Source organism: Ranitomeya variabilis, chromosome 2 (genome assembly GCF_051348905.1).
Source record: "Ranitomeya variabilis isolate aRanVar5 chromosome 2, aRanVar5.hap1, whole genome shotgun sequence".
NCBI lineage: Eukaryota > Metazoa > Chordata > Amphibia > Anura > Dendrobatidae > Ranitomeya > Ranitomeya variabilis.
This window is the reverse complement of record NC_135233.1, coordinates 1,108,658,565-1,108,730,653: the sequence shown is the minus strand read 5'-3', so window position 1 is coordinate 1,108,730,653 and position 72,089 is coordinate 1,108,658,565. Positions and strand designations below refer to the sequence as shown.

Sequence of the window (72,089 nt, the reverse complement as noted above, 5' to 3'; positions counted from 1 at the left end):
GTGACCCGGCCCACCAAATCGGACCCAGAGTGACCCGGCCCACCAAATCGGACCCAGAGTGACCCGGCCCACCAAATCGGACACAGAGTGACCCGGCCCACCAAATCGGACCCAGAGTGACCCGGGCCACCAAATCGGACCCAGAGTGACCCGGGCCACCAAATCGGACCCAGAGTGACCCGGGCCACCAAATCGGACCCAGAGTGACCCGGGCCACCAAATCGGACCCATTGTGACCCAGAGTGACCCAAATCGGACCCAGAGTGGCGCCGCCCGCCAAATCGGACCCAGAGTTGCGCCGCCCGCCAAATCGGACCCAGAGTGGCGCCGCCCGCCAAATCGGACCCAGAGTTGCACCGCCCGCCAAATCGGACCCAGAGTGGCGCCGCCCGCAAAATCGGACCCAGAGTGGCGCCGCCCGCCAAATCGGACCCAGAGTGACCCGGGCCACCAAATCGGACCCAGAGTGACCCGGGCCACCAAATCGGACCCAGAGTGGCGCCGCCCGCCAAATCGGACCCAGAGTGGCACCGCCCGCCAAATCGGACCCAGAGTGACCCGGGCCACCAAATCGGACCCAGAGTGACCCGGGCCACCAAATCGGACCCAGAGTGACCCGGGCCACCAAATCGGACCCAGAGTGACCCGGGCCACCAAATCGGACCCAGAGTGACCCGGGCCACCAAATCGGACCCAGAGTGACCCGAGCCACCAAATCGGCCCCAGAGTGACCCGGGCCACCAAATCGGGCCCAGAGTGACCCGGGCCACCAAATCGGGCCCAGAGTGACCCGGGTTGACCAAATCGGGCCCAGAGTGACCCGGGCCACCAAATCAGGCCCAGAGTGACCCGGGCCACCAAATGGGACCCAGAGTGACCCGGGCCACCAAATGGGACCCAGAGTGACCCGGGCCACCAAATGGGACCCAGAGTGACCCGGCCCACCAAATCGGACCCGGAGTGGCCCGGCCCACCAAATCGGACCCGGAGTTGCCCGGCCCACCAAATCGGACCCGGAGTGACCCAGCCCACCAAATCGGACCCGGAGTGACCCAGCCCACCAAATCGGACCCAGAGTGGCTCCACCCCCCAAATCGGACCCAGAGTGGCCCCGCTCACCAAATCCTCAACCCTTAGGGGCTACAACTACCAAACCAGCATCTGAGGGGCACCCAAGTGTGAAAGTCTTGCAGGGGCAGCCCGGGCACCATTCCAAAGCACTATCTGTAGTTCCTTCAGGAAATACCCATCTAGTTCTTATTATTATTATTCAGTCCGCACGTAATGCGGCCCGAACCGCTAAACTCACAGACTCCAGTGAGGTGTCATTTCGAAGCCAGCGTTCCTGAGAGGTGTGCTAAGTATTTTTCGTGTCGATCGGATTTGTAGTTTTGGCGCAATTTGCGTTTGAAAAAAGTGTCTCAATGCATTTCAATAGGGAAATTTTCCAATACGTTTATAATGGGCCTGATTTCTGAGGCAATTTCTAAAAATAACTGCCACCTGGCTGATTACCTCATTGATATGCGCAGTGAGACCCAGTTACTATGCCAACGCCTATAAACTCTACCAGCCCACCAGGTCACAAGTTTTGTCAGATAATATCAGCTCTTAAAGTGACAGTACAGCACAATTACAAAGCACTATCTGTAGTCTTATCATTATTGCCCCGCTCACCAAATCGGACCCAGCCCACCAAATCGGACCAGAGTGCCCCCGCTTGCCAAATCGGACCCAGAGTGCCCCCGCCCGCCAAATCGGACCCAGAGTGGCGCCGCCCGTCAAGTCGGACCCAGAGTGGCGCCGCCCGCCAAATCGGACCCAGAGTGGCGCCGCCCGCCAAATCGGACCCAGAGTGGCGCCGCCCGCCAAATCGGACCCAGAGTGGCGCCGCCCGCCAAATCGGACCCAGAGTGGCGCCGCCCGCCAAATCGGACCCAGAGTGGCGCCGCCTGCCAAATCGGACCCAGAGTGGCGCCGCCCGCCAAATCGGACCCAGAGTTGCGCCGCCCGCCAAATCGGACCCAGAGTGACCCGGCCCACCAAATCGGACCCAGAGTGACCCGGCCCACCAAATCGGACCCAGAGTGACCCGGCCCACCAAATCGGACACAGAGTGACCCGGCCCACCAAATCGGACCCAGAGTGACCCGGGCCACCAAATCGGACCCAGAGTGACCCGGGCCACCAAATCGGACCCAGAGTGACCCGGGCCACCAAATCGGACCCAGAGTGACCCGGGCCACCAAATCGGACCCATTGTGACCCAGAGTGACCCAAATCGGACCCAGAGTGGCGCCGCCCGCCAAATCGGACCCAGAGTTGCGCCGCCCGCCAAATCGGACCCAGAGTGGCGCCGCCCGCCAAATCGGACCCAGAGTTGCACCGCCCGCCAAATCGGACCCAGAGTGGCGCCGCCCGCAAAATCGGACCCAGAGTGGCGCCGCCCGCCAAATCGGACCCAGAGTGACCCGGGCCACCAAATCGGACCCAGAGTGACCCGGGCCACCAAATCGGACCCAGAGTGGCGCCGCCCGCCAAATCGGACCCAGAGTGGCACCGCCCGCCAAATCGGACCCAGAGTGACCCGGGCCACCAAATCGGACCCAGAGTGACCCGGGCCACCAAATCGGACCCAGAGTGACCCGGGCCACCAAATCGGACCCAGAGTGACCCGGGCCACCAAATCGGACCCAGAGTGACCCGGGCCACCAAATCGGACCCAGAGTGACCCGAGCCACCAAATCGGCCCCAGAGTGACCCGGGCCACCAAATCGGGCCCAGAGTGACCCGGGCCACCAAATCGGGCCCAGAGTGACCCGGGTTGACCAAATCGGGCCCAGAGTGACCCGGGCCACCAAATCAGGCCCAGAGTGACCCGGGCCACCAAATGGGACCCAGAGTGACCCGGGCCACCAAATGGGACCCAGAGTGACCCGGGCCACCAAATGGGACCCAGAGTGACCCGGCCCACCAAATGGGACCCAGAGTGACCCGGCCCACCAAATGGGACCCAGAGTGACCCGGCCCACCAAATGGGACCCAGAGTGACCCGGCCCACCAAATGGGACCCAGAGTGACACGGCCCACCAAATGGGACCCAGAGTGACCCGGCCCACCAAATGGGACCCAGAGTGACCCGGCCCACCAAATGGGACCCAGAGTGACCCGGCCCACCAAATGGGACCCAGAGTGACCCGGCCCACCAAATGGGACCCAGAGTGACCCGGCCCACCAAATGGGACCCAGAGTGACCCGGCCCACCAAATCGGACCCAGAGTGACCCGGCCCACCAAATCGGACCCAGAGTGACCCGGCCCACCAAATCGGACCCAGAGTGACCCGGCCCACCAAGCCTCAACCCTGAGGGGCTACAACTACCAAACCAGCGCCTGAGGGGCACCCAAGTGTGAAAGTCTTGCAGGGGCAGCCCGGGCACCATTCCAAAGCACTATCTGTAGTTCCTTCAGGAAATACCCATCTAGTTATTATTATTATTCAGTCCGCACGTAATGCGGCCCGAACCGCTTCACTCACAGACTCCAGTGAGGTGTCATTTCGAAGCCAGCGTCCCCAAGAGGTGTGCTAAGTATTTTTCGTGTCGATCGGATTTGTAGTTTTGGCGCAATTTGCGTTTGAAAATGTTTTTTCCCCTCATTGTAATGCATTTCAATAGGGAAATTTTCCCATAGGTTATAATGGCCGGGTTTCTGAGGCAATTTGAAATGTACCTGCCACCTGGCTGATTAGCTCATTGATATGCGCAGTCAGGCCCAGTCACTATGCCAACGCCTGCGAACTGTACATGACCAGCACAGTTTTGCCAGATAATATCAGCTCTTAAAGTGATAGCACAGCACAATTTCAAAGCACTATCTGTAGTCTTATTATAATTATTGCCCCGCTCACCAAATCGGACCCAGAGTGGCGCCGCCCGCCAAATTGGACCCAGAGTGGCGCCGCCCGCCAAATCGGACCCAGAGTGGCGCCGCCCGCCAAATCGGACCCAGAGTGGCGCCGCCCGCCAAATCGGACCCAGAGTGGCGCCGCCCGCCAAATCGGACCCAGAGTGGCGCCGCCCGCCAAATCGGACCGAGAGTGGCGCCGCCCGCCAAATCGGACCGAGAGTGGCGCCGCCCGCCAAATCGGACCAAGTGGCGCCGCCCGCCAAATCGGACCCAGAGTGGCGCCGCCCACCAAATCGGACCCAGAGTGGCGCCGCCCGCCAAATCGGACCCAGAGTGGCGCCGCCCGCCAAATCGGACCCAGAGTGGCGCCGCCCGCCAAATCGGACCCGGAGTGGCACCTGTTATGACCCCAGTGGACAGGGTCTCAGAGGAACGTGTAAGTCTGCAAGATACAAAAATCCAGCTCATAGGGCTGTGGTAACTGGGTTGACCAAATAGCTACTCCTAACGCCAACACTAGAAGTAGCCGGGGATCATGCCTACGGTGATCGCTAGATGACTCGCGCCAGCCGGAGAATCTAACTACCCCTAGGAGAAGAAAACAAAGACCTCTCTTGCCTCCAGAGAAAGGGACCCCAAAGCAAGATACAAGCCCCCCACAAATAATAACGGTGAGGTAAGAGGAAATGACAAACACAGAAATGAACCAGGTTCAGCAAAGAGAGGCCAGCTTACTAATAGCAGAATATAGCAAGATAACTTATCTGGTCAACAAAAACCCTATAAAAATCCACGCTGGAGATTCAAGAACCCCCGAACCGTCTAACGGTCCGGGGGGAGAACACCAGCCCCCTAGAGCTTCCAGCAAAGGTCAGGATACAGATAGGAACAAGCTGGACAAAAATACCAAACAAAACAAAAGCAAAAAGCAAAGAAGCAGACTTAGCTTGAAAAACAGGAACCAGGATCAGAGGACAAGAGCACAACAGATTAGCTCTGATTTCAACGATGCCAGGCATTGAACTGAAGGTCCAGGGAGCTTATATAGCAACGCCCCTGAACTAACGGCCCAGGTGAGGATATAGGAAAAGACAGATGCTCCAGAGTCAAATCACTAATGACCACTAGAGGGAGCAAAAAGCAAAATCACAACAGTACCCCCCCCTTAGTGAGGGGTCATCGAACCCTCACCACGACCACCAGGGCGATCAGGATGAGCGGCGTGAAAGGCACAAACTAAATCGGCCGCATGAACATCAGAGGCGACCACCCAGGAATTATCTTCCTGACCATAGCCCTTCCACTTGACCAGGTACTGAAGCCTCCGCCTGGAGAGACGAGAATCCAAGATCTTCTCCACCACGTACTCCAACTCGCCCTCAACCAACACCGGAGCAGGAGGCTCAGCAGAAGGAACCACAGGCACAACGTACCGCCGCAACAAGGACCTATGAAACACGTTGTGGATAGCAAACGACACAGGTAGATCCAGGCGAAAGGATACAGGATTAAGAATTTCCAATATCTTGTAAGAACCAATAAAACGAGGTTTAAATTTGGGAGAGGAAACCTTCATAGGAACAAAGCGGGAAGAAAGCCACACCAAATCCCCAACACGTAGTCGGGGACCCACACCGCGGCGGCGGTTGGCAAAGCGCTGAGCCCTCTCCTGTGACAACTTCAAGTTGTCCACCACAAGATTCCAGATCCGCTGCAACCTATCCACCACAGAATCCACCCCAGGGCAGTCAGAAGGTTCCACATGACCCGAAGAAAAACGAGGGTGGAAACCAGAGTTGCAGAAAAACGGCGAAACCAAGGTGGCGGAACTAGCCCGATTATTAAGGGCAAACTCAGCTAACGGCAAGAAGGTCACCCAATCGTCCTGATCAGCAGAGACAAAACACCTCAAATAAGCCTCCAAAGTCTGATTAGTTCGCTCCGTCTGTCCATTAGTCTGAGGATGGAAAGCAGACGAAAACGACAAGTCAATGCCCATCCTACTACAAAAGGATCGCCAGAATCTGGAAACGAACTGGGATCCTCTGTCTGACACAATATTCTCAGGGATGCCGTGCAAACGAACCACGTTCTGGAAAAACACAGGAACCAGATCGGAAGAGGAAGGCAGTTTAGGCAAAGGAACCAAATGGACCATCTTGGAGAAGCGATCACATATCACCCAGATAACAGACATGCCCTGAGACACCGGAAGATCAGAAATAAAATCCATGGAGATATGTGTCCAAGGTCTCTTAGGGACAGGCAAGGGCAAGAGCAACCCGCTGGCACGAGAACAGCAAGGCTTAGCTCGAGCACAAGTCCCACAGGACTGTACAAATGACCGCACATCCCTAGACAAGGAAAGCCACCAAAAGGATCTGGCCACCAGATCTCTGGTGCCAAAAATTCCTGGGTGACTTGCCAACACCGAGGAATGAACCTCGGAAATGACTCTGCTGGTCCACTTATCAGGCACAAACAGTCTGTCAGGTGGACAAGAATCAGGCCTATCAGCCTGAAATCTCTGCAACACACGTCGCAGATCAGGAGAAATAGCTGACAAGATAATACCATCCTTAAGAATACCAACAGGTTCAGCGACTCCAGGAGCATCAGGCACAAAGCTCCTGGAAAGAGCATCGGCCTTCACATTCTTTGAACCTGGTAAATACGAGACAACAAAGTCAAATCGGGAGAAAAACAATGACCAGCGGGCCTGTCTAGGATTCAGGCGTTTAGCAGACTCGAGATACATCAGATTTTTGTGATCAGTCAAGACCACCACACGATGCTTAGCACCCTCGAGCCAATGACGCCACTCCTCAAATGCCCATTTCATGGCCAACAACTCCCGATTGCCCACATCATAATTTCGCTCCGCAGGCGAAAACTTCCTAGAGAAAAAGGCGCAAGGTCTCATAACAGAGCATCCAGGGCCTCTCTGCGACAAAATGGCCCCTGCTCCAATCTCTGAAGCATCCACCTCAACTTGAAAGGGAAGCGAGACATCAGGCTGGCACAAAACAGGCGCCGAAGTAAACCGACGTTTCAACTCCTGGAAAGCCTCCACGGCAGCAGGAGCCCAATTAACCACATCGGAGCCCTTCTTGGTCATATCCGTCAAAGGTTTCACAATGCTAGAAAAGTTAGCGATAAAACGACGGTAGAAGTTAGCGAAACCCAAGAACTTCTGAAGACTCTTAACTGACGAGGGCTGAGTCCAATCAAGAATAGCTCGGACCTTGACTGGGTCCATCTCCACAGCAGAAGGGGAAAAATGAACCCCAAAAAGGGAACCTTCTGTACACCAAAAAGACACTTTGAGCCCTTGACAAACAAAGAATTTTCACGCAAAATTTTAAAGACCATCCTGACCTGCTCCACATGCGAGTCCCAATTATCAGAAAAAACCAGAATATCATCCAGATAAACGATCAGAAATTTATCCAGATAGTTCCGGAAAATGTCATGCATAAAGGACTGAAAAACTGAAGGGGCATTAGAGAGCCCAAAAGGCATCACCAAGTACTCAAAATGACCTTCGGGCGTATTGAATGCGGTTTTCCATTCATCCCCTTGCTTAAAGGGAACCTGTCACCACGTTTTTGGAAGATGGGATAAAAATAGCGTTAAATAGGGGCAGAGGTGGGCGTTACATTAGTGTGTGTGTTAAGCGTTTATTACCCACCTAAGTTGCCGAAATAACTTTGCAAAGTCTCCGTTTTCGCCTGTCAATCAGGCTGGTCAGGTCACATGGGCGTGGTGTCTTCCCCCAGATTTGGCGTAGTTTTCCGTTGGTGGCGTAGTGGTGTGCGCATGCCCAAAGTCCGGAATCCTCTTCCAGGGGATTTAAAATAGCGCGGTGTTCGTTATTGCATTGGTGATCGGTGGGCGCGGCCATCTTCCTTTGGCCGCGCGTGCGCAGAAGCGGCGCTCTGCTGGCCGCGGCTTCAGGAAAATGGCCGCGGGATGCCGCGCGTGCGCAGATGGATATCGCGGCGGCCATTTTCCTGAAGCCGCGGCCAGCAGAGCGCCGCTTCTGCGCACGCGCGGCCAAAGGAAGATGGCCGCGCCCACCGATCACCAATGCAATAACGAACACCGCGCTATTTTAAATCCCCTGGAAGAGGATTCCGGACTTTGGGCATGCGCACACCACTACGCCACCAACGGAAAACTACGCCAAATCTGGGGGAAGACAACGCCCATGCGACCTGACCAGCCTGATTGACAGGCGAAAACGGAGACTTTGCAAAGTTATTTCGGCAACTTAGGTGGGTAATAAACGCATAACACACACACTAATGTAACGCCCACCTCTGCCCCTATTTAACGCTATTTTTATCCCATCTTCCAAAAACGTGGTGACAGGTTCCCTTTAATGCGCACAAGGTTGTACGCACCACGAAGGTCTATCTTGGTAAACCACTTGGCACCTTTAATCCGGGCAAACAAGTCAGACAACAGCGGCAAAGGATACTGAAATTTGACAGTGATCTTATTTAAAAGCCGATAGTCAATACAAGGCCTCAAAGATCCGTCCTTTTTAGCCACAAAAAAGAATCCCGCACCAAGAGGGGAAGAAGACGGACGGATGTGTCCTTTCTCCAGAGACTCCTTGATATATGAACGCATAGCGGTATGTTCAGGTATCGACAGATTAAACAGTCTTCCCTTAGGAAATTTACTGCCTGGAATCAAATCTATTGCACAGTCACATTCCCTATGAGGAGGCAATGCACTGGACCTGGACTCGCTAAAGACATCCTGATAATCAGACAAGTACTCCGGAACTTCCGAAGGCGTAGAAGAAGCAATAGACACAGGCAGGGAATCCTCATGAATACCATGACAGCCCCAACTAAACACTGACATAGCCTTCCAGTCAAGGACTGGATTATGGGTCTGTAACCATGGCAGCCCCAAAACAACCAAATCATGCATTTTATGTAGAACGAGAAAACGTATCACCTCGCGGTGTTCAGGAGTCATGCACATGGTAACCTGTGTCCAATACTGCGGCTTATTTTCTGCCAATGGCGTAGCATCAATACCCCTAAGAGGGATAGGATTTTCTAATGGTTCAAGAATAAAACCACAGCGCTTAGCAAATGAGAGATCCATAAGACTCAGGGCAGCACCTGAATCTACAAACGCCATGACAGGATAAGATGACAGTGAGCAAATCAAAGTTACAGACAGAATAAACTTAGGATGCAAATTACCAACGGTGACAGGACTAACAACCTTAGATATACGTTTAGAGCATGCTGAGATAACATGTGTAGAATCACCACAATAGTAGCACAAGCCATTCCGGCGTCTATGAATTTTCCTCTCATTTCTAGTCAGGATTCTATCACATTGCATCAAATCAGGTGTCCGTTCAGACAACACCATGAGGGAATTTGCGGTTTTTCTATCACATTGCATCACATCAGGTGTCTGTTCAGACAACAACATGAGGGAATTTGCGGTTTTGCGCTCCCGCAACCGCCGGTCAATTTGAATAGCCAGGGACATGGTATCATTCAGACCTGTGGGAATGGGAAAACCCACCATAACATTCTTAATGGCCTCAGAAAGGCCATTTCTAAAATTAGCGGCCAGTGCACACTCGTTCCAATGTGTCAGCACGGACCATTTCCGAAATTTTTGGCAATACACCTCAGCCTCGTCCTGGCCCTGAGACATAGCCAGCAAGGCTTTCTCTGCCTGAATCTCAAGATTGGGTTCCTCATAAAGTAAACCGAGCGCCAGAAAAAACGCATCAATATCAGCCAATGCCGGATCTCCTGGCGCCAACGAAAAAGCCCAATCCTGAGGGTCACCCCGTAAGAATGAAATAACAATTTTTACTTGTTGAGCAGAGTCTCCAGACGAACAAGGTTTCAGGGACAAAAATAATTTACAATTATTCCTGAAATTCCTAAACTTAAATCGGTCTCCTGAAAACAGTTCAGGAATCGGAATCTTGGGTTCAGACCTAGGATTTCTGGTAACATAATCTTGTATACCCTGCACACGAGCGGCAAGCTGGTCCACACTTGTAATCAAGGTTTGGACATTCATGTCTGCAGCAAGCTTAAGCCACTCTGAGGTAAAGGGGAAAAGAAAAAAAAAAATGAGAGAGGGAAAAAAAAACTCAAAATTTTCTTTCTTATAATCCCACTTCTGCAATGCATTAAACATTTAATACTGGCCTGGCATACTGTTATGACCCCAGTGGACAGGGTCTCAGAGGAACGTGTAAGTCTGCAAGATACAAAAATCCAGCTCATAGGGCTGTGGTAACTGGGTTGACCAAATAGCTACTCCTAACGCCAACACTAGAAGTAGCCGGGGATCATGCCTACGGTGATCGCTAGATGACTCGCGCCAGCCGGAGAATCTAACTACCCCTAGGAGAAGAAAACAAAGACCTCTCTTGCCTCCAGAGAAAGGGACCCCAAAGCAAGATACAAGCCCCCCACAAATAATAACGGTGAGGTAAGAGGAAATGACAAACACAGAAATGAACCAGGTTCAGCAAAGAGAGGCCAGCTTACTAATAGCAGAATATAGCAAGATAACTTATCTGGTCAACAAAAACCCTATAAAAATCCACGCTGGAGATTCAAGAACCCCCGAACCGTCTAACGGTCCGGGGGGAGAACACCAGCCCCCTAGAGCTTCCAGCAAAGGTCAGGATACAGATAGGAACAAGCTGGACAAAAATACCAAACAAAACAAAAGCAAAAAGCAAAGAAGCAGACTTAGCTTGAAAAACAGGAACCAGGATCAGAGGACAAGAGCACAACAGATTAGCTCTGATTTCAACGATGCCAGGCATTGAACTGAAGGTCCAGGGAGCTTATATAGCAACGCCCCTGAACTAACGGCCCAGGTGAGGATATAGGAAAAGACAGATGCTCCAGAGTCAAATCACTAATGACCACTAGAGGGAGCAAAAAGCAAAATCACAACAGGCGCCGCCCGCCAAATCGGACCCGGAGTGGCGCCGCCCGCCAAATCGGACCCGGAGTGGCACCGCCCGCCAAATCAGACCCGGTGTGGCGCCGCCCGCCAAATCGGACCCAGAGTGGCGCCGCCCGCCAAATCGGACCCAGAGTGGCGCCGCCCGCCAAATCGGACTCAGAGTGGCGCCGCCCGCCAAATCGGACCCAGAGTGGCGCCGCCCGCCAAATCGGACCCAGAGTGTCGCGGCCCGCCAAATCGGACCCAGAGTGGCGCCGCCCGCCAAATCGGACCGAGAGTGGCGCCGCCCGCCAAATCGGACCGAGAGTGGCACCGCCCGCCAAATCGGACCGAGAGTGGCGCCGCCCGCCAAATCGGACCGAGAGTGGCGCCGCCCGCCAAATCGGACCCAGAGTGGCGCCGCCCGCCAAATCGGACCCAGAGTGGCGCCGCCCGCCAAATCGGACCCAGAGTGGCGCCGCCCGCCAAATTGGACCCAGAGTGGCTACAACTACCAAAACAGCGCCTGAGGGGCACCCAAGTGTGAAAGTCTTGCTGGGGCAACCCGTGCACCATTCCAAAGCACTATCTGTAGTTCCTTCAGGAAATACCCATCTAGTTATTATTATTATAGTGCTTTGGAACAAAGCACTATACTGTTATTCCACCGTGGTAAACTTCTTATTCTTATTATTATTATTCAGTCCGCACGTAATGCGGCCCGAACCGCTAAACTCACAGACTCCAGTGAGGTGTCATTTCGAAGCCAGCGTTCCTGAGAGGTGTGCTAAGTATTTTTCGTGTCGATCGGATTTGTAGTTTTGGCGCAATTTGCGTTTGAAAAAAGTGTCTCAATAACCGCCAAATCGGACCCAGTGGCGCCGCCCGCCAAGTCGGACCCAGAGTGGCGCCGCCCGCCAAATCGGACCCAGTGGCGCCGCCCGCCAAATCGGACCCAGAGTGGCGCCGCCCGCCAAATCGGACCCAGAGTGGCGCCGCCCGCCAAATCGGACCCAGAGTGGCGCCGCCCGCCAAATCGGACCCAGAGTGGCGCCGCCCGCCAAATCGGACCCAGAGTGACCCGGCCCGCCAAATCGGACCCAGAGTGACCCGGCCCGCCAAATCGGACCCAGAGTGACCCGGCCCGCCAAATCGGACCCAGAGTGACCCGGCCCACCAAATCGGACCCAGAGTGACCCGGCCCACCAAATCGGACCCAGAGTGACCCGGGCCACCAAATCGGACCCAGAGTGACCCGGGCCACCAAATCGGACCCAGAGTGACCCGGGCCACCAAATCGGACCCGGAGTGACCCGGGCCACCAAATCGGACCCGGAGTGACCCGGGCCACCAAATCGGACCCAGAGTGACCCGGGCCACCAAATCGGACCCAGAGTGACCCGGGCCACCAAATCGGACCCAGAGTGACCCGGCCCACCAAATCGGACCCAGAGTGACCCGGGCCACCAAATCGGACCCAGAGTGACCCGGGCCACCAAATCGGACCCAGAGTGACCCGGGCCACCAAATCGGACCCAGAGTGACCCGGGCCACCAAATCGGACCCAGAGTGACCCGGGCCACCAAATCGGACCCAAAGTGACCCGGGCCACCAAATCGGACCCAGAGTGACCCGGGCCACCAAATCGGACCCAGAGTGACCCGAGCCACCAAATCGGACCCAGAGTGACCCGGCCCACCAAATCGGACCCAGAGTGACCCGGCCCACCAAATCGGACCCAGAGTGACCCGGGCCACCAAATCGGACCCAGAGTGACCCGGGCCACTAAATCGGACCCAGAGTGACCCGGGCCACCAAATCGGACCCAGAGTGACCCGGGCCACCAAATCGGACCCAGAGTGACCCGGGCCACCAAATCGGACCCAAAGTGACCCGGGCCACCAAATCGGACCCAGAGTGACCCGGGCCACCAAATCGGACCCAGAGTGACCCGGCCCACCAAATCGGACCCAGAGTGACCCGGGCCACCAAATCGGACCCAGAGTGACCCGGCCCACCAAATCGGACCCAGAGTGACCCGGGCCACCAAATCGGACCCAGAGTGACCCGGGCCACCAAATCGGACCCAGAGTGACCCGGGCCACCAAATCGGACCCAGAGTGACCCGGGCCACCAAATCGGACCCAGAGTGACCCGGGCCACCAAATCGGACCCAGAGTGACCCGGGCCACCAAATCGGACCCAGAGTGACCCGGGCCACCAAATCGGACCCAAAGTGACCCGGGCCACCAAATCGGACCCAGAGTGACCCGGGCCACCAAATCGGACCCAGAGTGACCCAGGCCACCAAATCGGACCCAGAGTGACCCGAGCCACCAAATCGGACCCAGAGTGACCCGGGCCACCAAATCGGACCCAGAGTGACCCGGGCCACCAAATCGGACCCAAAGTGACCCGGGCCACCAAATCGGACCCAGAGTGACCCGGGCCACCAAATCGGACCCAGAGTGACCCGGGCCACCAAATCGGACCCAGAGTGACCCGGGCCACCAAATCGGACCCAGAGTGACCCGGGCCACCAAATCGGACCCAGAGTGACCCGGCCCACCAAATCGGACCCAGAGTGACCCGGGCCACCAAATCGGACCCAGAGTGACCCGGGCCACCAAATCGGACCCAGAGTGACCCGGCCCACCAAATCGGACCCAGAGTGACCCGGGCCACCAAATCAGACCCAGAGTGACCCGGGCCACCAAATCGGACCCAGAGTGACCCGGGCCACCAAGTCGGACCCAGTGTGACCCGGCCCACCAAATCGGACCCAGAGTGACCCGGCCCACCAAATCAGACCCAGAGTGACCTGGCCCACCAAATCGGACCCAGAGTGACCCGGCCCACCAAATCGGACCCAGAGTGACCCGGCCCACCAAATCGGACCCAGAGTGACCCGGCCCACAAAATCGGACCCAGAGTGACCCGGCCCACCAAATCAGACCCAGAGTGGCCTCAACCCTGAGGGGCTACAACTACCAAACCAGCGCCTGAGGGGCACCCAAGTGTGAAAGTCTTGCAGGGGCAGCCCGGGCACCATTCCAAAGCACTATCTGTAGTTCCTTCAGGAAATACCCATCTAGTTCTAAATAAGAACTATAATATCGAGGTGGTGTTTTTTTATAGCTCAACTATCCTTGGCCCAGACAAACTTTCCTGACACTTTTTCACTATGTGACTCAACCATTCCCGTTCAGAAAAACCTTTGCCTAATTATCCTTGCCTTCCACATCCATGGCCTGATCATCAAATAACCACCATTCTAATTTATAAAATTGTTGGCTCTTTGACAGGGTCACTGGCGCCGTATGTGAGGGGAGATATGTATCACGACGATTACCGTACTTTCTTCTATGATGTAAAACCCTCATGTTTCTTTCTAGCATGCTTTGTGCTGAAGGCGTTATCCAGCCATAACAAGGGTCTAGGTTTTTGTGAGTAGGTGAGAAATGGGCGGGATGCCTACTCACCATATCTCCACCTCAAAGGTGTGGTCAGCAGAGTTAAATTTCCAGCTACTGTGGGGTTTTTTTTGCGCGGCTGTATGTTTCGAGGAAGGAAGTCTCCAGACTCAAGCTCCGGAGGGAGCTGAAGTATGTAGCATCCCATAGGGCTGGAGCTATACTGTGAAGGTCTTTTGTGTAGTCTTTTTATTTTCATTTGTGCCAGAAAGGCTGTTTTGTGTTATTACTTTGCTTTGTGGTTTATGAAGCAATAAGCCACGCAGAGATTTTAACCCCAAGTGTTCTGCTGTCTACCTGAGGGAGCAGCTGAGTGAGTTGACCTGCCACAAGTGGTGTTTCGGATGTGGGCAAATGTTCCAGGAACACGGGTAGTAGCTGGGGACATATCTGATGTCCTGAGTAAAGTTGGCCACAAGCCAGGAGACAACAGACAGCATGGAGGATCTGATTAAGCATCTGGTGAATGCACAGCAGTAGCAACAGCTGGCACATCAGGAGACGAGTAAGCTACTTATGCAGCAGATGCAACAGCAGCAGCAGCTAAAGCAACAGCAGCAATACCAACAGGACTAGTTCAGACAACAGCAGAAGCTGATTGAGTGGCTTGCCGAGGCAGTATGTGGGAGACTGAGAGTCTATTCCAGAAGTCCAGGTGACGACACATACGTCTGGAAGGTGGTGAGACAAGCACTGCAGAAACTGACTCCGGGTGATGATGTAGAGCCATTTATGACCTATTAGTCCTTATGCAAGTAAAATTTTCCTAGCCCATAGTCCATAATCATTCTTAGACACATCTGAATCCAGTTATTCCTTGTTGGATGTCCACATATATTAGACCAGTGGTCCCCAACCTTTCTTACTGTGAGAGCCACATAAAAGTCTAACAGAGGGAAACATCCAGAGCCCCATGAGTGATGACATCCCCCCAGAGTAGTGATGCAAAGTTCTCCTATTACTAGTATAGCGACAGCTAAATCTGTTACATCAAGGTAGTACATTTACATCCAGGTGTGCCCACCTTACCCCCATTCGGAATTCTCTCTTGAAGCAGCCCACCACACTAATACATAAAGCCCCTCAAGCTGGAGATTGAATGATACTGTCAGATGCACTAAACAGGCAGACAGGCATTAGACAAATATTGATGAAAGTAGATTTCCTTAACTAGCTTCATTTTGATTGATCACTTTAGTGGCCTGATCATAGACGTCTGGACTGAAGACGGACATATTGGGATTTGAATCTGATTGTTGGACAAATATCTGTCACTAATAAAGACCTTTCTTGAAAGCTTGTTTTCAGAACGTTCGATTCACCCATGTCATTGAACATGCAGGGCCGGCGTTAGGGGCAGGCAGACTAGGCAGCTGCTTAGGGCCCCCGCTGCCCTAGGGGCCCCCTGCCAGGGGCAGACATACTGCTGGTGGCACTGCTCCGGGGCCCAGAGGTGAAGGGGGGCCCCTGCATATAGGCCCGGTATCATGTAGGATTAGGCCCCCCTCACTCCCTCCTGTAATCATGGAACACCGAAGTGCAGGAGATCAAAAAGGGGAGTGTCATGCAGACTGAGGAGAGCGCTCACTGGCTGCTGTCCTCCTGCATGCCGCGTCCCAATGGTGAGTACTCACCTTCAGTCAGGGGCCCCTGCCGCACAGAGGGACAGCAGTGGAGGCAGAGCAGGACTTACAGGGGGTCTTCTGCCTCCTCCACTGTTCTATTCCGAGCAGGCTGCAGCATCTCCCCACAGAGAAGAGATTGGGGAAGACAACATGGCCGCACCAGGGGGCTGATATCAGTGCTGTCTGCTCTGTGTCCCCACCCCCCACAGTGGGGTCTGCCGCCCTCTCCAGCTGAACTATGTGGCCGACCTGCTCCAGGGCTCATCTGATACCACAGATTAGTATGTGTGCGTGTATGTATGTATGTATATATGTATGTGTGCATCTGTGCATGTACAGTATGTGTGTGTATCCATGTATGTATGTACAGTATATGTGTATGTACAGTATATATGTGTATCTGTATGTGCAATAAATTTATGCAAATATGGTGTATATATATATGTTTATATGCATGAACATAAAGTATATGTGTATGTATATGTGTGTATGTATGGTATATGTATGTACGGTATGTGTGTGTAAGCATGTAAGGTATATGGATGTGTATCTGTGTATGTACGGTATATGTATGTACGGTATGTGTATCTGTATGTACAGTATATGTATGTGTATCTGTGTGTATGTATGGTATATCTATGTACGGTATGTCTATGCTATATGTGTTATACTGTATGTGTGTATGTACGGTAAGTGTATGTGTACCTGTATGTAAGATATATGTATGTGTATCTGTGTATGTACGGTATTTGTATGTACGGTATGTGTATGTATTACGGTATATGTATGTGAATCTGTGTGTATGTACGGTATATGTGTGTATGTATATACAGTATATGTAGAGCAGATACCAGACATATCGTGGTTATGTAATATCACATAACCACGAGGCGGTGCTTTGCACACTTGCTGTCATGTGCCAGAGTGTCCGCCATGTCTGTACTGTTCTATTCACTCACATAGTGGACACTAGTTGTCACTTCTGCTGCAAATCTGACTGCACTGGGACCAGCAGAAATGAATGCGAATGGATATATATATATTTATTTAAATCACACATAGTGTGTGTGTGTGTGTGTGTGTGTGTGTATATATATCTATATATAATCTCCATCTCAGTGAAAAAATATAAATATATTTTTTAGAGCTGTGGGGCCCTGTGATTGCTATGTACACCCCTTCTTGCAGGGCAGTATTAATGAGGGCAATCTGACTTGTTTCTCGGAGCCCGAGGCTCCAGGGTCCCATTGCCAGATTGCCATCATTATAAGCAGGAGGGAGGGGGCCCAGACACATTTCTTGAGCAGGGGCCCCAAGCTATTAGTGTCCGCCCCTGCCCCCAGCAGTGGCGTGTTGCTAATAGCGGCACACCATGCAGCTGCTATGGGGCCCATGAGTCAGGGGGGCCCGCCTGGTGCCAGTAAAGCAGCAGCAGCGGAGCAGCAGGTGACAGGAGGCAAGAGCCGACTGCTGTGGCTAAAGCCTGTGCCTGCTGTTAAAGAGAAATTCATATTCACTGCTCCCCACACCCATAGTCCCTCCAACTGCTATGCACTGAAGCCGGAGAGATGGGAGGGACTCTAGGAGTGGAGAGCAGTGAATATTCATGTCTATTTAATAGTGGGCACAGTAGCCGCAGCTGCAGGCTTCCTGCTGCTGGGCAATCACATGTGCCCGCTACTAAAGGGAATAAATATTCACTGCTCTCCATGCCCATGAACACGGTATATATCAGTGAGCGAGTGAGTACATGGTGGCCATAATACTGTAGGACTGAATTATAATCTATGGGCGACTGCATTATATTCTATGGGGGATGAATTATATTCTATGTGGGGTTGCGTTATACTATATGAGGTCAGAATTATATTCTATATGGGGACTATAGGGAGTGTATTATACTCTATGGACGACTCTGGGGAGTGTTTTATACTCTATGGACGACTCTGGGGAGTGTATTATACTCTATGGATGACTCTGGGGAGTGTATTATACTCTATGGGGGGTGTATTATACTATATGGAGGACTATGGGGAGTCTATTATCCTATATGGAGGACTATGGGGAGTCTATTATACTATATAGAGGACTATGGTGAGTGTATTATACTATATGGAGGACTAGGGGGAGTACATTATACTATATGGAGGACTATGGGGAGTGTATTATACTCTATGGAGGACTATGGGGAGTCTATTATCCTATATGGAGGACTATGGGGAGTCTATTATACTATATAGAGGACTATGGTGAGTGTATTATACTATACGGAGGACTAGGAGGAGTACATTATACTATATGGAGGACTATGGGGAGTCCATTATACTATATGGGGGACTATGGGGAGTGTATTACACTATGTGGAGGACTAGGGGGAGTATATTACACTATATGGAGGACTATGGGGGTGCATTATACTATATGGAGGACTATGGGGGTGTATTATACTATACGGAGGACTAGAGGAAGTGCAAAATGCAGGATATTCATCAAGCAATTGGGCTGGTTATGCCGGAACAAAAATCATTGTTTTCATCAGCACATCGCCCAGTGAAAACTGCACATATGCTGCTAAGATGGTACTGTACAGTATGTGGACAGATTGATTTACTAGTAATCATTCTGCTCCCATCATTTACTCCTCAGCCGGTGTAAAGAGGCTGGGAAACAAGCGGCGAATTACTTCAATATTGTCGATCACACTCATTTAGTGCCCTGAAATCAGCGCATGTAACTACAACCAAAATGTTCCTGTGTGATGTGCAATATGTTAGTATTTTAAACTTTTGCCTAGGGCCCCACTTTGCCTAAAAACGGCCCTGTGAACATGTATGGCCTTTGTCAAACACTGTAAAGGTCAGTAGGCACTAAAATATGTAAGAGTGCGTCATCGCTATGATCGGGCCCCTCCACTATCCAATGTGTGTGGCCAACATTAGCCCAGATGTCCTTGTGCTGCCGACTCTTGGTCAAATATCAATCATTCACCATCCATAATACTAGAACCTATAATATTGGCAAATATGACGATCTTTATAAACCCCAGTAACAAGACATTTTTGTTTCCTTTCACCCCCATTTATGTACAGACCCCTATCATGGACTTCGGTGGGCTTCCTTTATATGTTATTCTGCGCTGTCATACATGAGATTGGATATTGTCAGTGTTCCTTGCTGTTCCCCAGATCCATGTATCCCGCAGTGAGGAGATCCCATCACAGTCTCCAGATTACACCCCGGGAAGCCGTCATTATCTGACCTGTAATCAGCGAACCCTTCATTATCATTAGCTTCTGCTGACACCCAGGTGCCGGAACCCTGGAGACCTTCACAGGAGCAAATCTATAATTATAGCCAATCTGTGTCCTGAGAGTCAGATAATCATAGATATAAATACTGACAGGTTCACCTCTGTACTATATACATATATCCAGCCCCATATCACCTACAGACAGTATATATAGATTCTATATACTCTATATACTGATCATCGGGTCAGGAACACACTTATACATATACTCTGACCCCATGTTACATGCAACCCCAGATATATACATATCGCCATCTCAATAACATATATACCACTGTATATCAGACATATATCAGTCCTGAAATCATATCCATATACTGTATATATATATATACAACCTCACTGAGTCATATACAGCCTCATATCATATATAGCCACGTGTGTACACCCTATACACATCACATGTATCATATACACAGACCCATCCTCAGGTCATAGGAATATACTGCCCACTGTATATATATATATATATATATATATATATATATATATATATATATATATATATATATACCCACATATCATTGCGGTGTTAGTGGAATCATCATGTCAGGGCTGTGATACGCCATGATTTTTCCAGGTCACTAGAACCAGATTCCATCTGATGAATCCACAAACTGTGACCCCATGAAGGAAATCTGAAGTAAGAGCATTTAACACTTTAACCAATGTGTAGGAGCTTGTGGACTGATGAGTTCGCCCTCAATATAACATCCGGATGCTGTTCTTGTGTGTGATGGACATTGCACCATAAAGCAGGTATGTACTCAACAGATCACGAGTGCAGTCAATGATCCACAAGGGGCTCGGACAAATCCTGGCTCCGGTTTCAGGTAAGTAGACATGAAGAGAAAAGGCAAAAAGTCCATCTAACGCAAACACAAACAGCTCCCGAAACCGTAGGCTTAATGCTATGGTTTTTCTTGTTTATAGAGCATTGAAGTATATGATGTTTTTAATAATATCTTTTCATCTGCTTTTCTAAATAAATGTTTTGAGGTAGTTGGACTTTTTGCCTTTTCTCTTCGTGCACTGGACTGACCCATAGGCTGCTCTCTACATGATCATTAATGATATCAATCTGAGGCTTTAGGTCTGTAATCTGCTGATAATGTCCCCGAGTCACCGTCAGAGCGAACAATGAGGATTATACTCAAGTCCATAAACCGGAAACTCATATCTTTATGTGAATATAATGGTCTCGTGTCCAGAACCCAAGTCTGAACTAACCTGGAGAAGCAGCTGACTGTAGACCGGGCCTTTCTGGTGTGGCTAGCTTCTCAGCCATGTCTGAAGTGGATGGATATAAACCGTTAGGCGAACAGAGTAAAGTCTGCACTGACCTGGAGAAGCAGCTGACTGTAGACCGGCCTTTCTGGTGTGGATAGCTTCTCAGCCATGTCTGAAGGGGATGGATATAAACTGTTAGGTGAGCAGAGAAGAGCAAAGTCTGCACTGACCTGGAGAAGCAGCTGACTGTAGACCGGGCCTTTCTGGTGTGGCTAGCTTCTCAGCCATGTCTGAAGGGGATGGATATAAACCGTTAGGCGAACAGAGTAAAGTCTGCACTGACCTGGAGAAGCAGCTGACTGTAGACTGGCCTTTCTGGTGTGGCTAGCTTCTCAGCCATGTCTGAAGTGCATGGATATAAACCGTTAGGCGAACAGAGTAAAGTCTGCACTGACCTGGAGAAGCAGCTGACTGTAGACCGGCCTTTCTGGTGTGGCTAGCTTCTCAGCCATGTCTGAAGGGGATGGATATAAACCGTTAGGCGAACAGAGCAAAGTCTGTACTGACCTGGAGGAGCAGCTGACTGTAGACCGGCCTTTCTGCTGTGGCTAGCTTCTCAGCCATGTCTCATGGGGATGGATATAAACTGTAAGGTGAACAGAGTAAAGTCTGTACTGACCTGGAGAAGCAGCTGACTGTAGACCGGGCCTTTCTGGTGTGGCTAGCTTCTCAGCCATGTCTCATGGGGATGGATATAAACTGTTAGGTGAACAGAGTAAAGTCTGTACTGACCTGGAGAAGCAGCTGACTGTAGACCGGCCTTTCTGCTGTGGCTAGCTTCTCCGCCATGTCTGAATGGGATGGATATAAACTGTTGAGCGAGCAGAGTAAAGTCTGTACTGACCTGGAGAAACAGCTGACTGTAGACTGGGCCTTTCTGGTGTGGCTAGCTTCCCAGCCATATCTCAATGGGATGGATGGAAACTGTTAGGTGAGCAAAGTTTGTACCGACCTGGAGAAGCAGCTGACTGTAGACCGGCCTTTCTGGTGTGGCTAGCTTCTCAGCCATGTCTGAAGGGGATGGATATAAACCGTTAGGCGAACAGAGTAAAGTCTGTACTGACCTGGAGAAGCAGCTGACTGTAGACTGGGCCTTTCTGGTGTGGCTAGCTTCTCAGCCATGTCTGAAGGGGATGGATATAAACTGTTAGGCGAGCAGAGTAAAGTCTGTACTGACCTGGAGAAGCAGCTGACTGTAGACCGGCCTTTCTGGTGTGGCTAGCTTCTCAGCCATGTCTGAAGGGGATGGATATAAACTGTTAGGCGAGCAGAGTAAAGTCTGTACTGACCTGGAGAAGCAGCTGACTGTAGACCGGCCTTTCTGGTGTGGCTAGCTTCTCAGCCATGTCTGAAGGGGATGGATATAAACTGTTAAGTGAACAGAGTAAAGTCTGTACTGACCTGGAGAAGCAGCTGACTGTAGACCGGCCTTTCTGGTGTGGCTAGCTTCTCAGCCATGTCTGAAGGGGATGGATATAAACTGTAAGGCGAGCAAAGTCTGTACTCACCTGGAGAAGCAGCTGACTGTAGACTGGGCCTATCTGGTGTGGCTAGCTTCTCAGCCATATCTGAAGTGGATGGATATAAACTGTTAGGCGAGCAGAGTAAAGTCTGTACTGACCTGGAGAAGCAGCTGACTGTAGACCGGGCCTTTCTGGTGTGGCTAGCTTCTCAGCCATGTCTGAAGGGGATGGATATAAACTGTTAGGCGAGCAGAGTAAAGTCTGTACTGACCTGGAGAAGCAGCTGACTGTAGACCGGCCTTTCTGGTGTGGCTAGCTTCTCAGCCATGTCTGAAGGGGATGGATATAAACTGTTAGGCGAGCAGAGTAAAGTCTGTACTGACCTGGAGAAGCAGCTGACTGTAGACCGGCCTTTCTGGTGTGGCTAGCTTCTCAGCCATGTCTGAAGGGGATGGATATAAACTGTTAAGTGAACAGAGTAAAGTCTGTACTGACCTGGAGAAGCAGCTGACTGTAGACCGGCCTTTCTGGTGTGGCTAGCTTCTCAGCCATGTCTGAAGGGGATGGATATAAACTGTAAGGCGAGCAAAGTCTGTACTCACCTGGAGAAGCAGCTGACTGTAGACTGGGCCTATCTGGTGTGGCTAGCTTCTCAGCCATATCTGAAGTGGATGGATATAAACTGTTAGGCGAGCAGAGTAAAGTCTGTACTGGCCTGGAGAAGCAGCTGACTGTAGACCGGGCCTTTCTGGTGTGGCTAGCTTCTCAGCCATGTCTGAAGGGGATGGATATAAACTGTTTGGCGAGCAGAGTAAAATCTGTACTGACCTGGAAAAGCAGCTGACTTTAGACCGGGCCTATCTGGTGTGGATAGCTTCTCAGCCATATCTGAAGTGGATGGATATAAACTGTTAGGCGAGCAGAGTAAAGTCTGTACTGACCTGGAGAAGCAGCTGACTGTAGACCGGGCCTTTCTGGTGTGGCTAGCTTCTCAGCCATGTCTGAAGGGGATGGATATAAACTGTTAGGCGAGCAGAGTAAAATCTGTACTGACCTGGAAAAGCAGCTGACTTTAGACCGGGCTTATCTGGTGTGGATAGCTTCTCAGCCATATCTGAAGTGGATGGATATAAACTGTTAGGCGAGCAGAGTAAAGTCTGTACTGACATGGAAAAGCAGCTGACTGTAGACTGGGCCTTTCTGGTGTGGCTAGCTTCTCAGCCATGTCTCATGGGGATGGATATAAACTGTTAGGCGAGCAGAGTAAAGTCTGTACTGACCTGGAGAAGCAGCTGACTGTAGACCGGGCCTTTCTGGTGTGGCTAGCTTCTCAGCCATGTCTGAAGGGGATGGATATAAACTGTTAGGCGAGCAGAGTAAAATCTGTACTGACCTGGAAAAGCAGCTGACTTTAGACCGGGCCTATCTGGTGTGGATAGCTTCTCAGCCATATCTGAAGTGGATGGATATTAACTGTTAGGCGAGCAGAGTAAAGTCTGTACTGACCTGGAGAAGCAGCTGACTGTAGACTGGGCCTATCTGGTGTGGCTAGCTTCTCAGCCATGTCTGAAGGGGATGGATATTAACTGTTAGGCGAACAGAGTAAAGTCTGTACTGACCTGGAGGAGCAGCTGACTGTAGACCGGACCTTTCTGGTGTGGATAGCTTCTCAGCCATGTCTGAAGGGGATGGATATAAACTGTTAGGTGAGCAGAGAAGAGCAAAGTCTGTACTGACCTGGAGGAGCAGCTGACTGTAGACCGGGCCTATCTGGTGTGGCTAGCTTCTCAGCCATGTCTGAAGGGGATGGATATAAACTGTTAGGCGAGCAGAGTAAAGTCTGTACTGACCTGGAGAAGCAGCTGACTGTAGACTGGGCCTATCTGGTGTGGCTAGCTTCTCAGCCATATCTGAAGTGGATGGATATAAACTGTTAGGCGAGCAGAGTAAAGTCTGTACTCACCTGGAGAAGCAGCTGACTGTAGACCGGGCCTTTCTGGTGTGGCTAGCTTCTCAGCCATGTCTGAAGGGGATGGATATTAACTGTTAGGCGAACAGAGTAAAGTCTGTACTGACCTGGAGAAGCAGCTGACTGTAGACCGGACCTTTCTGGTGTGGATAGCATCTCAGCCATGTCTGAAGGGGATGGATATAAACTGTTAGGCGAGCAAAGAAGAGCAAAGTCTGTACTGACCTGGAGAAGCAGCTGACTGTAGACCGGCCTTTCTGGTGTGGCTAGCTTCTCAGCCATGTCTGAAGGGGATGGATATAAACTGTTAGGCGAGCAGAGTAAAGTCTGTACTGACCTGGAGAAGCAGCTGACTGTAGACCGGGCCTTTCTGGTGTGGATAGCTTCTCAGCCATATCTGAAGTGGATGGATATAAACTGTTAGGCGAGCAGAGTAAAGTCTGTACTGACCTGGAGAAGCAGCTGACTGTAGACCGGGCCTTTCTGGTGTGGCTAGCTTCTCAGCCATGTCTGAAGGGGATGGATATAAACTGTTAGGCGAACAGAGTAAAGTCTGTACTGACCTGGAGGAGCAGCTGACTGTAGACCGGACCTTTCTGGTGTGGCTAGCTTCTCAGCCATGTCTGAAGGGGATGGATATAAACTGTTAAGGTACCTTCACACGAAGCGACGCTGCAGCGATAGCGACAACGATGCCGATCGCTGCAGCGTCGCTGTTTGGTCGCTGGAGAGCTGTCACACAGACCGCTCTCCAGCGACCAACGATGCCGAGGTCCCCGGGTAACCAGGGTAAACATCGGGTTGCTAAGCGCAGGGCCGCGCTTAGTGACCCGATGTTTACCCTGGTTACCAGCGTAAAAGTAAAAAAAAACAAACAGTACATACTCACCTGCGCGTCTCCCAGCCTCTGCTTCCTGCACTGACTGAGCTCCGGCCCTAACAGCACAGCGGTGACGTCACCGCTGTGCTTTCACTTTCACTTTAGGGACCGGAGCTCAGTCAGTGTGATGAAGCAGACGCTGGAGGACGCATGTGAGTATGTACTGTTTGTTTTTTTTACTTTTACGCTGGTAACCAGGGTAAACATCGGGTTACTAAGCGCGGCCCTGCGCTTAGTTACCCGATGTTTACCCTGGTTACCAGTGTAAAACATCGCTGGTATCGTTGCTTTTGCTTTCAAACACAACGATACATGGCAATCGGACGACCAAATAAAGTTCTGGACTTTATTCAGCGACCAGCGACATCACAGCAGGATTCTGATCGCTGCTGCGTGTCAAACGAAACGATATCGCTAGCGAGGACGCTGCAACGTCACGGATCGCTAGCGATGTCGTTTCGTGTGAAGGTACCTTTAGGCGAACAGAGTAAAGTCTGTACTGACCTGGAGAAGCAGCTGACTGTAGACCGGCCTTTCTGGTGTGGCTAGCTTCTCAGCCATGTCTGAAGGGGATGGATATAAACCGTTAGGCGAGCAGAGTAAAGTCTGTACTGACCTGAAGGAGCAGCTGACTGTAGACCAGGCCTTTCTGGTGTGGCTAGCTTCTCAGCCATGTCTGAAGGGGATGGATATTAACTGTTAGGCGAGCAGAGTAAAGTCTGTACTGACCTGAAGGAGCAGCTGACTGTAGACCGGCCTTTCTGGTGTGGATAGCTTCTCAGCCATGTCTGAAGGGGATGGATATAAACTGTGATACGAGCAGAGAAGAGCAAATCTTTTGAAACTCACATCCCTCAGCTCCTCCAAAAATGTAGATTCTTATAGAACTGCAAGTATCCGTTGCTCTGCTGTCACACCATGCACACACTGTCTGTCCTGCCGCAGACGCTGCTGGCCATCTGGAGGAAACTTTGAAGGAAGAATCGCTCAGCCAGGATTGGTTGACTTTCTCCTCCTTTCCTGCATGTGTAGAGACCGCAGATAAAGAAGGATGCAGGGACAAAGAGGAGTCAGAAAGCAAATAACGTTTTTTAACTTTCCTTTAACTTCCAACCCAACAAAGAATAACAACAGTTTTCCACGCAGGGAACTTAGGTACACGATCACAATTTCACAGTAAATCCTATCTACTATATAGGCGCCCTGAACTAAACCCGCGAAACACGACAGCGCCTCACTAGTGACCCACTAACAAGAACAAGTCAACCAAGTTCACTTATCAGTGTTGTTTCAACGATGCAGTCCTGATGGTGAAGCTCCGTCAGCGGCGTAGTCCTGATGGTGAAGCTCCGTCAGCGACGTAGTCCTGATGGCGGGGGAAGGAGGTGTCCTCCGTTGACGGGCCCAGGTGTAGATTCGAGTCCAGAATGTCTTTTGCGGTGCTGCGTTACCTCCCACAGGCGGACGTTGATCCGGGGTAACAGTTTCCACGTCCAGAGAGGGGTCTTTTTGAGAAGAATTAGCAGAATAATCGGTATCAGTCACAGCTAAGAAAAACCCAGGAGGGCCCGGAGCACTCTGTGGCAAGATGTTCCCGGGGAGCACGGTAATATTGTCCCTGAGCTGATCAGCGCTACCCCTCTGCCTGGGGGGTCGCTGACGACGAGTGCGCCTCTTTTTGGGGGCTCTGGTAATTGCCCGCAGTGTCTGTTGCACGTTCTCCCCCTGCTTCCAGCAAGTCTCACTGCGGCCTGCACACACACAACAACTGCGCTGCAGTTTCCTCTCCTCAGAGATTTCCCGCGCTTCTCTGTCCCTGCTTTCGCGCGTTTTGCTTTTTATCCTCTCCTCTCCCTGCGTCACTCTGCCTCCTGTCACATGAGCCTGGCTTCCCAGGCGCCCCTCAAATCCGTCCCCCGGAACCCCGACTCCCGGCAACAATGGTTCCACCCGTCTGCACAGCTCACCAGGTCCCTGTCCCCTACATTCCCCCACCCTGTATGCTCGCCAGTCCCCGGGCGAGGCCTTCGCACTGACAGGTCGCCCATCTGACGGGTTGTTCCACACTTGGGTCTGTCTAGTGTGTAAGTCAGGACTGTAGCGAGTTGGGGGTCTACCGGCAGTAGAACGTTCAGAACGTCGTGGCTCGGGTCCTTGTGTAGGGGGTGTTGGGGGAATGTCGTCAGCGGAAGGGTGACTGGTCAGGGGTAGTGTAGTAGTCGAGATAGGGGGAGTATTTTGACGCCGTTCTTCTTCATCATCTTCTTCATCCCACCAATGGTTGTTGGGGGACTCAGTCGTAGGTGGCTCTTCCCTGATTGCGGATTCCGGGGTGTCCGAGTCAACAGAGCGACACAACCGGAGCATGTTGCGATGAAGAATGCGAGTACCTGTACTTCCGGGGGCCTCAGACTGCACTTCATATACAGGTCCATGCGGGTCTATACGGCGAAGCACCCGATAGGGTGTTTTTTCCCAACGATGGTCTAACTTGTTTTGCGGTCTTTGCTCTCGAACGAGTACTCGATCACCTGGCCGGAACTCTGGGGGTTTTGCTGTAGGGGTGCTCCGATGCTCCACTTCCCGAATTCGAGTGTGTACCAGTCGGTGTAAGGTCTGCAGCCGATGCCGATGATCACGCACCCACGAAGCCATCCCTGTTCGGGGGCCTTCTTCCTCCGAAGACAGTTCCAGATCTGTCATGCCTTTTCCTGGGCGCCCAAAGACCACTTCATACGGGGTGCGTCCTGTGACTTGATGAACTCTATTGTTGTAGACCCACACTAGGTCAGACACATACTCCGGCCAGCGGGCCTTCTGATCTTGTTCTAGCGCACGCAGCATTTGAAGCAAAGTCCGGTTAAACCGCTCACAAGCCCCGTTTCCCTGGGGATGATACGGTGTGGTGCGTGACTTATCAATGCCGTAGAGGCGATGCAGCTCTTCCATGACTTTGCCCAAGAAACAGGCGCCTTGATCCGAATGTATTCGCCTCGGACAGCCGTAAACTTGAATAAAGTTCTTACAGATAGCGCTCGCCGCCGACTCAGCCGTCTGATCACGGGTAGGGGTGACTACCGCGAATTTTGAAAAATGATCTACCATAACGAGGCAGTGTTCGTAGCCTTGATGCGCTGCTCCAATGGTAATGTAGTCTATCATTAATACTTCAAAAGGGGCAGACGTCGTGATGCTCTGCACAGGCGCCCTTTCCTCCGGTGACTTGGTTAGCTCACATTGTCGACATTGTCTACAGGCAGTCTGTACTTCCGCAAGCAGCCGAGGATGATAGAACCGAGTTTGCAGCCACTTAAACGTCCTCTTCACTCCGAAGTGTGCCCCGGACTCATGAGCTTCTTTAGCAACTGCGGCCACCACGGGCCCTGGTAAGACCATCTGCCAGGTCGGCTCGGAATCTGCCTGAGCCATGGTTAAGTGGCATAAGAGCCCGTCCTGAAGAGTTAGGCGCTCCCACTGCCTCAGAAGAAGGTTCAGGTCTGACGGGAGAGTTTGTCCAGGGGTTCTCACGGGCAATAGACCATTCGTTATCCACTGTCGCAATGGAGCTAGTTCCTGGTCTTCCTGTTGCAGCCGTATCCATTCGTCCCGACTCTGAACCAACAGTCCTGTAGCCGTTCCGTTCCCGGTCTGTTCCCGGCTCACAGCCGTCCGAGCAGCGCCCCCGATGGCGTAGGGGATTTCTTCTCCCTCCAGCTCCTCATCTCGGTTAGTTCTTGGGGGGTTCTTCCGCAGACGAGATAACGCGTCAGCATGAACATTCTCCGCTCCTCGCTTGTAGAGGATACGGTATCTGTACTTGGCCATCCGGGCTACCCAGCGCTGTTCCAGAGCACCCAATTTCGCATTTTCCAGATGTGCCAATGGGTTGTTATCCGTGCGTATCAGCACCTCGGAACCGGCCAGGTACTCAGCGAACCGCTCCGTCATAGCCCACACCACGGCCAGCAGCTCCACCTTGAAAGAACTATAATTGTCCGGGTTCAACTCAGAGTCATGAAGAGACCGACTCGCATAGGCGATCACTCTCTCCCGCCCATCCTGAACCTGAGACAACACAGCCCCCAATCCCTGAGAGCTGCCGTCGGTGTGTAGGATGAACGGTTGCGAAAAGTCCGCATAAGCCAACACCGGCGGCTCCATGAGAGCTGTCTTCAAGTCCCGGAACGCTGCTTCTTGTGGCTCCTGCCATTGTATCTTCTTTCCCCGTTCCTTGGGGGAGCTTCCTTTCAGCAGGACTTGTAGATTGTGAGAACGGCGAGCAAAGTTCTTCACGAAGCGCCGGTAGTACCCAGCGAGGCCCAAGAACGCCCGTACATCCTTGGCGGTCTCCGGTGTGGGCCACTCCTGGATTGCGGCAATCTTCTCCTGCGATGGCCGGACTCCTTCGGCGGACACCACATGCCCCAGGTACTCGATCTGTTCCCGGAACAAGTGACACTTCTGGGGCTTCACCTTAAGCCCGTATTTCAGCAACCGGTCTAGTACTTGCTCCAGTCGGCACAGATGTTCCTCGAATGTTGGAGCATAGATGATGATGTCATCCAGATAAATGAGAGTGGCCTCGAAGTTCAAATCCCCCAGACACCGCTCCATTAATCGTTGGAAGGTGCCTGGAGCGTTGGCCAGCCCAAACGGCATTCGATTGAACTCGAATAGTCCCATGGGAAGGATAAACGCTGTCTTAGGACGATCTGCTTCTGTCATCGGGACCTGCCAGTATCCGCTGGCTAGGTCTAAGGTGGAAAAATATTTGGCCCGACCCAGCACGGAGAGAGACTCCTCGATACGGGGAAGTGGATAAGAGTCTCGGACGGTACATGCATTTAGCTTACGATAGTCCACACAGAACCGGAGCGTGCCGTCCTTTTTCCGCACCAGCACGATCGGGGCAGCCCACGGGCTCTGACTCTCGCGGATCACTCCCTTTTGTAGCATCTGGCCTAACAACGTCTTTACTTCCTGGTACATCTGCGGGGGAATCTGTCTGTACCGCTCCCTGATGGGCACTGTATCTCCGGTCGGAATTCCATGTTCGATGGCCGTGGTACAGCCAAAATCATCTTCATGTTGTGCGAACACTTTAGCATAATGTCCAAGGAGTCGCTGCACTTGTGAGATCTGTGATGGATCCAGGCCCGACAATTCCGTCCGCATGTGCTCCAGAATAGTTTGACCCTTTCGAAACGCTATTGGCTCAGGATCCTGCGTAGACCGGACACTGACCATCCAGGGATCAGGGGAATCCACCGTTAACTGCAAAGTATCTGGAGGGGGCATCACTTCTAAAGGTCGTAACACTTTGGCCATCTCACTTCGGACCCGTAGCACGACATCGTGTTCGTCCACATTCACACATCGCACTGGTACGGCCCCATTTTTAACAGTAGCCAGGGATCGGGCCACCAGCAGTCCTGTGGGCAAAGGGGATGTAAAGGTGGGCTCAATCTGTACTTGTACTCCTTCTAGAGGGATGTGAGCTCGTATGGGCAGGGATATAACAGTCTGTCCTGGGGGGAACGTCACCTTTGCTGTCGGGGAAGTAATTACTCTCCCTAGTATGTCTCCCTCCTGACAGGTCTCTTGTACTCGGACTTCCCTCACTAACTGTCTGAACACGGAGCCCTGAGGTGTACTGGTCCCCCACTGATTGAGTGTCTCTTGCGTAGTCTCCCCTAACAGAAAACTGCCAAAATCTTTCAATACGTTCATCCCCAAGGTCACAGTATGTTGTGGGCCGGGATCTCCCCGTGTTAACACAACCCCCCGGCGGCCCAGGTCCTTCCCATATAAAGATATTTGCATCCAGGTGACCCCTTCCACTGGGATGGGCAGCTGATTGGCGGCCTGTAACCGAATTACGGGACCCCATTGGGGTCTGACTGTCAAAGGAAAGTGTTTTCTAAAATAAGCCTCGGGCATAGTCGTGACTTGGGACCCGGTGTCCACCAGACAACGGACAGCCCGCCCTTCAAACTCTGCCCAAACCAGGGGGCAGCTGGCAACCAAATTTCCGGGACTTTCACCACCCATCCGCGGGGACTCTGGCTCCGAGCGTCGTCCCCTTAGCTCGGAGCCCTCTAGTTTAACGCCTGACGGGACGAGGCCCTCCCTCTCCGGGGGCACTCCCGTGCGAAATGTCCTGCCTCCCCGCAACCATAGCAAGCACCGGGGACCGGATAATATCCTGGACGAGCGCCACGAGCTGGACTCCCAGACCCTTGCCCCCGGGGTAGCTCCCTTGGGCTTCGCGCATTCTTTTTAACTTCAGCCAGTTCGTCCCTGATTTGTTTGAGCTCCTGCCGCATCTCCTGAACCCACGACGGCTCACCCCCTCCTGGTGCAGCGGTCTGGATAACCCGAGTCTCTCCTGTCAGGACCGTCACCCCCCTCTCTTGCTCCCGGGTGCGGGCCTCATTGCCTATGTCGGAGAAAGTCAGGCGCGGGTCGACCCGCACTCGTTCACGTAGAGCCTGTTTGGTCAACTCATCTCGCAGTCCCGTCACCAGTTGGTCGCGCAGGGTCACGTCAACATGTCCCATCCCCATACCATCTTTCCGCACGATTGCAATGTTTAGCTCTTGCAGAGCATTCATGTACTGAGTGACAGTCTCGCCTTCTTTTTGTCGCCGTCCAAACAACCGGGCCCGCAGCTCTCCCACGTCGGTGGGATCCCCGTGCGTCCCCTCTAACACATTTAACACCCCGGTAAAAGTATTCCGCTCTGTGGGGGGTCTCAACATCACTGAATCTCGGGCCTCTCCGTCTAAGGCCATAATGGCCACCTCTGCTTCCAGGGCCGGGGTCATAGGATGCATCCTCAGCAGCCCCCGCATCCTTTCAGTCCAACTCCACAACAACATGTTGCTCCCATTAAACTTGGGCAGGTTATTCAACATGGCCCCCAATGAGAGAGACGCTCTCGGGCCAGCCCCATCCTCCGTATCTTCTGGCTCCCTCTTTGGATCCTGCATCCTGCCGACTACGCCAAATGTAGAGACCGCAGATAAAGAAGGATGCAGGGACAAAGAGGAGTCAGAAAGCAAATAACGTTTTTTAACTTTCCTTTAACTTCCAACCCAACAAAGAATAACAACAGTTTTCCACGCAGGGAACTTAGGTACACGATCACAATTTCACAGTAAATCCTATCTACTATATAGGCGCCCTGAACTAAACCCGCGAAACACGACAGCGCCTCACTAGTGACCCACTAACAAGAACAAGTCAACCAAGTTCACTTATCAGTGTTGTTTCAACGATGCAGTCCTGATGGTGAAGCTCCGTCAGCGACGTAGTCCTGATGGCGGGGGAAGGAGGTGTCCTCCGTTGACGGGCCCAGGTGTAGATTCGAGTCCAGAATGTCTTTTGCGGTGCTGCGTTACCTCCCACAGGCGGACGTTGATCCGGGGTAACAGTTTCCACGTCCAGAGAGGGGTCTTTTTGAGAAGAATTAGCAGAATAATCGGTATCAGTCACAGCTAAGAAAAACCCAGGAGGGCCCGGAGCACTCTGTGGCAAGATGTTCCCGGGGAGCACGGTAATATTGTCCCTGAGCTGATCAGCGCTACCCCTCTGCCTGGGGGGTCGCTGACGACGAGTGCGCCTCTTTTTGGGGGCTCTGGTAATTGCCCGCAGTGTCTGTTGCACGTTTTCCCCCTGCTTCCAGCGAGTCTCACTGCGGCCTGCACACACACAACAACTGCGCTGCAGTTTCCTCTCCTCAGAGATTTCCCGCGCTTCTCTGCCCCTGCTTTCGCGCGTTTTGCTTTTTATCCTCTCCTCTCCCTGCGTCACTCTGCCTCCTGTCACATGAGCCTGGCTTCCCATGCGCCCCTCAAATCCATCCCCCGGAACCCCGACTCCCGGCAACAATGGTTCCACCCGTCTGCACAGCTCACCAGGTCCCTGTCCCCTACACATGGACTGCAGAACAGTGGACACACGACTCAGTCTCCACCAAACGGAGCTCTGTTCTCCCTTTCCCCGAGCTGCTCCCCATTTTGACTCAACATTGGGGCAGTAAAAAAATCATTGACACTATGGACAGGAGAAAAAAAACATGGTTTGCATGCTGTCTGTAAATAATTGATGGACAATTTGGCAATCCTGAATTGAAGTCCTTGCAGTAATTCCGATTCATGGCAAGTTAATTTGCTACAAAAATTCAAGGAATCTGGCAAACAAAATTGTGAAAAGATTCTCTCCTCTCTAGTAGGAAGCAGTGAAATATTTCTCATACAGTTCGGTGAATGAAAATAGGAACAACAGTATCTGTATCAGATTATATCAGTGTATATTATACTAGTGAAGGTGGAATCTATAATTACAGGCGCAGCCGCAGAACAACGATGGAGACCTAGAAAGAATTGAGTTCAAAGTCACCAAATGAGAAAAGATATAAATACGTGTTTCATTAGATCACCAACTTTATTAGAACTAAAAATACGGGATTTTAATAACAGGAAAACAATGGGCAAAGAGACGACATGGAGATAAGTGCAGGCGATATAGTACAATGTGTGATATGCGGTACAAATAATTTACAAGAATGGGAGAGAAATGCACAATGATGATGTAATTCCAAAATGTGATATAAGTACCTGCTTACTAATAATACATTGGGAGGAACAAGTGTCAGTACCACATAGATCGCACATCACTTGAATGGAAACGTGGGTTAGAGTATAAAACACAAAGTGCATAACTGTAGTAATGATCCACAGCCTGTCAGAGGAAGACAACGGTGCCATATAATGTGAACCAGAGGCTAAATCCTAAACATGATTATATAAAGTGCAAAAATGAACTCACACCAGAATGTGCCTGTATCACTGCACTGGTGTCAGCCACAAAGCACGTTTCGCCACTGCCTTCTTCAGGGCATGTAAAGCTAAGCACATGTTCGGTAATAAAATGCAACACCATATGTTCTAAGTAAAACTTGGAGAGTCACATATATAGTAGAATAATCTGCAGGTATTATATGTTTAATGAGAGTAAAACTAGGAGAGTCACTTGTAGAGGAGAATAATCTGCAGGTATTGTATGTTTAATGGGAGTAAAACTGGGAGAGTCACTTATGGAGGAGAATAATCTGCAGGTATTGTATGTTTAATGGGAGTAAAACTAGGAGAGTCACTTGTAGAGTAGAATAATCTGCAGGTATTATATGTTTAATGGGAGTAAAACTAGGAGAGTCACTTGTAGAGTAGAATAATCTGCAGGCATTATATGTTTAATGGGAGTAAAACTAGGAGAGTCACTTGTAGAGTAGAATAATCTGCAGGTATTATATGTTTAATGGGAGTAAAACTAGGAGAGTCACTTGTAGAGGAGAATAATCTGTAGATATATGTTTAATGGGAGTAAAACTAGGAGAGTCACTTGTAGAGGAGAATAATCTGTAGATATATGTTTAATGGGAGTAAAACTAGGAGAGTCACTTGTAGAGTAGAATAATCTGCAGGTATTAGATGTTTAATGGGAGTAAAACTAGGAGAGTCACTTGTAGAGTAGAATAATCTGCAGGTATTATATGTTTAATGGGAGTAAAACTAGGAGAGTCACTTGTAGACTAGAATAATCTGCAGGTATTATATGTTTAATGGGAGTAAAACTAGGAGAGTCACTTGTAGACTAGAATAATCTGCAGGTATTATATGTTTAATGGGAGTAAAACTAGGAGAGTCACTTGTAGAGTAGTATAATCTACAGGTATTATATGTTTAATGGGAGTAAAACTAGGAGAGTCACTTGTAGAGTAGAATAATCTGCAGATATTATATGTTTAATGGGAGTAAAACTAGGAGAGTCACTTGTAGAGTAGAATAATCTACAGGTATTATATGTTTAATGGGAGTAAAACTAGGAGAGTCACTTATGGAGGAGAATAATCTGCAGGTATTATATGTTTAATGGGAGTAAAACTAGGAGAGTCACTTGTAGAGGAGAATAATCTGTAGATATATGTTTAATGGGAGTAAAACTAGGAGAGTCACTTGTAGAGTAGAATAATCTACAGGTATTATATGTTTAATGGGAGTAAAACTGGGAGAGTCACTTGTAGAGGAGAATAATCTGTAGATATATGTTTAATGGGAGTAAAACTAGGAGAGTCACTTGTAGAGTAGAATAATCTGCAGGTATTATATGTTTAATGGGAGTAAAACTAGGAGAGTCACTTGTAGAGTAGAATAATCTGCAGGTATTATATGTTTAATGGGAGTAAAACTAGGAGAGTCACTTGTAGAGTAGTATAATCTGCAGATATATGTTTAATGGGAGTAAAACTAGGAGAGTCACTTGTAGACTAGAATAATCTGCAGGTATTATATGTTTAATGGGAGTAAAACTAGGAGAGTCACTTGTAGAGTAGTATAATCTACAGGTATTATATGTTTAATGGGAGTAAAACTAGGAGAGTCACTTGTAGAGTAGAATAATCTGCAGATATTATATGTTTAATGGGAGTAAAACTAGGAGAGTCACTTGTAGAGTAGAATAATCTACAGGTATTATATGTTTAATGGGAGTAAAACTAGGAGAGTCACTTATGGAGGAGAATAATCTGCAGGTATTATATGTTTAATGGGAGTAAAACTAGGAGAGTCACTTGTAGAGTAGAATAATCTGCAGGTATTATATGTTTAATGGGAGTAAAACTAGGAGAGTCACTTGTAGAGGAGAATAATCTGCATAATCTGCAGGTATTATATGTTTAATGAGAGTAAAACTAGGAGAGTCACTTGTAGAGGAGAATAATCTGCAGGCATTATATGTTTAATGGGAGTAAAACTAGGAGAGTCACTTGTAGAGTAGTATAATCTACAGGTATTATATGTTTAATGGGAGTAAAACTAGGAGAGTCACTTGTAGAGTAGAATAATCTGCAGATATTATATGTTTAATGGGAGTAAAACTAGGAGAGTCACTTGTAGAGTAGAATAATCTACAGGTATTATATGTTTAATGGGAGTAAAACTAGGAGAGTCACTTATGGAGGAGAATAATCTGCAGGTATTATATGTTTAATGGGAGTAAAACTAGGAGAGTCACTTGTAGAGTAGAATAATCTGCAGGTATTATATGTTTAATGGGAGTAAAACTAGGAGAGTCACTTGTAGAGGAGAATAATCTGCATAATCTGCAGGTATTATATGTTTAATGGGAGTAAAACTAGGAGAGTCACTTGTAGAGGAGAATAATCTGCATAATCTGCAGGTATTATATGTTTAATGAGAGTAAAACTAGGAGAGTCACTTGTAGAGGAGAATAATCTGCAGGTATTATATGTTTAATGGGAGTAAAACTTGTAGAGTCACTTGTAGAGGAGAATAATCTGCAGGTATTATATGTTTAATGGGAGTACAACTAGGAGAGTCACTTGTAGAGTGGAATTATCTGCAGGTATTATATGTTTAATGGGAGTAAAACTAGGAGAGTCACTTGTAGAGTAGATTTATCTGCAGGCATTTTATGTTTAATGGGAGTATAACTAGGAGAGTCACTTGTACAGATGGATCTGGTTCTTCTTGCACTTCTCAAACTAAATACCGGCACAATGTCAGTCAGCTGCTTCTAAAGCCAGAAGGACACAGTCATGAATTAAGAGGTATGAGCTTGCAGGACAGGGATGTAACATGACCACTGTGTAAAGCATTAGTACAACCTCATCTGGAATATGCAGCTCAGTTCTCGGTACTAGTTCATAGGAAGAAGGCCGCCCTGGACCTAGAGAAGTATCACATAAAAGTCACAAAACTGATAAGGTTCATGGAGGAGCCTAGTTATGAGGAAGGACTACAGGAATGAAATGTAGTCTGTCTTGAGATGTGACGTATAAGGGTGTCATGATTGACTTATACAAGTACAGAAATTACCCATAAAAAAATTGAGGTAACAAGTGGCTTCATAAAAAGCCCACAAAAGACCATGGGACACGTCTGGTGCCGGGAGAAAGGTTTCTTTGCCATGGCAACTATTAATCTGGGGAATAGTCTACCCCAGGAGATGCTCACAATGGGAACCATTGATGGTTTTGAAAAAGGCTTGGATTCTTTTTTTAGAAGAAAATAATTTAAATCAGTCGGTTCATGTTATGTGCTAAGGTCTTTTCTGAATGGTTGCTCAGTGGATCGACAACTGCTTTTCTGGTTCGGACCGGATCATGCATAGTTGTACATATTCTCCCTCATTTTATCCTTTCCCCTCTATGAGCTTTTTTTAAACATATTAACTATAGAATTATTATGAGTTAACATCAAAGATAGCTTAAAAATGCTGCATCAGCAAAGTTGGCATCATTTTGCTTCAGTTCCAGTTGCTTGACGTGGCATACACTCTCGATACATCTCAGACGACCATTCCGTCTCCATGAGAAGAATTCTTCAAATACTCCTTCTTCTTCTGTCTTCACTGAGTGAAGAACATTCCCAGCTTGGCTGCAGCCTTCAGGGATGGACAATGGATTCCTTCCTCCAGAATGGAGATATTTTAATTGGAGGAACCTTCGTTGTTCACTCTGAATTTTACTTCCAACCACCAACTTTCCAGGAGCTGCCAAAGCCTGTATTGTGCACCAGGTAAGGGTGGGTTCATCCTTTCTACTTCTGATGCTTCTAATGTTACATCAAAAATAGTGTCTTGCTCTTCATATCAGCAGAAAAAAATAAAACAGTGTTAATAAAATACAAAGATAGGTGTCAACCGGCTAGTTGTCACCCATCAATCATTTTTTGTACAAACCTCAAGAAGGTGGGCAGCAGTCTAGGTAAATTGCGTGCCAATAATGTTGTAATGGCCCATGTGAACAGGTGACAATGTTTTGGCTCAATACATTTAAGCTTTTGTCAAGCCTTCAGGTCACTAGAAAATACATTGGTCAAAGTCAAATTAGATGTGACCATGTTGCTTCAGATCACGTTGACCATTTATTGATCTTTCTTGATGATGTCTTCTTCTCGTTTCTTGCAGCCTCTGTATATTTCAGATTAATTAGTGTTTATTATAAAATAAGCTATAAATCTCTCATTATCTTCTGGTTCTCACAGTTTCCACATTCGTTACTACCGAGATGTTCTTGGCCTCATATTTGCACTAAATGAAGTTAATCAAACTCCGAACCTCCTGCCTAATGTCACGCTGGGTTTCAGTCTCGTAGACACTTGTATGTCTGAACTGAGAGCAGTCAGAGGACTCATGTCGTTGTTATCCGGAACTGCTAACCCTATTCCAGATTATGATTGTTGCCTCCAATCTGTCAAAGCTGGGATCATTGGGGATGTTTACTCAGCGTTATCTCTTCCAATAGCTCGAATCCTTGGTGTCCTCCATTACCCACAGGTAAAGCATTTGTACACACATCTCACCTGTTATGAATGATGCATTGATCTGCTCTTTGCTTTCACTATGTAAAGCTGCAAACTTCAGTTACTGTATATCAATATTATAGGAAATTTCATGGATTCTGAAATAGATTATGTGTATTTTGCAGATCAGCCATGGGGCCACCCTGTCCAGCCTTAGTAATAAGATTAACTTCCCATCATTCTTCCGCACAGTAACTAGCAACGCTTTTCAGAACATTGCTCTTTCTCAGCTGGTTGGTCATTTTGGTTGGACATGGGTGGGAATGTTGGTGGTGGACAATGATGTGGGGCTACAAGGAGCACAAGTCATCCAAGCCAGTATGGAGAGAATTGGAGTTTGTATAGCCTTCCTGGAGAAAATTCACCTGAGCTATTCAGCCAGACAGATTTCCAGCGTGGTCCAGGTCATTAAGAAAAGCACGGTCAATGTGATTGTTCTGCACTGTCCTGAGGTCCACACGAAAGCTCTGCTAGGTGCTCTGTTTGCTGAGGGTGTGACTGGGAAGATATTCATAACTTCTGTTTCCTTTGCAATCACTCCAGGACTTTATTCTAAAAATACCTGGAAGATTTTGAATGGCACCATTGGATTGATTCCAAAAACAGGAGATATGCCTGGATTTGAGAGCTTTCTTCTCAATCTGAGTCCATCTGATCATCCTTCGTACCCATTTATGAAAGTTTTCTGGGAGAAAGCATTCAACTGCAAGTGGACTAATGGGGACAGGGACCTGCAAACCTCAGCTGTCCTCAATAAAAATGACACAGCACACTGCACAGGGAAAGAAGACCTTGGAGACAATATGCCTTTCTTATTTGAGACCAATGACCTGAGTTTCACCTACCATGCCTACCTAGCGGTGTATGCCTACGCTCATGCATTGCACTGGCTTCTTGGATGCCATGATGGAATCTGTGATGAATTTAGGAATGTAAAACCTTTGAAGGTATGTGATGATTTATATAATGTTTTCTTGGTTTTGTTTTACCGCTTTCAACTCAATCTCCAGCCAATGCAACTTGATAGATGAACAATCTGGAGAAACACTGATTTTGTCCAAGCCTAGATAGCTCCAGCAGGATCTTCTCAAGCCATTGGGTTGCTAGTCGTCCTCTTTGTATTGTTCCTTCTATTCTTCTGACCTCCTCCAGTTATTGCTCTCTTTGTATGTTGTGTCCAAAGTAGGCAAGTTGTAGCTTGGCGATCGTTGCTTCAAATGACATTTCTGGCTTTATTCATTCCAAAATTAATTTATTTGTTCTACTTGCTATCCATGGTATTGTTGAAGTCCTTCTCCAGCGCCACATTTCAAAGACATCAAAATACCAAACTATGTACTGTGCATAAATTGCCAGTGAAATGTTCCTCAACTTGAAGACCTTGTCCAGTCACTTCATTGTTGATTTGCCCATAGCTATTCTCCCATTGACTTCTGGTATCATCGCTGCATTTCGATGATTGATCCGAGAAGTTTGAAGTCCTTTACAACTTTCAGTTTGTAGCCATCCATCTCACATGTGCCCCACCGTCATACCCGGCAGTAGTCGATATCTTCATCTTCTTTGTGTTGGGTAGGGTTCCATGTTCGAAAGTTCCGTCTTGCCACTTCGAAAAATGAGTCCTTCATTCCATCCACACTTGTTGCTATCAATATTGTATCATCTGTGTACTTAAAATTGTTGTTGATTAGTCCAGCAATTTTGTTTCCTTTTTAGCAATCTAGCCTTCCTAAAAATATCTTCTGCATATAAACTTAAGAAAAATGGTGATAGAGTGCCTCATGCCTCGCACTACTCCGCACCATGCCATGTCACCGTATTCCATCCAGATTGTTGCTTCTTGGTATTCAGTGAGATTAGGTCACATCAGTCTTTGTCTCAGGTTTGCACAGTTAATCTTCTTACTGTGTGGCCGTTGTAGCCATTTATGTCAATTCTAAAAAGAAGAAATCACTTGGCTCATGAGCAACATTCAGAACATATTTTAGAGTCCTGATTCATAAAATTTGAATATATTGTTCATTCACTACCAGATAAATCCTCTAGATAAGGCCCAAATGATTGAAACTTTAATTGTTTCCATCCCATGTACTGGTTGCGGTATGACGAGCCAGCCCCTGACCAAATGTCAACCATGGAGCTGTAATGGCCGGTTCAGAGTATGGACCATGACTGCATATTCGCCAGGGTGAGGATTGAAGGTCATGAGGTGGATTCTGTGATACTTACTGACCATGTACCACTTCTACAGGTGCTTCATCACCTCAAGAAATCAAGTTTCCGTACCAGGTCAGGGGAGAAGTTTACATTTAATGCTGATGGTGACCTCACAGCTTCCTATGACATCATTAATGTTCAGGTTCTCGAGAACACATTTAATTTTGTGAAAGTGGGAAAAGTCAACCCAGAATCTAATGATGGAGACAAAATCACATTGAATATCAGCTCCATTCTGTGGAATGAGAAGTTTTCACATGTGAGTACAGAGGAGTCCGGGACTTTTACATAATAATTTGCTTTATAGAAGTATTATTGGGCAGGTATCAACATGGGCAGAGGGATTAGTGTCTCCTGGGATCGATGGCCACAAGGCGGCAGGTAAATGTGACCTGTAGTCCAGAGTCGTCACATACGGAGAGCGGCTCCTCAATGACTCACACTAATCTTCCAGGAATACGGCCCCTTGTAAATTGTACCTGACTGACAGCAGAATACTGTCCTGATGGAGAGGCGGCCTCCCCTCCACACCCAGCTCCAGAAATCAGGAAATTCTAGGATCTAACACCAAATCCACTTAGCAAAAAACTGCAAGATTATTTACTGACTGACAGCAGACATATGAACATTTTATTTATGAATATATTAATATGTAGGTTGTATGTATTTCTTATCTGCATCTCAAAAACATTTCCAGAATTCGCCCTTTTCTTACTTTCGACTCTGCAAAAACTCTTACTGTCTCACTTATTCATTCTCGTCTGGACTATTGTAACTCTCTACTAATTGGCCTACCTTTTACCAGACTCTCCCCGCTCCAATCTGTCCTGAATGCTGCTGCCAGGATCATATTCCTCGCCAACCGTTACACCGATGCCTCTACCTTGTGCCAGTCATTACACTGGCTACCCATCCAATCCAGAATCCAGTACAAAACTACTACCCTCATCCACAAAGCACTCCATGGCTCAGCACCACCCTACATCTCCTCTCTGGTCTCAGTCTACCAACCTACCCGTGCCCTCCGCTCTGCTAATGACCTCGGGTTAGCATCCTCAATAATCAGAACCTCCCACTCCCGTCTCCAAGACTTTACACGTGCGGCGCCGATTCTTTGGAATGCACTACCTAGGTTAATACAATTAATCCCCAATCCCCACAGTTTTAAGCGTGCACTAAAAACTCATTTGTTCAGATTGGCCTACCGCCTCAACGCATTAACCTAATTATCCCTGTGTGGCCTATTAATAAAAAACAACAACATAATCACGTTCCTCCATCATGTTCTCATACACTTTATGCAGTTAATAGCCTCTGTGTCTGTACTGCTACATACTTAGGCAGTTAACTGGTTCATGCAGCTTTACATGAACACCCGAGCCTTACACTATGGCTGGTCCAAATAACTAAAGCAATTGTTACCATCCACCTCTCGTGTCTCCCCTTTTCCTCATAGTTTGTAGCTTGCGAGCAGGGCCCTCATTCCTCCTGGTATCTGTTTTGAACTGTGATTTCTGTTATGCTGTAATGTCTGTTGTCTGTATAAGTCCCCTCTATAAGTTGTAAAGCGCTGCGGAATATGTTGGCGCTATATAAATAAAATTATTATTATTATAAATAAATTATTATTATTATTATGTTTCTGAATAATTATTAGCATAGTTATTATTTATTATTATAGCGCCATATATTCCATGGCGCTTTACATGTGAGGCGGGGTTTACATAAAAAAGTACAGTAATCTTATACAAAACAAGTCACGACTGGTCCAGGAGGAGAGAGGACCCTGCCCGCGAAGGCTCACAATCTACAAGGGATGGGTGAGGATACAGTAGGTGAGGATAGATCGGTGGTTACTGCAGGTTGTAAGCTTGTCGGAAGATTGTGGGAAGAGGAGATAAGAGAAGGAGAACTTGTGAGGGTCGGAGGTTGCATGCAGGCAAGTACCAGGAGATGAGGTCACAGATGTATGGAGGAGACAGGTTGTGGATGGCTTTGTATGTCATGTTTAGGGTTTTGTACTGGAGTTTCTGGGCAATGGGGAGCCAGTGAAGGGATTGACAGAGAGAGGCCGGGGAATGGCGGGGGTGTAACGCCCACCAGGGCCGTGGGGTACTTAATCGGGTATCGGGTCAGGTACTTAAAGGGATGTGTCAAGGCGGCAAACCGGTCCGTGGCCCTGGAGACCCATGTTAAAGGAGTTGGTATTTAAAGGGATTTTAAGAATAAATTTGTTTGTGAGACCACCTGTGGTATTCGGTCAGGGATGACTGACGCTGTTTTAAGCGGTCCTCTGGGGTGATTATTGTGGCAGCAGGGATGATATAGCTTCCTACATGTAAAGCTGGGTCCCCAGGGCTCCCCGATGTAGTAGGGACAGATGATAGGCGGTGTAGATAGAAACGGAGGACACAGGTTTGCAGTCTCTTTACCTAATTTACTGATGAATTCAGGCAGCCACAGTCCAGGGTACCGGACACAGGTGACGATGGTCTGGCCAGCATGGAAATGAGTCTGGAATCCCCCTTGCCAGGTGGGGTTGGAAGCCTTCCCTCTAGCGCTGTGGTGTAGTCCCTTGCTGCCTTAGGCCTCACACAAGGTCCTCACGTTTTCTCTCTCTGTCCCCCTTGTTGATAGGACACTACCCATATGACAGGTAGCTCGAGCCTTTTTACAGGATCTCTATCACGACCCGGGCTCTATGAGCTACTGTGTCCTCAGGTTTAAATGGTGGACAGGTGACTTGCAATCCAGCTATCCTGCTGCTTTCTGCTGTGAGATGTAGAGTACTTCACAACCCCGGTCTTCCAGCTACCGGTATCTGCATTCAGTAGGGAGGTAGCTCAGTCACAGCTAACCCTCAGCTCTTCACTCTTCTTTGCTTCACTTCCCCTTCACGCTCTCTATGATCTGTTCTGCTTTCACTTCTCTCTTTCCAGGAGCTGCAGCACCCTCGTGGCTGCACGGCCCCTCCCTCAGACTCTCTGCCTCAGACTGCTCTAGGCTGCTGTCTGGCACCCCTTGACTCCTCTCACCAACTCACTAAGGCTACTTTCACACTAGTGTCGTGCACTGCACGTCGCTATGCGTCGTTTTGTTGAAAAAATGCATCCTGCAAAAGTGCTTGCAGGATGCGTTTTTTCTCCATACACTTGCATTAGCGACACAGTGCGACGCATTGCCACACATTGCAACCGTCGTGCGACGGTTGCGTCGTGTTGCGTCGGACCGTCGCCACCAAAAAACGTTACATGTAACATTTTTTTGGGCGTCGTGACCGTCTTTTCTGACTGCGCATGCGCAGCCAGAACTCCACCCCCGCACATCACAATGGAGCAGCGGATGCGTTGTAAAAATGCATCCGCTGCCACCGTTGTGCGGCGCATTCACAGTTTGCGTCAGTGCGCCGCAACGTCGCATTGCGACATGCAGTGCATGACGCTAGTGTGAAAGTAGCCTAACTTTCCCTCCAGACCAGAATATATATAGGGGAGCCACCCACAAGCTGGATCAGACTTCCCCCTTCTGGCCTGGAGTGTGAACATGTTGCATGTTTGTGATTACCTGATAAAGAGATCCTTCATCGCTTCCAAGCGTGACATCACTCTCCCCGTGTGGAAAGCAAGGCCGCTGTAACAACCAGGAACCTTGGGTATTACAGGGGTATAAGTGGATTAGTCGGGCAGCAGAGTGTAGAGTAGATTGGAGGGATGCGAGAGTGTTAAGGTACCTTCACACTAAACGACTTTGTAACGATATCGCTAGCGATCCGTGACGTTGCAGCGTCCTGGCTAGCGATATCGTTTAGTTTGACACGCAGCAGCGATCAGGATCCTGCTGTGATGTCGCTGGTCGCTGAATAAAGTTCAGAACTTTATTTGGTCGTCCGATCGCCGTGTATCGTTGTGTTTGACAGCAAAAGCAACGATACCAGTGATATTTTACACTGGTAACCAGGGTAAACATTGGGTTACTAAGCACAGGGCCGCGCTTAGTAACCCGATGTTTACCCTGGTTACCAGTGTAAAATGTAAAAAAAACAAACAGTACATACTTACATGCGTCCCCCGGCGTCCGCTTCCCACACTGACTGAGCGCCGTAAAGTGAAAGTGAAAGCACAGCACAGCGGTGACGTCACCGCTGTGCCCTGCTACTGCCGGCGCTCAGTCAGTGCAGGAAGCGGACGCCGGGGGACGCATGTAAGTATGTACTGTTTGTTTTTTTTACATTTTACGCTGGTAACCAGGGTAAACATCAGGTTACTAAGCGCGGCCCTGCGCTTAGTAACCCGATATTTACCCTGGTTACCCGGGGACCTCGGCATCGTTGGTCGCTGGAGAGCGGTCTGTGTGACAGCTCTCCAGCGACCAAACAGCGACGCTGCAGCGATCGGCATCGTTGTCGCTATCGCTGCAGCGCCGCTCCATGTGAAGGTACCTTTAGAGGGGAGGCCACAGAGCAGGAGGTTGCAGTAGTCAAAGCTGGAGATAATGAGGACATGCACTAATAATAATAATGTAATAATAATAATCTTTATTTTTATATAGCGCTAACATATTCCGCAGCGCTTTACAGATTGCACACATTATCATCTCTGTCCCTGATGGGGCTCACAATCTAAATTCAAAAGAAGAAAATTGTCCAGCTCCACCGAATCCGTGTTGAGATTCACACCCACATGGTTTGTGCTGAAGGTTGTATCCTCTATGTTACAAGTTTGTGAATAAAGAAATTTTATCTTCACGGATTCGGTGGAGCTGGACATTTTTCTTCTATTGGACTTTATAAGTTTGGACACAGTGGGTCCGTGCTCCCGAATTTCAACTAATGCATTACTGGTGAGCTGGTTATTTTTCTTCTCACAATCTAAATTCCCTATCAGTATGTCTTTGGAACTATGCAGTAGTGATTTGCACATTCTTGGTTGAGCAATGCATGGATTCGGGAACATTTTTTAGTTGAAGTCAGCAGGAAGTGGAAAGGGCTTGGATATGTGGCTCGAAGGAGAGATCAGAGTCAAAAATTACCACGAGGCAGCGAGCTTGTGGGACTGGGGAGAGTGGGCAGCCATTTACTTTAATGGATAGGTCCGCTAGAGTAGTCGAGTGAGATGGGGGAAAGATGATGAATTCTGTTTTGTCCATGCTAAGTTTCAGAAATCTAGCAGAGAAAAAGGATAAAATAGCGGACAGACATTGTGAGATTCTGGTTAGTAGGGAGGTGATATCTGGTCCAGAGATGTAGATCTGTGTGTCATCAGTAGGGTGAGCGAAACGGATCGTTCATTTTCATAAGTCGCCGACTTTTGGCAAAGTCGGCGTCTCATGAAACCCGACCCGATCCCTGTGTGGGGTCAGCCACGCGGTACGCGAACTTGGCACGAAAGTCGTGTTTCGTATGACGCGTTTAGCGCCATTTTTGCAGCCAATAAAGGAGCGGTAGAGTGATGACATAGGTGTTAGGGGGCGTACACAACTAACGGCATTTTTTGTGATGTGCAAAGTGTAAAATGAGCGTTCTGGGAGCAATGTGCAAAATCAGCGTTCTGGCGTTCAGGAGAGAGAGAGAGAGAGAGAAAAATAATAATAAAAAAAAAATAATAATAATTTCTTCATTGGGTTTCGTGTTTCGGCCGATCCCCGAATTTGAACGGTGGTCGGCCGATTTCACTCGACTCGACTTTTAAGACAGTCGGGTTTCACAAAACCCGACTTGACCCTAAAAAACTAAAGGTCGCTCAACCCTAGTCATCAGCATAGAGGTGGTACTGCAAGCCGTGTAATTCTATGAGCTGTCACAGGAAGAAGGTATAAATGGAGAAAAGCAGGGGCCCTAGGACTGAACCTGTTGGGACTCCGACAGGGGGCGAGGTGAGGAGGTGGTGTGTGAGTGGGAGACGCTGAATGTCTGGTCTGTTAGGTATGATGAGATCCAAGATACAACCAAGTCTGTGATGCCAGGAGATGAGAGGGTCTGCCGTAATAGGGAATGGTACACTGTGTCAAAGGCAGAGGACAGGTCCAGGAGGAGGAGGACAGCATAATGTCATTTGACTTTGGCAGTTAGGAGGTCATTGGTGACTATAGTTAGGGCAGTTTCAGTGGAGTGATGCAGTCAGTAGCCAGACTGTAAGCGGCCGAAGAGGGAGCAAAAGAGAGGTGGCAGGACAGTTTGAAATGGACATGTTGTTCCAGTAGTTTTGAGACATAGGGGAGATGTGATAAGGGGTCATAGCTACATACAGAAGATCAGTCTAGAGAGGGCTCTTTGAGGATGGGTGTGATTGAGGCATGTTTGAAGCACGACAGGAAAACATCAGCTGTTAGTGATAGGTTGAAAAGATGGGTTAGAGTTAGCTTGGGATGAAAATTGTGGTGAGTTTTGGGATGAAGTGGGATGGGATCAGATCAGGTGCACGGGTGGTGTGATGTGATTTTGAGAGTAGGAAAGAAAGTTGATCTTCTGTAATGGTGAAAAAGTTGGTTTTGGAGGTTTGGGAGGAGAACGGCTGAGTAGTTAGGAAGAGGGGTTGTGGGGGTTTTAGGCCAAAGCTTTCACTGATGTTATCAATCTTCTTCCAGAAGAATGAGGTAAAGTCTTCAGCAAAGATGTTTGGAGATGGAAGAGGTGCTGGGGGACAGAGGAGAGAATTGAAAGTGTTGAATAGCTGTTTAGGGTTGTGAGACAGGGAGGCTATGAGAGATGAGAAATAGGTTTGTTTTGCTGGAGCGAATGTGGCCTTGAAAGTAGTGAGGGACTGTTTGAATGCTATGAAGTGCTCATTGGAGTGGGATCTTTTCCATCTCTGCTCAGCAACCCTGGAAGCCCTTCTCAGTTCTTTGGTCAGGCTGGTGTGCCAGGGTTGTCTGTTGATTTTGTGATCTTTGGTATGTGTGAGAGGGGTGACCAATTAGAGAGCTGCAGCTATTGTGTAAGGAACTTATGTCTGTAAAAGGGAGAAGGAATTCAGAGAGAGGATGTTCAAGTTTGTGGTGTGGGGATTATGGATCTGAATAGGCGAGGAAATGTAAGTAGGTTGTGGTCAGAAAGAGGGAGAGGTGTGTTACAGAGGTTAGATAAGGAGCAGAGGTGGGTGAAGATGAGGTCCAGTATGTGGCCATCTTTGTGGGTGGCTGCAGTAGACCATTGAGATAGGCCAAACAAGGAAGTGAGAGATAGAAGTTTAGTGACAGCTGAGAGGGAAGTGTCAGTGGCGATGTTGAAGTCACTTATGATGATACTGGGGATGTCAGTGGAGTGGAAATTAAGTAGCTAGGTGGTAAAGTGGTCAAAGTAAATGGTGGCTGTCCCTGGGGGCAGTAAATGACAGCCAGTTGGAGGTTGGTGGGAGAGTAGATTTGCACAGAGTGCACCTCAAAGGAAGGGAGGGTAACAGAGGGTGGCAGTGGGATTTGGGTGAAGGAATAGTTACTCTATCTGATAGGAGAAAAACAACTCCTCCACCATGCTTGCTGCTGGGGTGGGAGGTGTGGGAAAGGTGGAATCCATGAAAGTGCAGCTGGAGAGGTTGTGTCAGAGGGGGGTGAGCCAGTTTTGGTGATAGCGAGGAAGGAAAGTTTGTTAGTAATAAAAAGATCATGAATGTAGGAAAGTTTATTGCAGTCGGAGCAAGCATTTCATAGAGCTCCCGTTAGTGGGACTGGGGAAGCGGGGGCAGGGCGAATGAGTATAAGATTAGAGAAGTTACAGAAATGTGTGGTAGAGCATCGATGGGAGGTGGAAGTGACTGGGGATGTGGTGAAGAGGACCAAGATTTGGAGAGATATCACCAGCAGTCAGGAAGAGCAGAGAAAGTGTTAGTAGGGGGTGCAGGAAAGAGCATGAGGGGGCTGCCTGTGTTTTGAGACAGAGGGTTATACAGTGCCTACAAGTAGTATTCAACCCCCTGCAGATTTAGCAGGTTTACACATTTGGAATTAACTTGGCATTGTGACATTTGGACTGTAGATCAGCCTGGAAGTGTGAAATGCACTGCAGCAAAAAAGAATGTTATTTCTTTGTTTATTTTTTTTTTAAATTGTGAAAAGTCTTTTCAGAGGGTCATTTATTATTCAACCCCTCAACCCACCAGAATTCTGTTTGGTTCCCCTAAAGTATTAAGAAGTAGTTCAGGCACAAAGAACAATGAGCTTCACATGTTTGGATTAATTATCTCTTTTTCCAGCCTTTTCTGACTATTTAAGACCCTCCCCAAACTTGTGAACAGCACTCATACATGGTCAACATGGGAAAGACAAAGGAGCATTCCAAGGCCATCAGAGACAAGATCGTGGAGGGTCACAAGGCTGGCAAGGGGTACAAAACCCTTTCCAAGGAGTTGGGCCTACCTGTCTCCACTGTTGGGAGCATCATCCGGAAGTGGAAGGCTTATGGAACTACTGTTAGCCTTCCACGGCCTGGACAGCCTTTGAAAGTTTCCTCCCGTGCCGAGGCCAGGCTTGTCCGAAGAGTCAAGGCTAACCCAAGGACAACAAGGAAGGAGCTCCGGGAAGATCTCATGGCAGTGGGGACATTGGTTTCAGTCAATGCCATAAGTAACGTACTCCACCGCAATAGTCTCCGTTCCAGACGAGCCCGTAAGGTACCTTTACTTTCAAAGCGTCATGTCAAGGCTCGTCTACAGTTTGCTCATGTTCACTTGGAGGACTCTGAGACTGACTGGTTCAAGGTTCTCTGGTCTGATGAGACCAAGATCGAGATCTTTGGTGCCAACCACACACGTGACGTTTGGAGACTGGATGGCACTGCATACGACCCCAAGAATACCATCCCTACAGTCAAGCATGGTGGTGGCAGCATCATGCTGTGGGGCTGTTTCTCAGCCAAGGGGCCTGGCCATCTGGTCCGCATCCATGGGAAGATGGATAGCACGGCCTACCTGGAGATTTTGGCCAAGAACCTCCGCTCCTCCATCAAGGATCTTAAGATGGGTCGTCATTTCATCTTCCAACAAGACAACGACCCAAAGCACACAGCCAAGAAAACCAAGGCCTGGTTCAAGAGGCAAAAAATCAAGGTGTTGCAGTGGCCTAGTCAGTCTCCTGACCTTAACCCAATTGAAAACTTGTGGAAGGAGCTCAAGATTAAAGTCCACATGAGACACCCAAAGAACCTAGATAACTTGGAGAAGATCTGCATGGAGGAGTGGGCCAAGATAACTCCAGAGACCTGTGCCGGCCTGATCAGGTCTTATAAAAGACGATTATTAGCTGTAATTGCAAACAAAGGTTATTCCACAAAATATTAAACCTAGGGGTTGAATAATAATTGACCCACACTTTATGTTTAAAATTTATAAAAATGTAACTGAGCAACAAAACTTTTTGGTTTGTAAGATTTATGCATCTGTTAATAAATCCTGCTCTTGTTTGAAGTTTGAAGGCTCTAACTTATTTGCATCTTATTAAACCTGCTAAATCTGTAGGGGGTTGAATACTACTTGTAGGCACTGTATGTAGAGGAATAGTTCTGAGGAGAAGGTGAGATGGATGGGGAGGATGGAGGGAGAGATGACCAGTTCCTTACTAGGTATAGGGACTAGGGAAGTTAGTAGAAGGTGAAGGACTAGGGGGGTGAGAGTGAAAACAAACAGAAACATTGTTTACAGTGAGTGTATCCAGTTACCTTTAGTTGCCTTCTGGTTAAATTATTGATTAATTCATAGCTCACACTTATTTGATGCACTGGGCAGGCTGACGTCTGGTTTGCAATATATTTGTGGCCTGTGCTCATCTTGGTCAGATAATTAAGAGTGAGCCAGAGGCAGGATGATCAAGGCTGAGTAAAAAAGGAGGTAATAAATAACATTGGGGGTATAACGAGTTAGTTGAAAAGCATACCAAGAAGCTGAGGTAGGGGAAAGTCAGTGTGGAACGTTGGGTCACGTACCTGTAGGAAGAATAGATAAATGGACAAGCTGATTAGAGTGCGATGGTGGCAGATGGCACGGTACAGTCCATATACTTCAAATTAAATTCTGGATTAATTCATAGCTCCACACTTCTATGGTGCACTTATATGGTGCACACTGGTTCTATTTTATATGCGCTGTATATTTTCTAGTCATGTTAGTTTGTCAGTATGCACAGTTGTGCTCAAAACTTTGCATACCCCTACAGAATTTTTGCTTTCTTGGGCTTTCTTCAGAGAAAATGAATGATAACATCAAAGCGTTTTCTCCACTCATTGTTAGTGGTTGGGTGAAGCCGTTTTGTCATGATCCGTTCCAGGGTTTAATCCTGTCTGCCTTTTTCCAGGTGGATCATGTCAAGGGTTAAGTTTGCTCTGCCTGATTCTGGGTTCAGGTTTACTATTTAGCTCCCATGCATCCTGCTGGCGATGTCAGCTATAGTTCTGCCTTCGGCATGTGAACATGACTCTGGTAACCCTTGATTTGTCCTGCTGTGATCCCTGACTTGCCCCGTGTCTGTTGTCTTCCTCTGTCTGCCCTTTTCCCAGCGTTTCTCTGTTTCTCGGTTTGATTATCTGGTTTCTGACTCGACCTGTACTCGGACTCGCTTCTGCTTTCTGTGTTTGTCTTATCCACTTCTGACCATTGCTGAACCCCCTGGCTTGTTCCTGACCACGTATACTGCTTACTGCTTTTTGTACTTTGCATCTGAATGCTTTTGATTTGGCTTGTCTGACCACTCTCTTGCCATTTGGTGACACCTGTGCTGCTGCTCTGTGGAGCTACTCTGTGTATGCAGTCTCCCTTCCCTCTCAAGCTCCCTCTGGTGGAGGTTGCATTACACTGCACTGCAGCAGCATGACATTATAGCTGACCACACATTTAAAGGGATTTCTGCATTTTTTTTCTCTGCTCTGCTTGCTATGGATCCGCTCCATACCTTGGCAGATCAAATGGACAGCTTGACAGTGATGATACAAGACCTGTTTATGGAACAGAGGGCCTTGGCCTCGTCTCATAACCACCTGCAAAGGGAGCTTGCTAATACAGTAAAATTGTTGCAGACTGACTGTAGGCACTCTAACACTGTTGATGCTTCATTGCACTCTCCTGAACCTACAGTCAAGCTCCCAGATATCTTCTCCGGTGAGAGAGAGATTCCATACTTTTAGGGAGAATTGCAAGCTATTGTTTTCTTTTAGACCTCTATCTTCTGGTGATGAGAGTCAGCAGGTGGGGATAATCATTTCCTTACTGCAGGAGGGACCTCAGTCGTGGGCTTTTTCTCTACCTGCTTCTGCCCCTGAACATGTGTCTGTGGACAGATTCTTTGAGGCTTTGGGACTGATTTATGACGAACCCGACCAGGTCAGGGTAGCAGAGGACATGATCATGGGTCTCTCCCAGAATGAACTCACTGCTGAACAGTATTGTTCTGAGTTTAGGCGGTGGTCTGTTGAGGTGTCTTGCTGCTCTGAGATGCCTGTTAGAGAGAGAACTTTCTGATCATCTCAAGGGCACGCTGGCCCTTCATACACCACCCAGTGCCCTGGAGGAGACCATGACCCAGGCCATTCGTATGGACCGGAGGTGACGGGAGAGAGGAATTATCCAGCATGAGATTCCTGTTTTGCCTGCCAAGTCTGACGTGAGGTCATTCAAGGAGACTATGGAAGTTGGTACCACCAACTTCACGGAGAAAGAGAGGAAGCGACGACGTGATGGGAAATTATGTTTTTATTGGTGAGATCCGGGACATTGGAAGGACTGCCCCTCTTGTTCATAGAGTAACAAGCTGCAGAGTGATGCATCTGGGTGATGAGCTAGGAGGTCATCTAGACTCCAAGGTACCATTTTCATTATTTCAAAAAGTTATGTTAGAGGTGGAATTGTTTTATGGAGGTGGTTTTACATCCACTTCAGCGTTTGTGGACTGTGGATCTTCCATGAACTTCATTGACTATAGTCTGGTGTCCAAGTTAAAGTTAGGGATAGTTAGGCTAGAGACTCCCATCCATATTGTTGCCATTGATAAGACACAGTTGGCTCAAAATATCCTTAAGTTTGTCTCTGAGGAGTTCCTCCTCAAGATGGGTTCCTTGCACCAGGAAGGAATTTCATGTTATGTTATGAATAATCTTCTTGCGGGACTGGTGTTGGGGTTCCCCTGGTTGCAGAGGCATAATCCTGTTATAGACTGGGGATCTCGTGATATTGCTAAATGGGGTCCTAATTGTTCCAATGGTTGTCTTTCTTCTGTTTTTGTGTCTGCCATTAGTCCGGAGGGTATTCTGGAGTACCTGAAGGACTTTGGGGACGTGTTCTCCGAAAAAGAGGCTGAGGTCTTGCCACCCCATCGTCCTTATGATTGTACCATTAACCTTATTCTGGGTTCTAAATTCCCCAAAGCCCATTTGTACAATCTTTCTGGCCCGGAACGTATTGCTATGAAAAAGTATATCCCTGATAGTCTACACAAAGGTCACATCCATCCTTCTGTCTCACCTGTGACCGCGGGATTCTTTTTTGCCAAGATAAAAGATGGCGGTTTACGCCCTTGCCTCGATTTCCTGGAACTAATAAAATTACAGTGAGAAATACCTACCCTCTTCCACTCATTCCTGATCTCTATAACCGATTGTCTGGGGCTAAGTGGTTTTCCAAACATGATCTCAGGGGAGCATATAACCTTATACGTATTCAGGAAGGATACGAGTGGAAAATGGCATTTCTCACCTCCGAGGGTCTGTTTGAAAATTTGGTCATGCCCTTTGGTCTCACGAATGCACCCACGGTCTTTCAGAACTTCATAAATGATGTTTGCTCTGATTTTATCGGGCACTTTATGGTTGTATACTTGGATGATATCCTTGTTTTATCACCTCACAAGGAATCCCACATTGGTCATTTATTTAATTAACAAAACCCGACATAACGGATAACTATCCAACATTTAAACTTGCATAAAGCAAAAAAAGAGTCACTCCCAATGGGGACATATTTTCCTATATGAGAAAGAGGAGTTAGCGACCCATAAAACTACTGAGGTCAAATAAATACAATTAGAATTACATGAAACCAGACATAATTTTATTTTATCAAACATATAGACAACAATGCATGAGTCGAATACAAAAAAGACCCAGTAAACATGCAAAAATTTACCAAAAAAGTACTATTGGGCGAGTATGCAAATTTGGGGAGAAAAGCAGAAAGGCAAAATACACGGTAACTGTAGAAACATCACCCTTATAGAACAGGCCAGGAAAGAATCTCCCCGCAATAGTGCTTTGGTTTCCAAGACCTGTCCACCTAACCAAAAAACAGATGTCAGAAAAGTGTAGCCTCTCGTTTAAATCAGATTATTCCAGATCTGGTCTCACCAGACCAGGTAGGGTTTGTGAGGGGTAGAGAGGCGAAAGATGGAATACGCCGAATGATAGATTTAGTTCGGATTGCGGAGCTGTCGGGCCTCCCCAGTGCATTCCTGTCATTGGACGCAGAGAAGGCCTTTGACAGGGTGCACTGGGGTTATGTCCGGGCAGTACTGGAAAAATTTGGGTTGGGAGGATCAATTCTCGCAGCTATTTTAGCTATATATGCGGCCCCTTCGGCAAGAGTGTGGACGGCAGGCGCTCTATCGGAACCTTTTTATATAACAAACGGGACGCGACAGGGCTGCCCCCTGTCCCCAATAATCTTTGTTCTATGTATGGAACCACTGGCGGAAAGGATTAGGATCTCGCCTTTAATTTCAGGGGTAATGGTAGGAAAGGAAGCTCATAAAATAAGTCTTTATGCGGACGATATTATTATCTCTTGTGTGAATATTAAACAGTCCTTATCGACAGTCTTAGAGGAGCTGAAGGAATTCAGTGAGATATCGTTCTATAAATTAAACCTGAATAAATCATCAATTCTCCCGGTGGCAATATCAATAGAGTCCATACAAGAAATGAAGAAATTATTTTCATTTCAGTGGTTAAAAGAAGGAATTCCCTACTTAGGGATAATGTTGACAACTACAAGATCAGATAATAAAAGTAAACTTTACAAATCTACATACACGAATTAAAATTTTACTAGAAGATATGCATAAAATCACCACTTCGTGGATAGCCCGTATCAATGCGTTCAAAATGATAGTCTTACCAAAGATCTTGTATTATTTCAGAACCCTCCCCCTAAATATACCAAAAAAATATATTCATGATTTACAACTACTAGTTAGTAAATATATATGGGCATATAAGAAACCACGCGTAGCAAGGGCGTCACTATATCTACCTATGGAAGCAGGGGGGATGGGAGTCCCGGATCTAATGGCATATCATAGAGCCTCAATATTAGTGGGTTTAAAAGAATGGTGGCAGATGACTGGAAACCACAGATGGATGCAGATAGAAAAATGTTATTCTAGACGGGGTTCCACGCGTCTGGCGCTAGAGACAGAGTTAATTCAAACCGGACCCACCTCCCCCTTATTGCCAACAATGCAGGCGGCAATCCGGTTATGGAGATTGTTAATACCCTCGCTGTTAGGGATACCATGTGAAACATTGTCAATATATGCCATTGAGCCCCATATTCCTTATTTAAACCTCCAACAATGGCGAGGGGCGGGTATACAAACTTTAGCAGACATAATGGAAATCACTGGAGTTATCCCTTTTGATCAATTAGCCAATAAATATACCGGAATACGAAAATATTTTTATCAGTATTTACAAATTAGGAATTTTCTAAATAAAATTGTAAAAGCGAGATATTCTGGCACTATGGGAGAGGGAAAGATGGGAAAACTCATAGTAACATCAGGTCCAACTATAAAAGGAATATCAGTGTTTTATAGAGCTTTAATTAACCCAGTGGAAGAGATTAAACTGCCTTATATGCAAAAATGGGAACTAGAGTTAGGGGAGGTATTAGAATTAAAACTATGGGGAAATAGCATAAAGGAGGTTAAGAGGGTGTCATCGTGTATAAATCACGTGGAACAATTAAAGAAGACTCAAATGAGATGGGATCTATGCCCAGAGAGAATTGCAAAATTTAATCCGCAATCCTCCCATTTATGTTGGCGAGGATGTGGACTAGTAGGCAACCAGAGACATATCTGGTACTTGTGCCCGAAGCTTCTATCCTTCTGGGGCGGTGTGCTGAAGCTGATTATGGAGATTACGGGGGTAACGGCACAAATTACACCCTCAATGGTGATTTTACACATTGGTTTGGAAATATTTCCTAAACAAATTAAAGGGTTGATATCACATATATTGATAGCAGCTCGAATATTGTTGGCTAGAAAATGGAAGGAGACCTTTCCTCCAACCCTAAAAGAGCTGACCGAAAAGCTGAATGTGAACTGTAAATATGAATTAATGTTGTCTCAGTCTCGCACTAGGAGAAAAAAGGTAGCAAAGATTTGGCAAACCTGGACAGCGAGTAAATACCATTTGTCCTAAAACAGTTGTTATAATATATATATATAATTTTTTTTTTTTTTTTGTGTTGTAATTATAATTTGTATTGGAATATTTTATGTTTGTGTTGTTATATGATATCTTGGAAAATAAAATAAACATTTAAAGGAAAAAAGAAAAGTGTACTAGACCGAGTATAACACCCGGTTATCTGTGGACATCTAGCTCCTGCTGATTGCACACAATGACTAGAATGCCATCCAAGAAAGTGCTGGTGCAAAAAGTGCAGATAGTGCAAAACAGCAGCAAGAGGTTAGAGTGGTAGCTTACCCATGTGGAGAGGTGGTGACACAGTCGCCGTGTATCCGCACTGCCCCGACGCGCGTTTCGCGTTGCGAGCTTCTTCAGGGGACCGTGTGGATCAATTGGTCATTTATGTGCTGTTCTTCACAGGTTTTAGGGTAATTCTCTGTTCGCTAAACTTGAGAAATGTTTGTTTTGTGTCTAGGAGCTTTCCTTTCTGGGGATCATCCTTTCTGCCAATGGGTTTCGGATGGATCCCAGAAAGGTACAGGCCATTATTGATTGGGTGCAACCTACAGACCTCAAGGGGTTGCAGCGTTCTCTGGGTTTTACCAACTATTATCGAAAATTCATCAGGGAGTTTTCTCAGGTGGTCACACTCACCGATCTCACTCGCAAAGGGGCTGATCTCAAAGTTTAGTCACCCTTGACAGTTGAAGCATTTTTTACTTTAAAGAAGTGTTTTATGTCTGCTCCTGTATTGGTTCAGCCTGATCCATCTGAACCGTTCATTGTAGAGGTGGACGCATCAGAGGTGGGCCTGGGGCAGTGTTGTCTCAGGGACCCATTACTTTGACTAATTTAAGACCATGTGCCTTTTTCTCCAAGAAGTTTTCTTCTGCAGAGAGGAACTATGATGTTGGCAACCGGGAGATATTGGCCATAAAATTGGCTTTTGAAGAATGGAGGCATTTTTTGGAGGGGGCGGTTCATCAGATCACGGTGATCATGGAAAACCAAGAACTTGTCTTACATTAAATCTGCCAAACGGTTGACTCCTAGACAGGCTAGGTGGTTGCTTTTTTTTCTCGTTTTCATATTTCACTCACATTTCGTTCTGGTTCCAAGAATGTCAAGGCTGATGCCTTATCTCAGTTTTGATCCGATATCACCCCCGGAACCTCCTTCCTCCATTCTTCAGCACGGGGTGGTTGTTGTGGGGGTATCCTCTGAATTGGAACTGGAGATTCGGAAGGCTCAGTCTCTTGCTCCTCCCTCTTTGCTTGATAATAAGCTTGCTGTCCCGGTTCAGTACTGGTTGAGGGTTCTCTGGGAATTCCACATTTCTGCTCTCAGTGGACACTCAGAGATCTCAGCCACTCAGAAAGCCATTGCTAGGCTTTTTTGGTGGCCCTCCATGAACTCTGATATCATTGTGTTTGTGTCTGCTTGTGATACCTGTGCCCGTGCTAAGAGCTCCCATAACCGGCCGGCCAGGGAATTGGTGCCATTACCAATTCCAGATAGACCTTGGACTCATTTGTCCATGGATTTTATCAATGATCTCCCTCCTTCCAATGGCAAAACTGTAATCTGGGTAGTGATTGACAGATTCAGTAAACAGGCGCATTTTTTTACCTCTGGCAGGATTGCCTAATGCTGAGACACTATCTTGCTTGTTGATCACGTTGTACGGCTGCATGGCGTGCCTTTGAGTGTGGTTTCTGATAGAGGGGTACAATTTGTGTCCAAATCTTGGAGGGCATTTTGTAAAAGGTTGGGTATTTGTTTGACGTTCTCTGCTTTCCATCCTGAGACCAACAGTCAGACAGAGAGGACCAATCAGTCACTTGAACAGATTTTGAGGTATCTTGCTACGTCTCAGCAGGATGATTAGTGTTCTTCGTTGCCCATGGCTGAATTTGCATTTAATAATCGGATTAACCAGTCTACGAGCACCTCTCCATTCTTCTGTAACTACGGTTTTCACCCCCATTTTGGTGAATTTTCTAGATTCAGGATGTCCAGGGGCTGATACGGCAGTGCAACGATTGGGGGAGGTGTGTAGGGAGGTCCAGAAGAATATTGGGATATTCACTGCATTCAAACAGGCAACATTCGCTTTCAAATCTGCTTTCACCTCTGCTATACAGGCCTACTTCACAACCCTCGTATCTTCCTTATCCTACAACGCCAAACAGCTATTCAAAACTTTTAACTCCCTCCTCTGCCCCCCACTCACCCTCCAACCTCCCTCATCTCTGCTGAGGACTTTGACTTTAAAAATAAATTCGACCAAACAAGACAAGTCTTCATTGTTCAACCACCACAACCCTTTGTATACCAGACCAATGCCCAAACCCCATAACCTCCCTATCCAACATCACTGAAGGGGAGCTTAATTGTGTCCTCTCCAAATCGCACCTCACCACCTTTGCGCTCGACCCCATCCCATCTCCTCCCCAACCTCACCGCCACTCTTATCCCATCTCTAACCCATCTCTTCAACCTATCACTAACTTCTGGCACCTTCCCTTCTGTTTTCAAACATGCCACAATCACGCCTATCCTTAAAAAGCCAACCCTCTATCCAAATGCTATGTCCAGCTATCGCCCAATATTGCTGCTCCCATTCGCTTCCAAACTCCTGGAGCACCATGAACTTTCCTCCCACCTCTCATCTAACTTACTCTTTGACAATCTACAATCTGGTTTCCGCCCCATCACTCAACTGAGACAGCCCTGACCAAAATTACTAATGACCTACTTACCGCCAAAGCTAATGGACAATACTTTATACTCCTCCTTCTAGACCTGCCCTCTGCTTTCAACACAGTTGACCACTGCCTCCTACTACAGATCCTCTCCTCCTTTGGCATCAAATACCACGCCCTATTCTGGATCTCCTCATACCTTTCCAACTGCACATTCAGCTTCTCCCACTAACACACTACCTCCTCATCCCACCCTCTCTCTGTTGGAGTCCACAAAGGCTCTGTTCTAGGTCCCTTACTCTTCTCAATCTATACACTTGGCCTGGGACAACTCATAAAGTCCCATGGATTCCAGTACCACCTTTATGGTGATGACACTCAGATCTACCTCTCTGGCCCAGACGTCACCGCTCTGCTGTCCAGAATGCTGAAGTGTCTATCAGCCATATCCTCCTTCTCCTCTCGCTTCCTCAAACTCAATGTGGACAAATCTGAACTCATCATCTTTCCTCCATCTCATAGATCTTCCTTACCTGACCTATCTATTACAATTAATGACATCATGCTTTTCCCCATACCGGAAGTCCGCTGCCTCGGAGTGACCCTTGATTCTGCCCTGTCCTTCAAACCACACATCCAAGCTCTTTCCACCTCCAGTTACCTCCAGCTCAAAAATATCTCCAGAATCCGTCCTTTCCTCAACCGTCAATCTACTGAAATGCTTGTGCATGCCCTCATCATTTCTTGCCTCGATTACTGCAACATCCTTTTCTGTGGCCTCCCTGCTAACACCCTTGCAACTCTCCAGTCCATTCTTAACTCTGCTGCCCGGCTAATTAATCTGTCCTCAGTACTCCTCCACTTCCCCCCTCTGCAAATCTTTTCACTGGCTCCCATTCCCTCAGCGTATCCAGTTCAAATAACTAATACTGACTTACAAAGCCATCCATAACCTGTCTCCTCCATATATCTCTGAACTAATCTCCCGATATCTTCCCTCACGTATTCACCGGTCCTCCCAAGACCTCCTTATCTCCTCAACACTTATTCGCTCCTCACTCAACAGCCTCCAAGACTTCTCCCAAATATACCCCATCCTCTGTAATTCTTTGCCCCAACACGTCCGACTGTCAAACACATTCGGATCCTTCAGATGGAACCTGAAAACCCACCTCTTCAGGAAAGCTTACAGCCTGTACTGACCCCGCTGCCTCCTCATCACTACCGGAGCTACTGCCTCACCAACACCGGAGCTCCTGCAACCCTCGACCTACTGTCTCCTTCCTCACATCCTGCAGAATGTAAGCCCGCAAGGGCAGGGTCCTCGCCCCTCCGTATCAGTCTGTAATTGTTAGTTTGCTTACTATAAGTGATATCTGTAATTTGTATGCAGCCCCTTCTCATGTACAGCACCATGGAATCAATGGTGCTTTAGAAATAAAAAATAATGGTGACCTTTGCCCCCGCCACCCAACTTCCTTCCTTTCCTGTAGCGAGTAGTAAGGGTAAGGAAAAGAAGGAAGAGCAGGTGATCACCCTGGGGCCACAAGTGGCTGAAGGAGAGAACGTGTTTGGAGCCTGCCACATCTTTGCCTCTTTCAACGACACCTTTGTACATGTGACCGATCTGTCTGGCAAGGAAACAATCTGCCCTGTGACCGGCGGGATGAAGGTGAAAGCCGACAGAGACGAGTCCTCTCCTTATGCCGCTATGTTGGCTGCTTAAGATGTCGCCCAGAGGTGCAAGGAGCTCGGCATCACCGCTCTTCACATCAAGCTCCGAGCCACTGGAGGCAACAGAACCAAGACCCCTGGACCTGGTGCCCAGTCTGCCCTCAGAGCTCTGGCTCGTTCTGGCATGAAGATTGGCCGCATCGAGGATGTGACACCCATCCCATCAGACAGCACCCGCAGAAAGGGCGGTCACCGTGGTCGTCGTCTGTAGTTTTCCAGCCTTGTCCATCAGTTGTTAATAAAATTGCCAGACCCCAAAAAAAATAAAAATAATAATAATAATAATCATTCATATTCTCTGAAAAAAGGCCAAGAAAGCAAACATTCTGCCAGGATATGTAAACTTTTGAGCACAACTGTATATATGTATTGTATGTATGTATGATTTATGTATGTACGGTATATGTCAGTAATGCATTGTAATGCTTTTTATATTTGCATTGTGTACGTGCTGTATGTTTGTAGTTTATTATACAGTATATACATAGGCATCTAGGCTTTTAGCTTTTACATAAGAAAAATTTAACAATATAGAAAGTAAAGTTAAAAATAATGGCCATATCTTGCGTCCATTGTGATTAAGGTGGATGTTGAGCTCACAAATTGTATAGGCAAAGGATGGTGAAGGACTGATCGGTAGCTCCACATACTTGTGTGACATCTGATCTCTAGATCCTCAGACTTTTCTCTAGATCTGATATGTAGCTCCACATACTCTTGTGTAGATCTGTAGATCCTCAGATTCTTCTGTTGATCTGATCAGTAGCTCTACAGACTTTTGTGTAGATCTAATCGGTAGCTCCACAGACTCATGTGTAGATCAGATCGCTAGGCCCTCAGACTCGTCTGTTAATCTGATCATTAGCTCCACAGACTCTTGTGTAGAACTGATCTGTAGTTCCTCAAACTTTTATGTAAATCTAATCTGTAGCTCCACAGACTTGTATAGATCTGCTCAGTAGCTCTACAGACTCTTGTGTAAATCTGATCTGTAGCTCCACAGACTCTTGTGTAGATCTGATCTGTAGCTCCACATTCCCCTGTGTAGATCTGATCTGTAGCTCCACAGACTCTTGCGTAGATCTGATCTGTAGCTCCACATTCCCCTGTGTAGATCTGATCTGTAGCTCCACAGACTCTTGTGTAGATCTGATCTGTAGCTCCACAGACTCTTGTGTAGATCTGATCTGTAGCTCCACATTCCCCTGTGTAGATCTGCTCTGTAGCTCCACAGACTCTTGTGTAGATCTGATCTGTAGCTCCACAGACTCTTGTGTAGATCTGATCTGTAGCTCCACATTCCCCTGTGTAGATCTGATCTGTAGCTCCACAGACTCTTGCGTATATCTGATCTGTAGCTCCACATTCCCCTGTGTAGATCTGCTCTGTAGCTCCACAGACTCTTGTGTAGATCAGATCTGTAGCTCCACAGACTCTTGTGTAGATCTGATCTGTAGCTCCACATTCCCCTGTGTAGATCTGATCTGTAGCTCCACAGACTCTTGCGTATATCTGATCTGTAGCTCCACATTCCCCTGTGTAGATCTGCTCTGTAGCTCCACAGACTCCTGTGTAGATCTGCTCTGTAGCTCCACAGACTCCTGTGTAAATCTGATCTGTAGCTCCACAGACTCCTGTGTAGATCTGATCTGTAGCTCCACAGACTCCTGTGTAGATATGATCTGTAGCTCCACAGACTCTTGTGTAGATCTGATCTGTAGCTCCACATTCCCCTGTGTAGATCTGATCTGTAGCTCCACAGACTCCTGTGTAGATCTGATCTGTAGCTCCACAGACTCCTGTGTAGATCTGATCTGTAGCTCCACATTCCCCTGTGTAGATCTGATCTGTAGCTCCACAGACTCTTGTGTAGATCTGATCTGTAGCTCCACATTCCCCTGTGTAGATCTGATCTGTAGCTCCACAGACTCTTGCGTAGATCTGATCTGTAGCTCCACATTCCCCTGTGTAGATCTGATCTGTAGCTCCACAGACTCCTGTGTAGATCTGATCTGTAGCTCCACAGACTCCTGTGTAGATCTGATCTGTAGCTCCACATTCCCCTGTGTAGATCTGCTCTGTAGCTCCACAGACTCCTGTGTAGATCTGATCTGTAGCTCCACAGACTCTTGTGTAGATCTGATCTGTAGCTCCACATTCCCCTGTGTAGATCTGCTCTGTAGCTCCACAGACTCCTGTGTAGATCTGCTCTGTAGCTCCACAGACTCCTGTGTAGATCTGATCTGTAGCTCCACAGACTCCTGTGTAGATCTGATCTGTAGCTCCACATTCCCCTGTGTAGATCTGATCTGTAGCTCCACAGACTCCTGTGTAGATCTGATCTGTAGCTCCACAGACTCCTGTGTAGATCTGATCTGTAGCTCCACATTCCCCTGTGTAGATCTGATCTGTAGCTCCACATTCCCCTGTGTAGATCTGATCTGTAGCTCCACAGACTCTTGTGTAGATCTGATCTGTAGCTCCACAGACTCCTGTGTAGATCTGATCTGTAGCTCCACATTCCCCTGTGTAGATCTGATCTGTAGCTCCACAGACTCCTGTGTAGATCTGATCTGTAGCTCCACAGACTCTTGTGTAGATCTGATCTGTAGCTCCACATTCCACTGTGTAGATCTGATCTGTAGCTCCACAGACTCCTGTGTAGATCTGATCTGTAGCTCCACATTCCCCTGTGTAGATCTGATCTGTAGCTCCACAGACTCCTGTGTAGATCTGATCTGTAGCTCCACAGACTCTTGTGTAGATCTGATCTGTAGCTCCACATTCCCCTGTGTAGATCTGATCTGTAGCTCCACAGACTCTTGTGTAGATATGATCTGTAGCTCCACAGACTCTTGTGTAGATATGATCTGTAGCTCCAAAGACTCATGTGTAGATTCTGTAGAATCTTGAATTTTAAAATTACAAAAGTATCTTCTAATCATCCCCTTGGGTTCAATGTTTCTAGATTCCCAGTTCTGTCTGCAGTGACCAGTGTCTTCCTGGGCACAGGAAGGTCCCAATACAAGGAAAGCCTGTCTGTTGCTATGATTGCATTCCCTGTTCTATGGGTGAGGTGGCCAACAACACTGGTAAGATTGTCCACTCAATTACTGTATTTATGAATGCATAAATTAACAAAAAAATAAATTCAGAGAAAATTAAAGAATTATTGTATGTCCGTCTTGTAAGCTAACACTATTTTTGGAAAGTGTTGTCCAAATAAAACTGAAAAAAAGAAAAGAACTTACGCATATGGTAAGTATAGTGTAAAAATTGCATAGAATCAATTTTAAAAAAAATATGTATGTGTAGGAAGATGGACCGGGCCAGTGATGCTTCTCTCGTGTCAGTTCCGGAACTATCGGGGCTGTCACCATTGTAGCGGGGGGAAAGCTTTCCAACCTAAATAGACCTTTGCACTCAACTGTAGGGGGCATGTCAGGTATAAAAGGGGCTGTGTGTGGGAAAGAGAGACACTTGGTGGGAAGACAGAGGGTGCAGCAGGAGAAGGTTGACTCACTCTCTGTGGGGCTACGCAATAACACAGGCCTGCACCGCAGATCCTCAGACCTTGCACAGACTTACCGTGAGGGATGTGAGGTGGTGTGTCCATCCATTCTTACTACCTAAGCTCTGACCCGTACAGCTCAGCTACCGGCCGTGAGTATGCAGCCTAGTACTGACCAGGGGGATTGTCGAGAACCGGGTAACTACATCCCCAGCACCAGCGTTGTTCAGAGACATCTTCCTGTGGAGTCAGAGAGTGCTACACTTAGTGAACATCGTCCCGGTAACCCGCTACCTCACCACGATACACCTTTTCCGTCGGGAGACAGTGCTTCTCCTTTTTTCAAGAACAGGCCAGAGACTTGACGCGTCACCTACGGCGCCACCATGGGATTTCAAGCTTCTATAGCCCGGAAACCATCAGACTGATAAGTTTACCAGTTTCCTAACCATTTGTTCTTACCCTGATACAAAGCCCAAATTTACTTTCCCCTTAAAGGGAACCTGTCACCACGTTTTTGGAAGATGGGATAAAAATAGCGTTAAATAGGGGCAGAGGTGGGTGTTACATTAGTGTGTTTGTTATGCGTTTATTACCCACCTAAGTTGCCGAAATACCTTTGCAAAGTCTCCGTTTTCGCCTGTCAATCAGGCTGGTCTGGTCAGATGGGCGTTGTCTTCCCCCAGATTTTGCGTAGTTTTCCGTTGGTGGCGTAGTGGTGTGCGCATGCCCAAGGTCCCGAATCCTCTGCCAGGGGATTTCAAAGAGCGCGGTGTCCGTTATTGCATTGGTGATCGGTGGGCGCGGCCATCTTCCTTTGGCCGCGCGTGCGCAGAAGCGGCGCTCTGCTTGCCGCGGCGCTCTGCTGGCCGCGGCTTCAGGAAAATGGCCGCCGCGATATCCATCTGCGCACGCGCGGCATCCCGCTGCCATTTTCCTGATGCCGCGGCCAGCAGAGCGCCGCTTCTGCGCACGCGCGGCCAAAGGAAGATGGCCGCGCCCACCGATCACCAATGCAATAACGGACACCGCGCTCTTTGAAATCCCCTGGCAGAGGATTCGGGACCTTGGGCATGCGCACACCACTACGCCACCAACGGAAAACTACGCAAAATCTGGGGGAAGACAACGCCCATCTGACCAGACCAGCCTGATTGACAGGCGAAAACGGAGACTTTGCAAAGGTATTTCGGCAACTTAGGTGGGTAATAAACGCATAACAAACACACTAATGTAACGCCCACCTCTGCCCCTATTTAACGCTATTTTTATCCCATCTTCCAAAAACATGGTGACAGGTTCCCTTTAACCCTTTTTCTCCCTGTGTGGAGTAGTCTTTGTAATAAACCCGTTAACACTTGTTTTGCCTCCTGCTCGTCACTGCATCCCATGTTCCTGCTATGTCACATATGCAAATAATGAAGTGAAGAAATAATGAAGTCTCCATCTTCAAGGCCAAGGTTGAAGATAGCTAATCCTGAGACTCCAAACGTTTCAGGGTTGTTGCCCATTATCTGTAAAGGTAGTGGTTGGCTGAAGGCTTCCGTACATGGTTGATATTCACTGGTCCACCCATCTATCTAATGCTTACTATGCCCCTCCCTATTCTACACAGATGATGTAGAAGTACACTATATCGCAAAAGTGTGTACACCCCTCACATTTTTGTAAAAATTTGTAGTGCAGTGTACAGCTTGCATAAGTATAAATTTGGTGTGCCCTCTAAATAGCTCAACACACAGGCATTAATGTCTAAACTGCTGGCAACAAAAGAGAGTACAACCCTAAGTGGAAATGACCAAATCGATCAAATTTGTTGGGCATGGAGCTCACTAGAGCTTCAGATGTGATCACTGAAATCCTCTTCCACTCCTGCATGATGATGACATAATGGAGCTGGGGAATGTTAGAGACCTTATGCTCCTCCACCTTCCATTTTAGGATGCCCCACAGATGCTCAATAGGGTTTAGGTCTGAAGACATGCTTTGCCAGTCCAGCACCTTTACCCACAGTTTCTTTAGCATGGCAGTAGTCATCTTGGAGGTGTGTTTGGGGTTGTTATGATAGAATACTGCCCTGCAGCTTAGTTTCCCAAAAGTAGTGACCATGTTCTGCTTCAATTTGTCACAGCACATGTTGGCATCACATCTGGCAACACTCATGCAACCATAAACCATGACACTCCCACCAACATTCTTGACTGTAGGCAAGACACACTTGTCCTTGTACTTCTCACCTGGTTGCCGCCACACATGCTTGACACCATCTGAACCAATTAATTTCATCTTGGTCTCATCAGACCACAAGACATGGTACCATTAATCGATATGGTCAGGCTTCGTGACTTCAGCACAGTGTTTGTGGCTTTTTTGTGCATCAACTTTCGAAGAGGCTTCCTTCCGAGATGACAGCCATGCAGACGAGTTTAATGCAGTATGTGACCTATGGTCTGACCACTGACAGAAAATCTGGCACCATAAAATACGCCTATTTTGAAAAGACAACCTCTGAATATGAAGTTGAGCATGTGCACTCAATTTCTTCGCTCAACCATGGCGAAGCCAGTTCTGAGTGAAACCTGTCTTGTTACACGGCTGTATGCTCTTGGCCGCTTTGCTGCAGCCCAGTTTCGGGGTGTTGGTGATCTTCTTATAGCCTTGGCCATCTTTATGTAGCGCAAAAATTTTTTTTTTTTTTTAGATCCTCAGACAGTTCTTTGCCAAGAGGAGCCTTGTTCAACTTCCAGTGACCAGTATGAGAGAGTATTATTATACATTTTTTTAGCGCTATTTATTCCATGGTGCTTTACACATGAAAGGGGCAAATATAGAGAAGTACAATAGACATGAGCAAAACGAGGCACACACAAGTACAGAAGGAGAGAGGACCCTGCCCACGAGTGCTCACAGTCTACAGGGGATGGGTGAGGATACACTAAGAGAGGGTAGAGCTGGTTGTGCGGCGGTTCAGCAGACTAAGGATCACTGCAGGTTGTAGGCTTGTTGGAAGAGGTGGGTCTTCAGGTTCTTTTTGAAGGTTTCCATGGTAGGCGAGAATCTGATGTGTTGGGGTAGAGAATTCCAGAGTATGGGGGAAGCACGGGAGAAGTCTTGTATGCAGTTGTGGGAAGAAGAGATAAGAGGGGAATAGAGAAGGAGATCTTGAGAGGATCAAAGGTTGCAAGTGGGTAAGTACCAGGAGACCATGTCACAGACGTATGGAGGAGACAGGTTGTGGATGGCTTTGTATGTCATAGTTAGGGTTTTGAACTGGAGCCTCTGGACAATAGGATGCCAGTGAATGGCTTGGCAGAGATGAGAGGCTGGAGAAAAATGGTGAGACAGGTGGATCAGTAGGGCAGCAGAGTGTAGGATGAATTGGAGTGGTGCCAGAGTGCTAGAGGGGAGGCCACAGAGTAGGAGGTTGCAGTAGTCAAGGGCTGGAGATGATAAGGGAGTGCACTAGCATTTTTGCGCTTTCATGGTCAAGGAATGCACGGATCCGGGAAATATTTTTGAGTTTGAGCCAGCAGGAGGAGGCAAGGGCTTGGATATGTGGCTTGAAAGAGAGGGCAGAGTCGAGGATCACCCCGAGGCACCGAGCGTGTGGTACTGGGGAAAGTGAGCAGCCATTGACATTGATGGATAGGTCTCGTGGAGGGGTAGAGTGAGATGAGGGAAAGATGATGAATTCTGTTTTGTCCATGTTCAGTTTTAGAAAGTGAGCAGAAAAGAAAGCTGAAATAGCAGACAGACAGTGTGGGATTTTGGTAAGTAAGGAGGTGAGGCCGGGTCCAGATAGGTGGATTTGTGTGTCATCGGCATAGAGATGATACTGCAAACCGTGGGATTCTATGAGCTGTCCCAGGCCAAAGGTGTAGATGGAGAAGAGTAGGGGTCCTAGAACTGAGCCTTGGGGAACAAGGTTAACCCACCAAGTATGAGAGGGATAACACCAAGGTTAACTGACCTTCTCCCCATTTACACCTGAGAACTTGTAATACTAATCAGTCACCTGAACCCGGGGAGAGAAAATGGCTAATTGGGCACAATTTGGCTATTTTCCCATAGGGGTGTACTCACTTTGTTGCCAGAGGTTTAGACATTAATGGCTGTGTTGAGTTATTTAAAGGGCACCAAATCTACGCTGTTATACCAGCCATACACTGACTACTGTACATTCTATAAGAGTGTCAGATCTTCAGTGTTGTACCATGAAAAGATAGAACAAAGTATTTACAAAGACATGAGGTTTGGACTCATTTTTGTGACATACTGTAAATACAGATTGATCAATGTGAAATCAAAGGTCCAACATTTTTGTTTACTTGAAGATATGCCACCACCCGGGTGTCTGGTAGCTTCTATCTTCACCCTCTTCAGTCAAACAGAAGAAAGCTCAGTTATGCCAAAGTTTCATTTGTTTAAAATAGGGAGGAAAAATTGCTGTTGGGTGAAGAAGCATCTAGCCAAACAGCTAAAACATTTATATGGCATCTGTAGACTCAGCCACGGTGGGGATTAGTAGCTCTAACTTAAAATAACCAGCACTGAATGGCGAAATATTTATACTCACTTTTTAATGGGCTAAAAATATACATCAGCAAAGACAGAGACGGCTCCAGACTGAAAACGCCAATGTTTTGAGGTTCTTGCCCCTCGTCAGTGGAGAGGATGGTACTGGTCAAAATAAACATAGAAGAAGCACATAAAGAAAAATTGGGAAAAGCCTCACCGTGTGGTAAATGTAGTATTACTTCTTGTTAACACAGCATGGATCCAATACCGTTGACCACCGAAGAAATTCACAAAAAAAGGAAGAAAATGGTCCACATGGCCATATGCATTCTATGACTCAGGGCTTCGGCCAGAATCGCGAGTCAGAATGGCACAGCTTTTTATTTGTATGGACATCCCTTATTAACCATATGAAATAAAGCTACATATTTTATTCATACGGCCATGTGGATCCTTTTATTCCTTTTTTTGTCAATTTCTCCAGTGGTCAGCGTTTTTATTTCTGGCCTCTTTCTTTTGTAGTAGTCTATGACTTGACTGATGTAAGTTAGATTTCATGCTGTTCCCCATCATTTATTGTCTGTAAATACATTTTCAAACACCGCTAGGTCTCTTTAGTGAAATCTATTATTCCCCCTTTATTCTTCCATAGATAACCCTGCTCTACCAGATCCCAACCACATACACAGCTTTTGGCTTTATGAAGTCTGTGAAGTCCCTTTTACCTACATCTCAAATCTTATTTTATTTCAGATGCCAGTGAGTGTCTTAAGTGTCCTGTTGACCAGTGGTCCAGTGAGGAGAAAGACAGATGCATCCCAAAAGTAGTAGAATTTCTTACGTATGAGGAACCATTGGGGATTATGTTGGTCATCATGGTTGTCATCTTCTCATCTTTTACTGTCTGCATCTTAATACTGTTTGCTAAACACCAGGAAACACCAATCATCAAAGCCACCAACCGGGAGCTTAGCTACATCTTGTTGGTGTCTCTTATTCTCTGCTTCCTCTGCTGCTTGGTCTTCATAGGTCAGCCAACTAAGGTCACCTGCCTCCTGAGACAAACGTTCTTCAGCATGGTCTTCTCCATCAGCATCTCCTCAGTCCTAGCAAAGACGATCATGGTGATCTTGGCATTTAAAGCCACCAGACTTAACAGTCCTCTGAGGAAATGGTTAGGACCCATAATCCCACGTCATGTTGTAGGACTTTGCTCCGGGTTGCAGATTGTAATTTGCTCTGTTTGGCTTTACAAGTCACCTCCTTTTCCTGCACTGAACACTGAGATAGAAAATCATAAGATAATATTTGAGTGTAATGAAGGACATAAGATCTTCTTCTACATGACATTGGGGTTCATGGGATTCTTGGCCATGATAAGTTTTTTTGTAGCCTTTTTAGCAAAGAACCTTCCGGGAACCTACAATGAGGCCAAACTGATCACTTTCAGTATGTTGGTCTTCTGCTGTGTCTGGATCTCATTCATCCCGGCTTATCTGAGCACCAGTGGTAAGTATACTGTAGCCGTGCAGGTATTTGCCATCTTGGCCTCCAGCGCTGGACTTCTGAGCTGCATCTTTCTCCCCAAATGTTACATCTTACTTCTGAGGCCGGAGAGGAATAGTCGGGAGCTCTTAGTAAGCAATAAAAAAAATGGGATGTCTGGGTGAAAATCTGCTGGACTGGTGGGCGTGCGACTACAATTATCTGTAAAAAAAAAAAAAGCTTGGAAAGCACAAAAATTTTTTTTCCATCAAAGAATCATTCACTGTAGAAATGAATCCCAAATCCTCGTTCAAAGATAAAATTACTTGATTTCTTACACTATTTTGGGATTTGTGGTTCAATCTCATCTACTAACAGTAATTTTACTGGTGTATAACGGTCAACACACGCACTGACAATTCTGGTGAACCTGGGGAAACACTCACGAGAGGCATCATGGGAAGAGCATAATAAGCGTAAAAAAAAATTGAAAAACCCTTCTATTCACTTCCCCTCTCATCTCTCCAGCGCTGCAGCTCCTCGCCACCACCCGTCCAGTCCTCGTTACATCTTCTGATCCCTTCGTATTCTGTGCATTCTAAGATCACAGGGCGCATCACCTTGTCATGATGCTGAGAACTTTCGGAAGTTCCTCAGGATTTCTGTGCCAACGTCGGGGAATCAGGAGATGCAATGAGGTCCAGACAGGTGGGTGGGGAGTAGCGGAGGGGCCGGAGAGGTGAGCAACAAGGTGAGTATGAGGATTTTCCTCTTGTATTGGAGTGGCGTCTATGGATCCAGAATATGAATAGTGAAACAGATATGCAAAAAGAATTGTTTGCGACACACAGACATTGTAAGGGACAATCCACTCCACAACATTCAAAAACTCCATTCCACAACATTAATTGACCCCTTAACGACAGGCGCTATGCCTTTTCACAATGGCCATGTAGGGGCACACTAAAGAAACCACCCGGCCCGTGACATGGGAAATACAGGCCTTTCATCAGCCTGCTCATGGATATCTCTTGATCAATACCCTCCAGACTTAACAATTGCACCTAAGGGAAGAAAAATCCCTGTCTAGAAGAGAATATCTACTAAATGCAAGCAACTGTCATCAAAAAGGCCTGTTTGGCCGAAACGCGTTGACACTCAAAGGTTGCTCTTATGTCTTGAAGTTTCATAAAATAAATCTTGTTTGCATTCAAAAGGAGTGTGCAATTGATATTTATTCTATTTGTTCTATGAGGGATTTCACCAGTCCCCTCCGTTAGTGAAATACCTCAGTGTGCACGCCAAGATCTATTTTTCATGTTAGGGGCCTTATTCATCAGCACTGCACAGAGGAATAAGAATGTCGTGCCCCCCTACCCCAAGGGGGCAAAAAATTCCACCTATTTCGGATTAGGGTGAATTAACCACTTATATTCCACTATCAATCGCGTCGACGGCACGTAAGTGATTAAAAGAGAGAGACGACTCCACCTTTAGCACTATGGGCGCTCCGCGATCATAATCACAGGTAAAATGTTCATGTCATATTCAATTCCCACTGTGGGAGTGAGTGACATTATTAAAAATGAGTTTACTAAAATGCATAAAAAGAAAAATAAAACACCAAAAATGCACAAAAGGCCATTTAGTCATTAAAAATACAGCTTTTGGGTAAAAAGAAATGCACTTATGATTGGTATCGCTGCGTCAGAGACAACCCGAACTATCAAAACTGTCACGTTATTTATTCCGTACAGCAAACACCGTAGAAAACTTAATAAGCAATACGCCAAAAGTCTCACTTTTTCATCAAAATGACACACAAAAAGTTGAATAAAAAGCACTGAAAAAGTGATATGTTAAAAAAAATGGTACAAAAGAAAACACCAAATTGGTCCACAAAAATTAAGCCCTAATTTGACTCATTAGACAAAAAAAATAAAAAGTTACAGCTCTCAGAATATGGCAATGTGAAAACAAATGAATAATTGTAAATATAGTTTTCGGTGTGCAAAAGAAGCAAAGCAGAAGAAACCCCATATAAATCCGGTATCGCTGGAATCACACTGACCTGCAGAATAAATCTGCCTTATCACTTATACAGCACAAACATAAAAATAAGAACTATTGTTCTACTGCTATTTGCTCACTCTGCCTCCGAAAAACTGGAATAAGGCTCGGATGACATCTATCTTGTGCTCTCCGCTGAGCGCTTACATCAGGGCAAAACCCCCAATGAAACCACGCACTATAAAGAGGCAGGTG

The 72,089-nt window shown here is 47.6% G+C and overlaps 1 protein-coding gene and 1 pseudogene across 1 annotated transcript; both read left to right on the top strand.

Annotated features, from left to right (window-relative positions):
• Positions 1 to 37,215: 37,215 nt before the first annotated feature.
• Positions 37,216 to 70,263, top strand: LOC143808835 (extracellular calcium-sensing receptor-like). Its single transcript, XM_077291936.1, has 6 exons — positions 37,216 to 37,480; positions 37,949 to 38,240; positions 38,392 to 39,213; positions 40,518 to 40,742; positions 63,279 to 63,402; positions 69,093 to 70,263. The coding sequence occupies exons 1-6, from the start codon at positions 37,272 to 37,274 to the stop codon at positions 70,007 to 70,009; spliced, it is 2,589 nt and encodes an 862-aa protein (XP_077148051.1). The 5' UTR covers positions 37,216 to 37,271; the 3' UTR covers positions 70,010 to 70,263.
• LOC143809014 (small ribosomal subunit protein uS11 pseudogene) lies at positions 60,024 to 60,577 on the top strand (annotated as a pseudogene).
• Positions 70,264 to 72,089: the final 1,826 nt, after the last annotated feature.

Coding starts and splice junctions, on each gene's coding strand:
- LOC143808835 (XM_077291936.1), top strand. CDS start 37,272: ATGAGAAGAATTCTTCAAATACTCCTTCTTCTTCTGTCTTCACTGAGT. Junction 37,481..37,948: donor AAGCCTGTATTGTGCACCAG/GTAAGGGTGGGT, acceptor TGGTTCTCACAG/TTTCCACATTCGTTACTACC. Junction 40,743..63,278: donor GGAATGAGAAGTTTTCACAT/GTGAGTACAGAG, acceptor CAATGTTTCTAG/ATTCCCAGTTCTGTCTGCAG.